The sequence below is a fragment of the Magnolia sinica genome, chromosome 19 (assembly GCF_029962835.1).
Source record: "Magnolia sinica isolate HGM2019 chromosome 19, MsV1, whole genome shotgun sequence".
Classification (NCBI taxonomy): Eukaryota; Viridiplantae; Streptophyta; class Magnoliopsida; order Magnoliales; family Magnoliaceae; genus Magnolia; species Magnolia sinica.
In genome coordinates this window covers 30,537,384-30,609,472 of record NC_080591.1, presented here as the reverse complement: position 1 = coordinate 30,609,472, position 72,089 = coordinate 30,537,384, and the positions used below count along the sequence as shown (strand labels likewise).

The 72,089-nt window shown below is 39.9% G+C and overlaps 2 protein-coding genes across 6 annotated transcripts; both read right to left on the bottom strand.

Moving 5' to 3' along the window:
* Positions 1-19,502: 19,502 nt before the first annotated feature.
* On the bottom strand, positions 19,503-46,743 carry LOC131235044 (protein BUD31 homolog 1-like). The gene is made up of 4 exons (XM_058232139.1): positions 46,591-46,743; positions 33,537-33,692; positions 30,609-30,796; positions 19,503-19,896 (listed from the first exon to the last, which is right to left on the bottom strand). The coding sequence occupies exons 2-4, from the start codon at positions 33,628-33,630 to the stop codon at positions 19,741-19,743; spliced, it is 438 nt and encodes a 145-aa protein (XP_058088122.1). The 5' UTR covers positions 33,631-33,692; positions 46,591-46,743; the 3' UTR covers positions 19,503-19,740.
* A 2,090-nt stretch (positions 46,744-48,833) lies between these two features.
* Positions 48,834-71,796, bottom strand: LOC131234496 (uncharacterized). Of its 5 annotated transcripts, none has more exons than XR_009165726.1 (5): positions 70,663-71,792; positions 68,865-70,280; positions 53,110-53,224; positions 50,019-50,118; positions 49,202-49,335 (listed from the first exon to the last, which is right to left on the bottom strand). XR_009165726.1 is itself a non-coding variant. In XM_058231423.1 (5 exons), exons 1-4 carry the CDS (start codon positions 71,509-71,511, stop codon positions 50,404-50,406), a joined length of 2,475 nt encoding a protein of 824 aa, XP_058087406.1. In that variant the 5' UTR covers positions 71,512-71,793; the 3' UTR covers positions 49,211-49,335. The 5 variants fall into 5 exon arrangements, 4 of the variants coding, with proteins under 4 accessions (XP_058087405.1, XP_058087406.1, XP_058087407.1 ...); XM_058231423.1 differs by lacking the exon at positions 50,019-50,118 and adding an exon at positions 50,404-50,498 and having other exon boundaries at positions 49,211-49,335; positions 70,663-71,793; XM_058231422.1 differs by lacking the exon at positions 50,019-50,118 and having other exon boundaries at positions 48,834-49,335; positions 70,663-71,783.
* Between the last annotated feature and the right edge of the window lie 293 nt (positions 71,797-72,089).

Here is a 72,089-nt window from a genome sequence, read left to right as displayed (position 1 = left end):
GATGTAACAGGGTTTAATATATATAAGGTTTGTTTCAAAATACACAAAATGTCAAATGTAGGTGACCAACTAATCCATGTGACCCTGTAATCCTGTTGAATCAGTACAAGGTCTACGAGGACCCGCCTGAAAGCTGAACATAGAAGAACTCCTCCTCCTCATCTACGAAGTCGAACTCAGCCGCATAGACTTCGTCTTCACCTGCATCTACAATAGAGTTTGGTTGGTGTTTTAAAACACTGTCCCAAAGTGGGAGTGAGTGATCAACTCAGTGGTACTATAAGGCAAAGGTTAATATGTTATCAAGTTAATCAAGCAGTAATGATAAAGCAATACAGCAATCACTTCATAGCTACTCTTGTTAATGTAAGGATGGTATGCAGTATGATGCATGCCCTCGCACAAAGCTCCCTCAAAAGTGACTCCGACAACTAAATTCGCGCATGACAAACTCCCTAAAGGTGTAACTTTCTCGCCAAAGCACATGCAATGCGGTGCATGGTCGTGTTAACCGAGTACTTAATTAGGCTTATTCATACAGCAAATTTGGGAAGCTAAGGTACCTCCCTTCATATCATTAACCCAAATCGAAGATCCATCTAGGGTCGTCGGTCCTAGTTATTCACATACATTAAGCAAATTGTAGAACATCACCCCTAATGAAAAGCAGTGGATAGGCAAATTCAAGAGTTTATACTTGCCGTCACTACGGGAGGCTCGTCACCTCAATGTAGGCCGACAGCTTGAATACGGTGTTTCATACCATCATATTCGGCTCACGAGTGTTAGGTTACTCACTAGTCACTACGGGGAGGCTCGTCACCCCAGCGTAAGCTGACAGCTCGACTACAGTGTCCCATACCACCATGCCCGGCTCATGAGTCTTAGCGGATCGTGGTACCATGGTTGAAGTGAGCTTTTACATTGGTAAGTGATACATTAGATTTAAGCAGTGATGTCCATACATGGTAAACACACAATAGGGTAATCGGTTTGTTTGGCAAGTTTGATTGGTACGAGCACATGCAAACTTAATCGACATGGAGCATATAAGCACCCCTTGTGGCCTAACCACTGTTGACAATCGTCATGCGACTCAGGTTCGTCGAGTTACCTAATGTGGCGAGACTAATTCAGCCATCCAGACCGAAAGTGTTACCGATTGTCTGCACTACGTTGTAGTCCCAACCTTACTCAGATGCAATATATAGATACATGTGATAATTGTATTAGCATTTAACAAATATTCCAAATAGATGTCTCATATGGGCATTTCATCAAACACATTGAACATGTTACCAAGCACTAACATTTTATCCATAAATTGTGTAATGACAAATATGATTACATGAAGGAAACTATACATATGATTAAGAAAATTGAGAATGTTATCTTAATACACTTAATAAATACAAATCATCAATAATTTCTCATTCAGATATTTTATCAAACACTTAGGCTACACATTCTTAATACATAGACTAGATTAGTTACGACATGATCCATAGCAATTCGTTACACAAAGAGGTCGTGATACATACGACAAGCATAAATCCTAGATTTGTAGTCATGACAAGCACAAATCACAATTTCATATTCATTCAAACTTTTCAACAAACACATAAAATGCATCTTATATTCAACATAGTTCACACATGTATAATTTATCGAAAACGTCGTAACTAAGATCATATGGCAGCAATCAAGTCAGACATAAATTATTAGCTGACATTGAAAGCCTTGAAAACCATAACCTAAACGTTTATAGTCTGCACCTTTCGTCGGAATACTCGATTCGAACTCGGTTCGAATTCTACATTTCTAAAAACGGAATGACGGTTACCTAAATTATGAAATAGGTTAGCTAGTTTGCCGATTACTCAATCCGGCTTTCTAAATCAAGATTAGGGTTAGGATTTCTTACCCAAATCGTACTTGGAATGGATCATTTAACTAGATGTAAAGGCGATTCAGTGCGTGGAGTCATGGAAAAGAATCACAGCAGTAAACTCCAAAGATTTTCCCTCACTCCCTACTCTTTTCTCTTCCTTTCTCTCTTCTCTCTCCTAAGTTTAGAGAAAATTCGTATGGGATAGGAATGGGGTGGTTTAAGGGCTTTATATAGGCCCAGTACTGATGCAAATGGCCCAAGGGCCATGGTATACTTAAATTATAACCAAAGGGCATCTGTTTCGGGTAGGCGAGGTTCATCTGGAGGTTCATTACTCACTTACGACGTAAGGTAAGTTCCCTGACGATGGATCTATATTAGAATGTGGTTTCAACGTGATTGGATAGGCCGATCGACCATGAAGGATCTGTATCAGATCAACGGTCATTGTCACTCGATCAGGGCCACAAGTATACAGATATGTGCAGAAAAATTTTTCTGATCCATGGGTGAAGTTCGGTCAGAAACTGACGGTTGAAAATCTTCAATTGCGCTCGTAAGTAAACGGCCCAATTTACTTAAGTTTCGTTACGTTTTCTAAAGATATTCGTGTTTCTCACACACTTCGCTTAGGGCTCAAGTTGTGCGTTTCTGGATACTATCTGGGCTCGATTCCTGCGATGGTTGTCAAGCCTAATAAGACGGATATAACCCTATAGTTTCGCGGTCATCGGACTTTTAACGTGCAGTCTAGGTTCAATACGGAGTTTCAATTTACTCCCGAGAGCAACAGGTTTTTGGAATTTCTCCTAGGTTTTTAAGCAGTGTTGAGTTAACTATTCTGATAGTTTTGGGTTTTACCATTTGTATAAATAGTGGTTTGAGCTAAATCCACCGATTATTTAGTTTAGTATTTAACTAAATTTCGCATAAATTTTACAGAATACGGTCCTTAGAGATTTCTGCCTAAAGTGGTACTCAGGTCTTCGTATGGATTTTTCTCAGACATTACAAACAATGCCAAAACTTTTCTCACTGAAATGGAAAAATGATTCAAGAAATCTGATAAATCTGAAGTGGGCATCCTTCTGAATAAATTGACTCGCTCATCCTACGATGGAAAAGACAATATCCGTGAATACATTATTGAGCAAATCGAAGTTGTATCTAAGATCCATGCTCTAGGGCTTGTACTCACTGATGATCAACTGGTTCATTTGATCATGAATAACCTACCTCCCCAATTCGGCACGTTCTTGGTAAACTATAACACTCTGAAGGACATGTGGACATTAGATGAACTTATCACTCAGTGCGTCTAAGAAAAAAAAAAGATCAGGCAGATAGTCAAAGTTCAAAATGTTAATATGGTGACCTCAGGTCATGGGCATAGGCAAGGGAATGAAGGTAAAAGGAAAAGGAAATAAGGTTCTAATAATGGATTCTCTGGTCCTCCATTTGGAAACCATGAGAATCAACCTGGAAATGGATCTAAACGCAAATGGGTTAAAGGCAAACCGTGCTTCTTTTACAAAAAGGTGGGACATCTAAAGAAAGACTGCGAAGGGTTTAAGAATTGGCTCATAAAGAAAGGTAATCATTTTGTTCTTGTCTGTTTTGAATCTAATCTAACCGATGTGTCAGCGGATTCCCAGTGGATAGATTCAGGAACTACTATTCACATATGCACTTCTATGTAGGAATTACTACAGGTTAGGCCACCAACTGATGCAGAGCGCTCAGTATACGTAAGCAATGGTGTCAAGGTTAACGTGGAGCCAATAAGAGTTTATAGGCTTAAGTTGAAATATGGTCATTTTTTGAATTTAGCAGATACATTCTGTGTGCTGTCTATAAGGTACAATTTAGTTTTAATTTCTTGTTTGGATAAGTTGGGATATTCATTCCACTTTGGAAATAAAAGTTTTAGTATTTACTTTAATTCAATTAAAGTTGAAACCGGCTCTATAGTAAACAACTTATACCAGTTAGACTTAATTGTCTCTCATGTCTATAATATTAATATCCTGCATAGAAATAAAGTGGGATCCAAGCAAAGGCTAGACTATGAGAATTCCACTAAATTGTGGCACAAGCGACTATGTCATATATCTCGTGAGAGATTAGACAGCCTTGTGCGAGAAGAAATTTTACATTTTCTAGACTTCGCTGACTATAGTGTATGCATTGATTGCATAAAAGAGAAACGGACTAGAACGATAAAGAAATGTGCAACCAGGAGTGTAGGTCTATTAGAGGTTATACATAAACATATCTGTGGACCATTCCCTACAGCCTCAAGGAGTGGTCACAAATATTTTATTACCTTTATAGATGACTACTCTCGCTTCGGGTACCTATACCTTATCAGTGAGAAATCAGATGCCCTGGATGCTTCTAAAATCTATAAGGCTGAGGTTGAAAATCAACTCGATAAGAGAATTAAATTTGTCAGATCTGACCGTGGTGGTGAATACTATGGCAAATATGACGAATCAGGACGTAATCTAGAGCCGTTTACTAAATACTTACAGGATTGTGACATTGTCACTTAGTACGCTATGCCTAATACTCCATAACAGAATAGAGTGGCTGAGAGACGTAATCGCACCCTTATGGATATGGTGCGAAGCATGGTCAGCAATTCGACATTGCTAGAATTTTTATGGGGTGATGCGATCAAAACCGCAATTCATATACTAAACAGGGTTCTCAGCAAAGCACTAAGCAAAACTCCTTTTGAGTTGTGGAATAGGAGAAAACTAAGTCTCCGATATCTACATGTTTGGGGTTGTCCTGCTGAAGCCAAAATTTATAACCCGCATGAAAAGAAGCTTGATCCTAGAACCATAAGTTGTTTCTTCATTGGATATCTAAAAAGACCAAAAGGCTATCAATTCTACTGTCTGACCCACTCTATCAAGATTGTTGAGACTAGGAATGCCAGATTCATTGAGGACACTAAAAACAGTGGGAGCACGAACATAAGAAATTTTGTATTTGAGGAACAAAGGACTATGACTCTAGTCATAGTCAATCAAGATCACGTAGATATTAATGATGCAGTCGATTCTGCAGTCACTGCAGAACACGTAGAACCTCATATACAAACCACTGATGAGGAAAATTAAGATCAGACCCAACAAACTGAACTATTGAGAAGATCTGAAAGAGAGAGAAGGCCTGTAAATTGAGACGATTACATTGTATACTTACAGGAGCACGACTTTGACATAGGGGTAGAAAATGATCCTGAATAATTTACACAAGTCAAACAAAGTACTGATCCTTCTCATTAGTTTGATGCCATGAAAGATGAGTTGAAATCCATGCAGGACAATAAAGTATGGGATCTTGTAGAGTTACCTACTGGAATAAGGCCGATTGGTTATAAATGGATATTTAAAACTAAAAGGGACGCCAAGGGTTTTAACCAATGTGATAGCATTGACTTTAAGAAAACTTTCTCACCAGTATCCAAGAAAGACTCATTCATGATCATAATGGCTCTTGTAGCTCATATGGATTTAGAGTTACATCAGATAGATGTAAAGACTGCATTTCTTAATAGGGATCTAAATGAGAATGTGTACATGTTGCAGACCGAAGGTTTTGTAGCTACTGACTCAAAACATTTGATTTGCAAACTTAAGAAGTCTATCTATGGGTTGAAACAGGCATTGCGATAGTGGTACCTTAAGTTTCATGAAGTAATTTCCTCATATAGCTTTATAAAAAACACTGCAGATGAATGCATCTATATTAAAACCAGTGAGAGTAAGTTCGTTATGATAATTTTATATGTTGATGACATTCTATTGGCTAGCAGTGATACCAAGATGTTCAGCGACACTAAGAAATTCTTATCTCAAATATTTGAAATGAAAGACCTTGGTGAAGCTTCTTACGTCATCGGCATTAAGATTCGCCATAACAGAACACTTGGATTGCTCAGCCTATCACAGAGGGCATATATTACTAGGGTACTCAAAAGGTATGGCATGTAAAATTGTGCTTCAGGAAAGTCGCTCATTATGAAGGGCGACAAATTTGGCCTATTTCAGTATCCAAAGAATAATTTGAAAAATGATCGAATGAAAGAATTTCCATACGCATCAGTAGTAGGGAGCATCATGTATGCTCAAGTCTGTACGCGACCGGACATTGCCTTTGTTGTTGAAATATTGGGAAGATATCTATCTAATCCGGGAATGCAACATTGGATAGCTGCAAAAAAAGTATTACGGTATCTTCAAAGAACGAAAGACTTCGGACTCATATACAAAAGATCTGATCAATTGGAGTTGATTGGATATTCAGATGCAGACTTCGCAGGCTGCGTTGATACTAAGAAGTCTACTTCAGGATACATCTTCATGATGGGGGAGGAGCTGTGTCATGGAAAAGTATGAAACAATCTACCACAGCCTCATCCACTATAGAAGCTGAATTTATTGTCTGTCATGAGGCATCCAATCAGGCACTATATATGGTTACAAAGTTTCTTCTCAGGTTTGCGGGTACTGGAGCATATCCCGAAACCATTGAGAATATTTTGTGATAATTCGGCTGTTATTTCCTTCTCTAGTAACAACAAGCATTCATCAAGGTCGAGGCATATCCACATCAAGTATCTTGTTGTAAAAGAAAGGGTTCAGAATCATCAAGTGTCCGTGGAATTCATCGGCACTAAGCAGATGATTGCAGATCTGCTCACTAAAGGGCTCCCTACCACACCATTTCAAGAGCATGTAACATCCATGGGAGTCATTGATCCCACAGATGTTTTCAGTTAGTGGGATTTGAGCATACTTTGATTTTCACAGACACTTAAAGATCTCATTTTATACAGTTTGTTTGGATAATTTTGATATAAAGCTTTATTTCTACTCTATATATATATATGCATAAATTTTAAGTAAGTAGAACTCCAGTCGTGTCTCATTGGAGACAGGTAAAAGCTTCAGGACCTCTTAGGGATAGGCATATATTATCACACTAAAGTGTGTAATCCTTATCCCACATTGCCTAGTTCCTGATCTATGTCATTAAGATTGAAAGTATTTGTGATCGCGCTTAGACTCACTTCGCCTAAATTAAATGTTGTAATGACTACCGCATTTCAATACTGACTGTCTCGATGGACCAGATTGAATAGCATTACTCATACTGTCCAACTGTTTCATTAGTTAACCATTTGGATGTTTTCTTAAAAATCAAAACTTATTTTTCAACATTTTTCAACATTATTCTATATGACAATCATTGGCGTTGCTCAATGAGGCCCAAGTGGGAGAATGTAAGAACTTTATGTAGTGGGCCTTACTGATCAATGGTCTGGATTGTCCTATCAGTTGGACTATGGGATTGAGTTAACTAGTGGGCCCCACTTCAGGTGATGCGTTGCGCAGTCTATCTATGCAACTTTGCGTACTAGAGCTGGAATGTTATAGCTATCTTACGCAGACAGCAATTTGAGTTGAACCAGGATGTTGTAATGTGGAGCGTGGGAGAGAGAGTTGTGATGGGTTTCAAACTCTCTCTCCACAAACTCTATATAAGAGAGCTAGGTCCCCGATCCTACACCACAACAGAATTCGAGTCCCATCTTTTGAGTTGCAGAAAGGGTGTGAAGGAGAGGAAGATCCTAAACTCTACAGAAATTCGGGTATTCTGGTATTCTTATCCGGCTTCCATGGCGGTGTCTCATCTAGGTACGCTATCTGAACCCCTGATCGCCATGTCTCATGCACAGACAGAACCGTGAGCCTATTCCCCATACAGATTCAGTCTCACAAAAAGCTCTCACACAGATTACCTTTGAAAAAAAAAAACTTTCATTTTTAGAAGAACCTGAGCACGCAAAGTGACTCTCGACCACGATTTCTCAAACGCACATGCGCACTCACATATGAGGCTTTTATCCCATTGGTCAGAATTCCACGCTCTGTCCCATGAATGATTTGGATCGTTGAAAGGTGGCCCACCCTAATCATAATTGTGATTGATTTTCAATCAAGCCATTGCTCCATTTTAGCAGAAAAGGGAGATGGCTAAATGTTAAGTCGTTATTCATCGGATATCAGGATTTTAAAAATCCAGGTATGATGTTGCACAGGTGCACATGTACTAATGCACTTGCATGACATGGTAGGGGTCATATTGATGTTTGTTATAAGATCCTCTCTGTTCATCAATTTTTTCTGGTCTTGTTAGAGCACAGGATGAAGAATGTAGTAGATCAAATGATCATATTGGCCGCATGGTTTGAAGTTTGAATGTGAACTTGTCCATTGTTGAAACCTCTCTAGTTCTCAACGTTAATGAATGGTACAATGGTTGGGTCAATTCTAGTCTAATAAGAAGAAGACCCGTTTTGAAATTGATTTTCCTGCCAATCAAATTTTCAAATGTTCATATTGCATGTACAAGCACACACACACACACACACACACACACACACACACACACTGTGCAAACGTGTTTTAATCTACACTTGGGAATAGTCAGTGCTTGATTGTGGGCTGACTCATGATTAGATCTATTGGCCCACCATTTGAATGATTTAGATCATCCTCTGGTGCTCTCAACAATAGTTGTTTTAGATTGAATGGTTATAATAAATGTAAGTTTAAACTCAACTTTTAGATCATATTTAAATCAAATATCAATGGTCTTCGAAGCCCCTCGAAGGTGTATATGTGTGATATCATATGCCTCAACAATCTGATTTAAATTAAGTGTTGAACATTCATATGTGATGTAATTACCTACATTTAGAAAACTACGGTCAATCATGGGCAAATTGATCTCAAACTTTATGGGTATATTATAGGTTGACATAGCTCAAGATTAGACGGTTAAAATGGGCGGATTGTGATTAATTGGATGATGGAATATAATTTATGTTATCTGTATTTTCACACACATATTATATGGATTTTCTTAATATATAACATCCGAGTATTGAAAAGTACGGGGTATCACAATATGTGATTAATGAAGTTTACTTTAACAAAGCCTATCATGTGGTAAACAAGAGCAACATGATTGGTTTTGCCATTAATGGTTGATTTTTAAAGAAATAATTTTTATAAAAAGGTAATTTTGACTATTCATCACTGCAAAAGTAAAGGTCATTTCCTATCACCAATTACCAACAAGGCTGCAGTACACTCAAAGAAAAGGCATGTCCCAGGTGAGTGTGATGTGCACCAGACAACTAACAGACCAACATGAATCACTATATGTCTCTATTGAATTAAGAAAATCCTAGGTTTTTTTTAGATTAAAATATAAGTTTTTAAAAGAATTTAAGTATAGATATTTGGCACGGCCAAGTTTTGTGTTGGTGTGGCCAAGCTTGACGTTTACATAGTTAGCATGGCCTGAATAAGGATAACATGGATCCATGGACACCTTTATATTGTTAGCATACATATTTGTCATGTTTTTATTTATTCTCATGAAGTTACTTAGTTACAAGACTATTTGGTTTATTATGAATAGAGGTAGATGATATAGCATAATAATAAATATTGGTTGTTATTTAAAATATTAGAGAATTTCATCTTGAATTTTGTATAAAACTAAATCTTATAGAAGCAAAAACTTGGTGGGTTCCACCATGATGTATGTATTATATCTACGTCGTCCATTTATTTTCTCTTATCATTTTAGCACATGAGAAAAAAAATGAGGAAGATCTAAAGCTTAAATGGACCACATCATAAAAAATAATAGGTTTCATGGTGTGAGTCATTATTTCCATTGTTTCCTTTAGTGTGGTCCACTTGAGCTTTAGATCTACCCCATTTTTAGGCTCACGTCCTAAAATGATCTGGGAAAATGAATGGATGGTGCAAATTAAACACACACAACATGGTGGGCCCACAGAGTTTTGCCACATAGTTATGGTAAAGAGGTCATGCAAATTAAGTAACTCTTTAAATTACGGTACTGTAAAAATTAGTGAGAGTATATGAGAAAGTAAATAATTATTACTTGTTTACCTTAGTTTAGCACTATTTATATGGAATTAAATAGGCCCTACAGGTAAGCACAGCAATGGCTAGGACCCTTCTACCATGTGAATCAAGCTGTCATTTCACCATGTCACATATCCAAGCTTTGAATTCACATATAAATATCTAAACTGAAATTCATTTTTAGACTTAGACTTTTTTTAGAATATCTTTTTCTTTCAGCTAACGTGCCCTTTCCTAGTGTGGGTTACTATTCACTTGGTGCGGCTTATTATTCATCTATTATGGATCACTATTCATTTAGTGCGGCTTACTATTAAGATAATGGGATAATTACACCTACCCTTCAACTAACTCTTATACATCGAGAGGCTACCCAAATACCTAGTGTGGTTACACCTACCCCTTGCTAGCTTCATGGTGAACTATTCATCTAACACGAGTTATTATTCACTTGATGCAACTTACTATTCATCTAGTTCAGCTCACTGTTCATTTAGTGCAGCTTACTATTTAACTAATGCGGCTTACTATTTATCCAGTGTGACTTACTATTCACTTAGTGTGGGTTACTATTCATCTGATGCGACAAAAGAAATTCTATATGAGCCTTCTTTATTACATTTGAATCTCTTATATTCCCTTTCAAAAGCTCTTTATTAATTATAATGAAAATGAACTATGTTTAGAGAGATTAAACTCCTAATTACTTAGGTTCCCCTTCTATAGTGTAAGTTATCCATTTAAAATAATTAAATAGCTTCTTAAGTAACTTCTTCAGTATTTCATTCTCATACGCATCATAATATATCTCATATATTCTCAATGCTTTCTATTTTATTATAATATTTCTATCTATGAAAGCCACATAGCCCAAAAACATACTTATACTCATGATATACTTTATCTTAATAAAAGCTCATTGGTTTCTCCATGGAGTATGTATATCACCAAATAAGCAATATTGTTGAACCATGTAAATTCCTATCTTTTGGTATGGCTCTCTTCTTTATTGGTCTTACAACCCCATGTTAGGCAAGTTGTCTTAATTGCATTTTAAGGATTAACCTGATATAATGTCATTAATCTTTATACATTTGGATTACTTCAATTTTCTTATAAATAGTAAGATTATTTCACTTATTCACTTATTCTTACTTAATTTATATTTTACTTTAAAATCAAGGGTGATTTCCTAGAATGTAAGTAAAGACTTATAGTATATTATGACCTAAAAAATGTAACTAAATTCTGACTATAATAAAAGCCTTCCAACAAAAAATATGGTAATATTAAAAGAATATATTATAAATGTCTTTTGAATGAATGGCAACAAATGTGATCTCGAAAGCAATATTTATATTTGATCCAAATCACATCTAACAAAGAGACAACTCTATTGGGAATCAAACCCAAAATCTCTGATTTATTTAACACCAGAGTTTTGAAATTTTGTTATTAACATTCTCACATTTTTTTAAATATCGGTCAACACACAAGAGCATATGCAATTTAAAAGGCTCTTCAGTATTGTATATGGCATCAAAGAGGCGACTCCCAATAATACATTCATCCCTTCATCTCGAAGGTAAAATATATGAAAAGATCAACTTACATACTTTGTATATGTTACTTGTACATTGATTGGGTTATTTTTTTTATTTTTGAAGTACTCATATTGTCTTTTAAAGATACATATAACAATTCGGTCTCTTATAGTCGATCTTAGAGAAAGACTTTTTTTTCTTTTTCTTTTTGAGTTAGCATGTTAGTACACACCCATGTCAGTACACACACTCCATCTTAGAGAAAGACCTAATAAAGTTCTAAAGTACTCATATTCTCGCATTATGATCTTTGTATATAGAGGCAGGAGTCGTTTAGAATTATACTCAACTGCACTGTCATGCCTCTTGATGATGATGCTCCACCTTTCATATTGACCTAATTCTTCTATATTAGCATATCAAATATTATAGCTTATCATTTTTAACCATTCAATGTGCCACAATCTCATTGCACCATGGACCACTAATGTTATACAAAATCATCCATCAGTTGGATCACGCCATCATTATCCAATAATCTATTAAATAATACAATATATGTCTTAAAGTACATATAACATGTCTAAGAGGAACACTACTTGCTCAAGACCTCCAACACTTCTTTAAAACACATAATACATTATCTCATGATTCTTACCAACTCTTGGCCCACAATGATCAACGGTGCATATGGACCAGTTTATTGTGATTTGTATCGTATCTTTTATCGATGTTGGTAATCTTCAATGGTTTATGCCATCATTTAAGGTTGTGTCCATAATACCTCACAATGACAATGTCATTATCATGATGGCCCATATAATGACAACAGTTTCACCATAGCGAGACATTCCTTCCTTTCGTTTATTAAGCAAATCCGTCCATCATGTCCAAGATCCTGCATCTAACTATTTAACAACCGTTCATCTAAGACCTTAATAATTATCTATTGGCATTACACGCCTACTTAAGATGTTCAATAGCTACTCATTTACACACAAAAATGTCTTAAATGCTTAATGACTAGATATATGTATGTAACTCATGTTCATCATGTACCAATTGTGGCATTTATTTGACATAACTTGTGATCTAAGATATCCATCACATTGTAGGATCAAGGCCATATGATTAATGTTATCCACCTTACAGGCATACTAGCACTGCCCTTCATGATTTGAATCGGGGTTTGTCTAGTATTATTTATTATGTGAACCGTACATTGAACTTGCGTGGAATAGGATACCACGGCTACGTACGAAAGCTTAGCGAGGTTATGAAATGATGGTTGTCCTAGAATGGGAGTGATTAGGACTAAATAATTTTTTTTCTTTTAAACATAATTACATTTTTAAACTAATATGCAAATTAAACTAAGGCAATTAACTCTAAGGCCTCTAAGACATTAGAGGGTCTCATTACATAAACTATAAATAATATGTTAATGAAACAGCTAGTTTATAAATATGATAGTGTACATGTGTGTGTGGGATGTGCTACCTATCAGCTCCTAGCATACATATAATTAAACATTCATCACATAAGCATAATTAAACAAGTGCTCAAATACAATCTCAAACACAAGCATATATAGTGGTTCGGTTTCCCTACTTCACTCTTGACGAACACACTCAACTCATGAGTATATCGAATTTCACTATCAAAGAATTTAAATCTGGTTCACCTCTAATCTTTATATCATATACAAGGATCGACTCCCATTAAAGACTTTACTTGATTTTCTATAGGCTCACTACGAATCTCGGTCCTACATAAGAACCTATTGATATACCCTCTCGTTAGAGGCTCTCATAAAAGACTTTATTTGATTTTATATAGGTTAACCAATAACCTCGGTCTTAGTCCAATGACCTACGTTTACTCCCGTCAAAGACTCCTACAGAGGCTAACACTTTTGCACCCACGTCTGGTGAATTCATCCCTATACAAGAGTCTTGGTCCTGTACAAGAACTTATTAAAGTTTAAGTCACAAACTCTTACCATCAATCTTACACAAGAAATGAAAATATGAACTCACTTAATGACACTTGTCAAATTGAGCCATGTTGATGGGTCATTCTTAAGTTGTTTCTTCAAAGCACGCTCGTGCTTGAATCTGCTCCTCAATTGCTCTCTCAATCATGATGTCGATGCTCTACCAAGACTTTAGCTCCAAGATCAAATAACTCGCAAGCGATGCTTCGATATGGTGACCAAGGCGATGAGAGGTATGGTGAATCTCCTACAACTAATAAGAAACTGTAATGCCCATAGAATTCACCTAGAAGGGTCTTCTATAGGATTTAAATAAGGATATACCAATAGAGGTTGGGTCTAAACTCTAGATAATGGTGGAGAATGAGTTCATCTTTAACATTGAGGTTAGAATCTCATTGAAGTGTTCAAGCTCAAGAAGATGAATCAAATCTCATAGAATATGAGGCTTAGGATGTAAGATATAATTTGGGATTCACCAAAGCTCATTTGCACAAAAAATCATCTCAAATGCCCAAAGACCGGATCTCATATATAAAGAAATTAAGTTCCAACGATAAAAAAAAAAAGCGTGGAAATGACTATATTTGGTTGCATTAAATTAGATTCAGTCTCACCAAATTAAACAAGAAAGCCGCTACACAAACTTGGGTACTTTCAGTCACATTGAATGTGGTATTCGGTCGTACCGAAACCAACCGAAAGATTCTTCGGCTGAAGCTGAAATACCCAAAATTTTGTCCCAACCCATTGTCCTATTTTAGTCGTTTTCGATCAAACCAAATGTTGTTGAATTTGTGTAGTTTTTTTAACAATACGGGACTTTTAAAACCAATCTAAGAATGGTCAATTTAGGCTCATATTGTAATGCTTCGAATTTCCATGGCCTGAGTACATATTCGTTCTTGAGAATTCTGGTTGTTAATAAAACGAATGAATAAATACTTAATAATTACACCTTATTTTTTCAGACACATTAGTAAAGATACCCATTTACGATAATAAAACCAATCATAATATAAATCTTATTGTATTTAAATATAAAAGTTCAAAAAATCATTTAATACTCACTCAAGTTGAAGCTCATTATAAATATTCAAATTCACAGCATGAAATATAAATAAAGATAAACTAAAATGAAAGCATCGATAACATAATCTCACGTCACTCGTATTCTTTCATAGGGAGATCATGCATCACTCCATATCTTCAACCCGTGCATCACCTACATCATCTATATGGTTGAAGAAGGTCAATGTCATACTCATAGTGATGGTTGTCATTCAAGATTATCACAATTTAAGTAACTACTCAAAGTAAGACAGTGTAAAGGTTCTGATAATTTTCATACTCCATCACTACGAATGGTATCGATATGCATGACCAATCTACATCAATGCATGCTTAGCATAGAGTATGTAGCTCATCATACATATTAACCACCACATTATGGCATATAATTCAAATCTAGCTCGCTCCGCATCTCATAACTACAGAGATTCGTCGGCATGTCCGACACTTCCATGGATATACGTGAACATCTCGAGATGGCACAACTCATGGATTGGAAGAATTACGTTATATGAATTTTCAACTTAGACACCTATGCTGGTTAGGTGATCAGTCAACAACAGTCATGACCAAGGAGCTCCTAAACGGCCAAAGAGCAATAAACCACTGCCAGAGAAAGGACCTACTCCCCGAGCTCAGCCATTAGGAGATGAAGTCTCTCCACTTCCATTAGATGACGAGCCCTTACACGATCTCATCCATTTTCGAGCTGCTGCTTGGAACATCACTTAGTAAGGTCTCCTGACGCACGACCACGCATGAGGCAAGACTCCAAGCCACTACACTCGGCAAGACCTTGCCCTGTACGGTAGGACGAAGAGGATGGTCATCCTCAATTTCGTTTATATTCAACTAAGGAAAGGAGCTCATTCTCAATTCTCGGACATGACACCCAAAGGCAGATAGACAGGTTCCGAGCATCAACCACTTGGTAAATAAGTCGATCATTTTGGACCGAGAAGTGGTTATATCCCAAAGACATTCATTGTAAGAAATATGGATCAAACGTCCAGACCATCCAACGGGTGCGAATAATCTTCAGAATTGTTAACTCGATGCATAGAAATCAATATGTAAGATAAAGAAGTATAAATTTAATATCAGATAATAAGATCTTAAATTCATAGAATAAAATGGAAGGAAAGCAACATGGATCCGTCCCTCCACTAAGTTTGTTATAGTTGATATCATTCAAGCATTTTCTAGATTTTTGATCCAGGTGTTTTCCTTCCATTTTCTTATGTGAATTTCACATCGTATTATCTAGTATTAAATTTATAATTCTTTATTTTATATATTGATTTCTGTACATCGAGCTAACATTGCATACATATAAATATACATGCATGATCCAACCATCTATGGATGCATATATAGACATACAAATATACAATGACGATACATATATACACACATGCATGATGCATCAATCATCCATCCATCCACGCACACACACCTCCATCCATCCATGCATCCACACACACACACATCCATCCATCCATCCATGCATAGTTACATACATTTATACACACACACATAGATACAAACATACATTTTATCATATAACCATGCACCCATGAGAAAAATTCAAATAGAAATTTTTTTTTAATAAATAAAATTTTGGTGATATCAACACATTGGCAATATTATCAAAATATTATGATACATATATAATACAAGTGACACTTGAAATTTAGGTAGTAAAATATACTAGCAATGCATCAATGACATCGAAACATGGGTGATATTTAGTGATATATCACCGATACCTGAAATTTTTTATATTACAAAATGTTATCAATATCGTCGAAATGAAGATATTGATAACATTGAAGATATTATCAATAATATTGGGAATACACAAACAATAGATGTAATACGCATAACACATAGGCTCATAATTCTCAAACTATAAATGCTTAAAGAGAAAAGAAAAAAAAAAAATGGATACAGTCATTTTCAAAATTACCTTCCTCTGGAAGCATCTCACAGAATCTCTATTGTCCAAGCAGTATCTATAAGATGCCCATATTGAAGGAGTAGTGTAGTAAAAATCCCCCCATTGTTTAAGTTTTTGGATTTATACTGCAACATCCCGTAAACGATATAAAATGTCATGATGTAAGCACTTCAACAAAAAAAAAAAAAGGAGAGAGAGGAAGGTACACTTTTAACAAAACAGTAATGGTCTTTTTGGCTGGTTAATTACCAAAATGCTCCCTTTTTGAACTAATGGTAGAGTATTGTGCGGGCCACATTTGTAAGAAACAATGCACACGCCAAAACCCTCAATTCATGTGGACCCACATGATAATCGGATCAGGCTGATTTTTGGGTCATTTCATTTTACCCCTGAAAAGCTCATTTTAGAACTTTTAAATTCAGGAGTGGCAACGGCTTGGCGCCCAGCTTCTTCACTATCTTTAGACCGGGCTTGGAAATACTAGCTTGGACAGTGGGCCCACCATTCCCAGCCCAATCAATTTTCAGGCTGGGCTTGGGCATAAATCATTTTAGCCAGGCCTAAAAGGATGCCATTCTAATTCTTCTTCTGTTGGGCAACAAATGCATCATAAACATAGACCATCGGTTTGATTCCTCTATGTCTATTTGTTTGTACGTGTGGCTCACTGGACTTGACCAAGAAATGGATTTATGCACATTCAAGTGGGAAATAGGGATTTCATTGGATTTTTGGGCCTGGCCAGTTTAAGCCAGGACCCAACCAATTTTTCAGGTGCAGGCAGGCACGGTTCTACTTTGCAAGACCCATGCCAGATTGGCCAAGGCCAACACTGATGAACTGGGCCCCAAAATCAACACAATAGGCCCAACCTCACGGACGGCTCAGATTCCTCAAGGCTTCACTGTGATCAAGTTGGCCCCTCTGTGGGCTTTGAGCCTATCCCTACTAATTGAGCTTAGTTTGGTCCAGATAATATACGAGCTTGAGTTTGGTTTGGTTTGGTCTAAATATCTGAGCTGAGCAGAGTTTGAACAGAGTCAGCTCTTTCTTCTTTTTTTTTAATAAACAATATACACAATATGAAGTTTTTTTACACAAAGATAATCCTACAAAATAACATTAAAAAAGACTAATAAAAAAATAACAACGCTAAAAAATAATGTAAAGTTTAATATAAGATATGATCCCAAAATTGAATCATATCCAAAGCTCAAGTGGATCACACCATTAGGAAAAAGTGTGCATACAATCTATGAGCCTAATCAAGTTGAATCAAACCAAGCTGAGCCAGTACTGCCCTGGTTTGAACTTGGTTTTATTTGCTTGACTTCGAGGCTTGGTTTGGCTTGACTTCTATTCAAACCAATCCAAGCTGAGCTTTTTCAAATCAATCCAAGCCAAGCTTTCAAGCTGGCTCGGATTGTGTCCAGCTTTAGATATGCACAAGTAATTTAATTAGGTGGGCCATGCAAGTCAGGCCCATCATATCACCACGATGGGCATCGAATGTGGTCTATGGGCTAGTTTGTGTCAGGCCCATCGGTTCAATGTGAGTGCCCCAATGTGGTCAGTGAGCCAGTTTGTTTAGTGGTCCATTTCTCACACAGCATTGTGACCATCCGGACGAGCAGACAAGCCACATTTTTTCAGCTGAGCGAAATCCCAGCAAACGCTTGAACAGGCCTATTCCAAAGATTAGGTTGATAAAAAGAGGAGGAACCATGGAAGGCTTTAGCCTCAACCATACTGATGGGACCTACCTTACTAATTCAGACCATTCATTTGGTGGACCCTGCTAGGAATACAAAACGGAACCTAGCCATCACCAATGTTTTTCTATCTACCACCTATGAATAGACTGATTGATGCGAAGCATTCAATAGTTAGGCAATTGTTTGAATGGTTGGCGTTATTTGAGCTATAATCTAATCAAGACATGGCCTACTAATTGGATGGTCTATATTTATTCTCGCCCCTTCAACAATAATAGAATGCTCCAGAATGATCTCCAACACCTGTTTTCAATTTCTGTGGGTTCCACCATGTTGAAGAGAAATCCATGCCGTCCATCAGGTGAGAACAATTCCTTAGATGGTTAAAAACTCAAATGGGCCACACCAATGGGAACAATGTACAATTGCACTCAAAAACTCGCAAGTTCACTCAGCGTGGCCTGCCTGAGCATCATATCAGGCTGATTTATATCTCCTCATCATCCAGGTCAGTCACACCTGATCAACGGATTTGATGAAAGATACCAATGGCCCCACAAACAAACCAGGTTGGCAACCCATGCCCGTTTCTCCAGTGGCGTGGCCCATCTGAGTATCTAGCTGATTTATGACATTATGGCCTAATAGCAAGGATAACCTGCTCAACAGTGGATTTTACATAAAACAAGGTGGCCCCCATGGACGGGTATTTTACTCGATAATAAAACAGGAGTTATTGGAGGTTTCCAGTCCAATTGTATAATAGCACCCCATCAATCCCAACCATTCAAAGAAAGATGCAAAAGATCCAAGCGGTCAGATCATCCCCAGAATGAGCACTGAATTTTCGCACAATGCATCAAGTGTTAAACCTAATTAAACCAGTTAACAGCCTGGATTTTGAATTGTTTGGGCCAGGCCTATTTGAAAATTTGATTTTCTTGGCCCGAGCCTGGCCCACCAACAGCACTAAAATCTAATGAACAGTTTAGATTGCCGAGCACGCTGACCATTTGTTACATGAACTCCAAGGGGAAATCTCTTTCCAATACAAATGGGTGATTAAAACCAAAATATAATCAGCAATCCATACTACTTAAAGAAAAAAATTCAATTGGATGCTTGGGATTGTTCAATGGAGGCGAATTCCTGTGGTGGTACCCACAGAATGGGTGGTGGGATAAGTTAAGGGGGGCCCACTATAAGAAGCGACTTAGAAAGGAGAGCAGTTTGACGCCAGTTCTCTGTTTCTATTTGGCTGCGTTCTCCTTAACCTTGTCCTAGGGCAAATTCCACTATGCGGCCCACCTATATGATCACTATAACGAAGGCCATCAGATTAAGGACCTGATAGATTACAGGTGAGCCACCTGGGCCTCACAGGTTTTTGTACTGCAAAAATCTCAAGTATCCATATTGGAGCACTGATCTGTCCAATACAGAGTTGCATGAATATGGTAGCACCTTTGGAGATTCATCTGAACCTTCCAAAAACCAAAATCCAAAATCAGATGGCTTACATGTATTAAGAGGGATCGATCACAATGTCATTTTACTCAGAAGAAGATCAAATCAATCACCACTAGCACACCCCTTGCACCCGCAATGTACGCATTCTATGACCTTCTCTTCCCTAAGGTGCTTGGGCACTCTGCAAACACACGTAGTTTGGAAGTTGTGGTCCCGTGGCTGAATGCATCGGAGGCAACACAGCCGTTCATAACCAGGCTGCAAATCAAAACACAAGGCCAAAGGATATAAGAGAGAAGAACAAGATAATAATCTTTAAAAAACAAAACAAAAAACAAAGCACCATGAATCTGGATTGCCATACAACCAAGCCATATGAACGTTTGAGGAGTTGCCACCATTTTCCAAATAGTGCTAGACTAGCATGAGTCTTGCCAATTGAAGAAATCAAAATTCTAGCATATTGGGGAAATTAGACAACTTGATGTTTCTCCTTTAATAGATGCTTGAGATGGGCCGACCAAAAATATCACATTCTTTTATATCACCACAAATTTATCAGGCATTCTGCTCTCTCAATTCTCTTTAAAAAGCCACCACCACCTAAGAGCTTTGCTAAGCTCATACACACTACAAAGGCACCTCTCACTTCTTACAACTCTCTCACTTCTCTTCTTTTTTGACTTACCTCAAAACACCTCCTCCAACTCCTATTTATAAGGGATTTACAACTGACTAAAATGATTTCTAAAATACCTATTAAATACAACTCTTTATTTTTATTTTTATTTTATTTTTTTGAAGGATCAAATACAATGCTTTAATGTTTCTCTGGAAACTCAAACGACTGACTAATTGCTTCAAGCCACTGACTTAAAGAAAGTTTTAGATTGTAGGGACTTCAAGGACATTCAAGGGGTTCACAATTTTCAACACTCCCCCTCAAACCTGATCGATCATGCCAAGCTTGTTTCTAAACTTCTCAAATACATCGATCTTTAATGGTCTTATGAAGATATTTGCAACTTTAGCTCTACAATAGATGATTTGAATTTCGTTTGCTTGGGTGGTCTCAAATGAAGTGATGCTTATTAATAATATGCTTGCTTCTATCATGAGAGACTAGATTCTTCACGGGTGAGATAACTGACATGTTGTCGATGTAGATCTCCATCGTTCCTCATTGGGTATGATCGGTGTTTTCAGTATCTTGAAATATCACCAATATATCCCACGAGATTATCACAGCTGAGCGAAAAGAAATCCAGCTTTAATATCCATTTTTCATGCTACATCGCACGATATCACGATATATCATGGATATTGCAATATCATGCAATAGATCCACTCCCCCTTTATAAATTCTTAATGTATCATGCGATACATCGATACCGAGTGCAATATCAAGAGGGATAAAAGAAAACTAGTGGTATTTTATCTAGAAAATCCTCAAAATTCATTTTTTTAAAATGATTTATTTATTTATTTTACTTCTTCTTAATATATTGTAAGGTAATTTCAACCAGTCCACTCTAGTTTGTTGGAAGAAAATCTTCGAAATTCTCCAAAATTGTGATTGGAAGTTTCTTGGGACCGAAATCTAAAAAGTGCATATTTTTCAGTTTTGATTCTTCTTTTTTTTCATTTTTATAGGTTGTAAATATGTCAAATGGTAAGAAATCCATGATTCTTCATGAATTTCTTATCTGGATAGGGATCCTCAAAATTCATAAAAATTGATTTTTTTTTTTTTTAAATCTTACCTAGTACCAGTGTTTTCAGTAGCGTCCGTAGCATAGCGGTAGCGTATACTACGTAGCATAGCGTAGCAAAATCGCTACGTAGCGTAGCAAATAGCGTTTATCCCTTGTAGCGCACGCTACAAGGGTCGTAGCGTACGATACGGATATGTAGCGTGTATCGCAAGTAGCTGCGCTACCTGTCTAGTGTTTTTTTTTTTTTTTGTTTTTTCACTGCATGAAACAGTGGTGAACTCACACCACAAGCCACAACTAAAGTTTAAATTTTTTATTTTTTTTTTTAAAAAAAAAAAAAAAGACAAACCTTATTCGAAAGGCCTTATAGACTCAAACCGACACAGCCGACGCAGCTCCTCTCCCCACCCTTCCATCCGGAGATCGAAAATCTTCTTACAGGCCCAAACCGACGCTGCTCCTCTCCCCACCCTTCAATGTTGAGGTCGAAAATCTGCTGCCAGGCGCAAACCGACACTGCTGACGTTGCTCCTCTCCCCACTCTTCAATCTTAAGTTGGAAAAACTGCTTCCAGACGCAAACCGATCACTGTGGAGCTTCAACATTTGCAGTTTTCACTGATTCAATCTCATCTTGAGACAAAAATAGGTATGCTCGTTCCTTTTTTTTTTTGAATTTTTTCGATGTACAATGAAAACAACTTGGTTTTTCAGTTTTTTCCTCATTTTTTCCCTTTTAAAATGCCGGTTATTGTTGGTTTTTTGTTCTTTATACTTTTTTTCTATGGTATGGCCCACGTGGGCCCCACTAAGGTGCGTGAAGGAATGGGATGTGCATTATTTTCTATAGTGTGGCCCACATGGGCCCCACTGAGGTGGGTGAAGGGGTGGGATATGCATTATTTTCTATGGTGTGGCCCACGTGGGGCCTACTGAGGTGCGTGAAGGGGTGGATGTGCATTTATATATTTTGTTAGGCCCACTGAGGTGCGTGAAGGGGTGGATGTGCATTTATATATTTTGTTAGGCCCACTGAGGTGCGTGAAGGGGTGGATGTGCATTTATATATTTTGCTTTTTTCTTACTATTTAATATTTATCATATATATATATATATATATATATATATATTAAAATTAAAAAATAGAAGTATTGTGTAGCTTACGCTACACGCTATGCTATTTCGCTACACGCTACGAAAGGTTGAACGCTACGCAATACGCTACCGCTATTTAAAACACTGCCTAGTACATTGTAAGGTGATTTCGACCAATCCACTTTAGTTTCTTATAAGCATATCTTTAAAATTTCTCCAAAATCACAATTAGAAACTTCTTGGGACCGGATTCTAAAAGGTGCATATTTTTTTAGTTTTGATTCTTTTTTTTTTTGTTTTTATATAATGTAAATATGTCAAATGGTAAGAAATCCTTTTTTTTTTTTTTTGGTCTGTTGGGGGTTGGTTTAGCTTGTTAGTACACACCCATGTCAGTACACACACTCCATGTTAGCTACCCCCACTAGGGATCGATACCAAGACCTCAAGTGTTGAAACGAGGTACCTCCACTCAGTCTGCCAATTGAGCTATGGATCTGGGTGTAAATGGTAAGAAATCCATGATTCTTCATGTTTCACATGAAAAATTATAGATTTCAAAATTTTTACTTTTTTTTTCTAAATCGATTATCTTAGTGTTTAAACATGAAATCAAACATGTATATAACATGATCTACACATTCTTGGCAATTTGGGGATTTTGCAAATAATAATATTAATAATAATAATTAAAAATTATTAGAAATGCTAAAAAGTTTTTTTTTTTTTCAAAATCCGCGGGCATATTTCTATTTTGCTACTACGAAGGTTCTGAGACTTTCACTCAAGGACAACCTACGTCCCCTACAGTGCTCAATGAATATTTCTGGTGTCCAAAACTTGGCCATCCATGAGGTGTCTGTGGAGGCTACGGCCCTGATGAAACTAGGGTGAATAACAATGTGCTACGACAATGCCAGATGCATGCACCACACCAGTCAAACATGCATTGATTCTGCGCATCCATCGCGCTCAAGAGGGGCAATCCCATCTCCCAAGGAGTCCCATAATAGCATGCTCAGAGGCATAATGCCATGACAAATCAACCATCTACCAAGCACACATATGATGCTCATGAGTCATGAAAATGACCAAGTATGCCATGAGATATACTCTCCTCGGGTCTAGGTGTACATGGGCATGAAACAAGGATTAAGCTATGTACGTCATACGATAATGTTATACTCTCCCCTTAATCAAGGAGGGGTCTAGGTACTTAGACAATTTCTACATGATATGAAAGGAGTACAACTACTAGTGGGGGCTTGATAGTTTGGGGTAGCCCACTAAGCAATAATATCATGGGCCGAAAAGATAAGGACGGGCCTATCAAGGGCCTAAGGTGGACATTCAACCACACTTAGATGAGAATAGGCCTAACAAATGGGCCTAGAGGGGTCCATAATGGGGGCATTTAACCACCATGGCCCAACCATAATCTATCTAGAAGCAAGGCCCAGGGCCCAAATCCACTCTAAGAATAAAAGGGGTGGCCACATACATATATTCCACATAATGGGCCTTAAGAAAATGGCCCAACCTACATACAACAACAAGGGCCAAAAGAGACGAATCATGGCCCAAGTCTCAATGGCCACTGAATCCATGCATTATGTTGGACTTAGTGGGCAGCCCATAAGCCCAAATACATAGGCAAAATCATGTCAAGTTGGGTCAAACGGGCTTTGCAACATCAGCCCAAAAACTGGTAATTTTGGTGGGCAATCAAGGACCCAATCATATTTATAATTCAGCCCACAAGTCCAGCATAATGGTGGAAACAGCCCATTCATGTAACTGGGCCAAGCTTGGACGTCCCAGCCCAATCTGGGCCTGCTGGATGTCCTAAAAATCTGGTCTATAATGGGTCCTCATAATCCAACTAAAGTGGGCCTCAAAGAGCACTAATTAAGCCCAAAATTTTCAAGAATAAACGCATGGAACATACACACAAGTCTCTCAATATGGTGGGCCCCACATCCTTTAAAATTCCGGCCACATACAATGTACTTTTAAGGCCTCTTGCTGAACTTCCAGCCCACCCAACTTCTTGGGCCTGCTAAGGTCCAGAAATTTGGTGGAACTGAGTGAATAATAATCCCATGGTAGCCAACAATACTCACACAGGGCCCCACCAGATGGAGAGTGGATATACATCACATAAAACAAGTGGGCCTGCTGTTGGACTGCAAGTCCAGCAGCAGCCCAAAATGTTGGGGCGTCCCACATGGTTGGGCAGTCCAAGGGTCTGGACGGCCTGGCTAGAAGGACACCAAGGTGGACCCCACGTGTGGACGTCCACCAGGGAGTGGGCACGTCCACGTGGGCCACACCAAAAGGATGAACGGATGGATGAAACATTACATCATGGTGGACTCAAGGGGGGTGGGACGGCCAGCCCATGCTCAAACCCACTTGGGACGTCCAACAGGGCTGCTGGCCCAACAAATATGCCCCCAAAATGAATGGTCTGGATGTCCTGATGCACATGGAGAGAGTCTCATCAAGGTGGGTCACCAAAAAGGGGCATTTAGGAGCCATACACACATGATTAACCAATTTTTAAAAAGTGGACAGCAAGGTCCAGAGGAATTTCTGCTGCAGAAAATATGCTGCTGCCCTCTACTTGTGCACCCCATTAGAGTGGGCCCAGGTCCACCAAAAATTTGGGAAAATATGGGGCCAAGATCCCCTTATATGTATACATTAAGGTGGGGTCCACAAAAGTGGCCCACTATTTCAAAAACAATTTAATATTTTAAGTTTTTCATCATGCAAAATGGCTGGACAGTCCAGAAAAATCTGGACCGTCCAGCCCTCTTGGCCCATTCTTTTGGGTGCTCAAACAAGGGCAGATGGAGGTGGGATTTGGTACACCTTTAGGTGGGGTCCACACCTCCAGAAATAACCCAATAGTAGGGGTAAAACACCCCTCTAATCACCCCATAATCCATGCTCAAAACAGTCCAAAATCAGTCTGAAAATTTTCTGGACAGCAATATATGTCTGAATAAAACTACCCAAAACTATTAATTATAAAGGGAAATACCCCATAAAATTGGTGCTATGGTCCACCTTAGTGGGCCCCATAAATATCCAGGCCATACCCCCTTCATAAAATCCATTGAATGCATCACATATGGGGCGAATGGGACACCAACGTCCATAGTGTGGGCAGCAATAGGCGTCCAATGTATGTGGACGGTCTGGACATTGCAAGGTCACTAAGTGGGCCACACACTTCAGGAATTAGATAATGAGGAAAGGAAAATTTTAGATTCGGCCACAAGAGAGGGTCTCCGCCGCTATTGAGGCCCTCCCTTCATTGCAAACATTCACATTATCCACTATATCCATTTACAATGTAGATCATAGACATGCATGGAATAAAAATTTAAATCTACATCCCCACCAAGATCTAGGGTCTAGATGACCCCACAAGGACATGCATCGAAGGGAAAAAGCCATGATGGGGTCCATGGAGAATGGCCCCATCCGTGGAACATGCATGCAAGAAGGATGGGTCATAGGCCACATCCATGGAGACTTAGGGGCCTCCACCATCATTTGATGGGCCCCACTAAAGGTGGAATGAGAATGTCTACGAAAGAAAGAAAGAAGTCTTTAAGCTAAAAGACACCCACCTCCATGGATCTTGACCAAACTTCTACCAAGGGACTCCCTATGCTTCAAGCTTCAAGGATCTAAGGTTGAGATTGAAGGTGAATGGTTAGATGAGGAGATTTTAGATAGAAAAGGGGCTGGAGAATGGGGAGCAAGGTGGGACGGCCAAGGAGCTCTAGCAAAAGAGAAGGAGAAGAAATGAGAGTGAGTTGGAAAGCATGGGACTTGTAGTTGAAGTGTAATGATAAGTTTTCTTAAAATGACAAGCAATCATAGCCTAGAGAAGGGAAAAACCATAATGAGCATGGGGGAAGTAACCCATGCCTTGCTAGGGGGGCTATAGGGACTAGGCTTTCTAGGTAATTATGAAGGGGTGATGTCATTATGCATGAAAAATCGTGCAAGCTAGGTGGGTCCCACCAAATTACAATCACAACATAGTGGACTGCCAGGAATTTCTGCTGTGCAGTCCAGCAACATAGTCCCATAAAAACAAAAAATTTAAAAATACTTTCGCTAATGGTGGGCCATCTTTCTGGGTCCCACCTTGTTGCAGGCTTGATGAGGGATCTTGGGTCCAAATTTCAGGAATTTTGGAGGCCCCGAACCCACTCATTTGGATGGCCCAAATTCAGTACAGCAACATGTATTTTGCAAATTTTATTTTAACCTTGCTGTCTTCTTTGCAACTATGGAACTTTTGGGCCCAGCCCATTGGAGCCTTTGTGCATGTCTGTGGAGCCCATCTTATGATGTTCCAGAGGACCTTGGGGCCATGGTTGTGGGCCCATGTGGCTAGACCAGCGGTCCATGATGGACGTCCAACTGGCCCACCATGGGCTGACCGCCCTTGGTCAGGCCCACCGTGATGTATGTTTTTCCTTGATGCCGTCCTTCCATTTTGTAGGGCCCATTAGTGTGTGTGGTCCACCCTAGATGGACGTCCCATGTGGGGCCCACTTGGGATGTGAGAGCCCACCTTAATGTAAGGGGCCACGCCGTCCATAGCCTTGGGCCATCCCACCCTTGGGACGTCCCTACCTTGGGCTATTGGGCCTGCTTTCCGGCGGCATGGCCCATTTGAAATATGTGTTGTACATCCCCCTTTCAACTGGTGGGACCCACAGTGATGTGTGTGGGCAATCAAGAAATAATTATACTATAAATTAATTTATTTGTTGGACTCCAACAACCCAGAAAGCGGGTGGGCTGGAAATTCAGCAATGGGCCCAATGTTGCTGCCCATAAATGTTTGTTTTGGGGCAGCATGGCCCACCAGATTTGAGGATTATTTAATCAGTTATCTTGCCATTTTCTTTCAGTATTTTTGGGTTTACTTGGTGTTCATCTGACGCCCACCCAAGTTGGGTTTTTTTATTGGATTATTGTACGTAGTTAATTGACTAGTTCCTTAGGCCTTTTGGATTGAACCTTCCGAGTAGGCCCATTGACCTTTGGGCCTATACTCTTCTACCTATTGTGATGGGTTTATGGGCTATAATATGCAAGTAGTTGGGCCCTTGGCTGCCACCAAATTAATCCTATACTTGGGCTAAGAAGTGAGGCCCAACTCACTTGTATCAAGTGTGAAATTGCTCACGTGGATGAACTACTGGGCTGCCCATGAGGCCCAGCATAATATGTGGGTTTATGACTTTTATGGTTGGGCCCAAACCTTGCTTGAGGGCCCACCATATTGCCTATGAGTTAGGCTTTGTGTATAGCCCATTAGGTCATGGATTGCTTGGGCCTTGGACCTTACTTTATGCGTAGCGGGCTACCTTTTTGGGACCCAGTTGAGGTTGGATGTCCTCCTTGGTGGCCTTAAGGTAGGCCCATAGGGCCTTTATAGGTGGTTGAAGGCCCACCTTGGACCTTGTTAGGGCCGTTTCCTCCATTAAGACCTTATGACTCTCTTAGCTTGTGGGTCACCCCAAAGTATTGGGCCCCCATTAGAAGACTTTACTTCTCCTTAGAACACCTGTCTATGTACCTAGACCTTAACCCTCCTTGGGACGGAGGATTATATATTCTACAAGTAGCGCACTTACTTCATTGTGGCCCATATGCATCATCCGTGCGAATTGATTGCACTGTATGGTGGTCATTGAGGGATGGAGTTTTTCCCCTCATGCACATTGAGTGCCTGAAGCTAGTGCATGACCTGTATGTATGACTCATGCATTGACATCGCATTTCATGATGATATCGCCCTTGCTTTATCAAGGCCTCGCCTCCACAGGGATACTTGTGGATGGTTGGATGTGTGGACATCGGAAATGATACTTGAGCATACCGGGTGCATAGGATGCGCATGGGTGAAATTCTCAAAACTTCCATAGTACCAAGGATCTGCCCCAACGCCGTGACCGAGTGGAAACTATGAGCGCACAAGGGCCTTATACCATTAGGCCGCGACTCCCACTGTCATGTCGTTAGTTGGGTAGGGATGTGGCCTTATCCGCCTGTGAGGGAAGGCATTACTAGGCTGAGTCCAACCAGCTCGTGAAATGAGTCCGCTGCCATCGAGCCTTGTTGGTGATTGGCTGTCTACAGGTGGGTAGTGAGGTCTCTTACGCTCGTTTGACTGTGCGGGTCTGTAGAGCGACAGTCATTCCGCAGTGTAATGGACCCCGGTGATTTCCTTATGATTGGAAATGCACTTGATATGTGGAATGGTTATGAGCACTGGTATTACTTTGCATCGCATTTGCATCGACTGCATAAGCCCCCTTCATGCATTGCCTTGGTATGGCGCCCAGTACTCATTGCACCGTATTCATGATAAGCCTTGGTAAGGATAGTGATATTGTCATTGAGCATGTTTCTCTTCCTGCACCTCTTATTCTTCTGTGCACCATTGTCACACACTTTCACCAACCTCTAAGCTTCTATAAGCTTATGCACGATTGATGCATACAGGAAATTCTAGGCAGGCGTCGTAGCGGCAGAGCTTGGGGTAGAGTTGAGCTTAAGGACTCCAGTGTTGCTGACTTTTCTCTCATTTTTCTATTATCTTATGTATGTCCTTTTGGACCTTATGAAAGCTTGTAAAGTTCAAATTCCTAGTGGATGTTGTGACGTGTGCCTTGTTATTCTCAAATAGACTTGTTGTGATCTTGGGTATGCTCCTATTAAAAATGATTATATTGTTATGGAAATCCTCCTTGTAGGATCTCAGGATCGGAACCTACCTCAGGAGCCGAGAATAGGGTACTACGGAGGCTGTTGCGGCCAGAACCGGCCATCGGGTTCCTTGTGAGTCCGATTACCGAGTCTAGGGCGTGACAATTTAATAGGTATTCTAGAAATCTTTCAGTCAATTGTAAATCCCTTATAAATAGGGGTTGTAGCCAATGTTTTAAATATCGTTATCACGTGGATACGGATAAATATCGGTTATCACATGGGATACATCGGTTGTATCGCGTAAAGTATCGTTGTTGTTGGAAAACATGGGAACATTGGGAAATTGGTCGAATGTTTCAATGAAACTTTAGAAGTTATTGAAAAAGATATCAATACACACTTAGAAATCAAAACATTACAAAAAAAATGCACATAATAGGGGTTTCCTTTGTATGGGGTCCTAATATATGTGCTTTCCAAATGAACTAATGGAAGTATATTCGAAGTCTATTCATGTAATTTATAAACGTAAGAAGACATGTATGGAAACACAAGCAATACATTCAAAAGCAAAAGAAGAATAACTAGATCGGGTTACATATATGTTTAATTTTGTGTTTGGATGCAAAGATTGCAACTGATTTGTGAGAAATTGAGAAATTTTATTTTTTTCTCAATTTTCCATAACTTGACCCATCTCCCCCAAATCTCGAAATTGAAGTTCCAAATCCATAATTTTTCATGAAAAAAAATCATAGATTTGTAACCATTTGACACTGGTTTAACGTGATTTACAACAAAAACATGGATCAAAAATTGAAAATGCTCACTAGATCGAATAGGTGGGATATATCGGCACTACCTGTGTGTTTCGTATCGCACAGGTGGGAAACAAGATATATCGCGGGATGTATTGGCTGATATCGTCGATACTTAAAACACACTTGTAGCCTTGTAGGTGGTGTCTTAAGGTAGGTCCAAAAACATGAAAAGGTAAGAGAGTTTGCGAGGAATCTTTGTAGTGTGTAGGTGGTGATGACATCCTAAAAAGCAATGAGAAAGAATATAAAGCCTTATAAATGTGTGGTAATATAAAAAGTGTGATATTTTTTGGCCCATCCCAAGTGTCCATCAAAGGAGAACCGCAAAATTATCTCCATCAAAGATGAGAGAAAAATACGTGGGGAGGAAATTTTGGGTCATGAACCTCAGCAGATGTACAGTTTGCTAAAGATTCCATGAATGGGAGTGCCATGATTTGGTGATCCAGACTGCTGACCTGATGGACGCACCACCATGCCCGAAAATTTCAGACTGGGAAATGCCAACCATTCAATAGGTGGACTAACGATATATGGTTAAGAAAAGAAATAAAATAATTGTCCAATATACTGATGCTGGTGCTAACCTTCTTCCATTTTGCAATTAGGTTGCGGTCAGCATAGCCTTGATCTAAGCAGAATTCATATAGCTCCTTGGATATTTCATTACTTCTGTGGTACAGGCCGTAGATGTAGCGGCTCTTCTGATGCGCAATTCGGAAAATGGGCCACAGTGCTTCACACTTTCTCTTACCATCATGTTCATCATTTTCAGCTGCACAGAAATATAGGATTTGCATCAGCATATATATGAAAAGTCAGACTTACCCATCAAGAGGGGCAAATCCACAAGTTTATTATTGGAAGTTTGCAAATTGCACACACATGTACAGTGCGGACCTTCATGCCACCCCGCAAGTGCCAACGTGGCATGCACTTAAGAACATCCGAGCTACCCAGTAGGTGGCCCAACCATGCAGATTTGACCCATCTTTTATCCATCCATTTTTCATACAATGGCCCACACACAAGTTAACCAGCCTAATTCTTCGGCCAGTGCGACTAGACTGTGGAGCCCATTTGCTTAACACTTATGTCTCGAATCTGGCACAGACATTCCACATTGGCAAGAGCGGCAGCATGTAAAGGGCTGGCTTATGTTATGCACTTGTTTGATTAGCCAGCCACAAATCTCTACTGTATATAATGCGAGTAGCAAGGACAATTTTAACATGCAATTAGTTTCTAGGGTCCTAAACTATGGATTTTCAAAGGACATGGGAAGGGATTTGAAAATAAGAGCACGTAGGTAATTTGGAAGTGTCTGCCTGCATAGCGACCAATGGTTGAGACTTTACCCACTCAGCCCATCAATGGTGTACATTTCACCCGCTCCATAGGGGGTTTTGCTACATGATGCACTAGGACTTTTAACCTTTATATCTAGGATCATCTTCCAATGATCCAAACGATTTACAACTCATATGGGGTGTATTAGGGCTGTCAACAGGTTGGGTTTGGTCGGGTCCTATAGTACCTGTACCCAGGCTAACCTGGTTTGGGTCTTGCCAGGTACGGGCCCTCTTGGGTCCAGGTCTCATTATTTAAGACCCAAACCCAGATCCGCTCAAGTTTAGGTACCCGTTGCATACCCATTGGGTCTTTGTATCTAGGCTTAGAGTTGGGTTCGGGACAATAAGAGCACTTATATGGTGAGGTTGATCGAATGGATGGATTAGATCACACACACATTTGCCATGTTGACACATGCATTGTGTGTAAACTGTTTACACACCATGCATGCTAATGGGTACCCACTACCCAGACCAGTGGAAACTTGATGGAGCCAGCCCAGTATAAAGCCCAGGTCTAATACCTAGACCCATTTTCGAAACTGATCGGGTGTGGGTGCATTACCTTGTACCACCTAGAAAATGGGTCCAGTTGTGTCGGGTATCAGGTATTTGAGAGGTACCAGATTAATATTCTATATATAATATATTATATAGAGTATTAATCAGGTAGCCTTTTTCACGAAGAGATTTAATTTTCAATTAGGGATGTTAGTCAGACCCTCGCAACATTTTTTAAATCAAACTTGTTTTGAGACTCTTGCGCATGGGGTCCACCATGATTTTGTCATCCAACCAGTTTAGAAGTGTCAGCCCACAATGACAATGGGATGCCTCAAAACATAAGCCAGTCCAACCATCATGTGGGCCATCATGCACTTTGTGATTTTTGAGTGGTAGTTGGGGTTTTATATGGTGTGGCCCACCTTGTTGTTTTTGTACAATCCAACCTCACAAAGTTTGCCCCACTATGATGATAGAATTTCCAAAAATATAGGCCTATTCAATCATCATGGACCCCGCTGTAGAAAACAATGGACAATCACCAAAAAACCTCCAAATTCTCGAAGTGGGCCATTTGATGGTTGGATTGGTATGATTTTACATGCGACCTACTTTCATGATTGAGCAATCACATATAGTGAAGTGGGCCCCACCCGCAACATTTTGAGAATAAGTTTATTCCACAAACGCCCTTAGAGGATGCGGCCTTTGAATTAGGAGAGGATTTCATTAATTAATGAAACCAGCTAATTAATGAGGAAATCACTAGTAATATTACGAGAGGATTTTATAGGCCCATGTGTGTGTGCATACACACTCAAGCATACATGCACACGTGCTTGACATCGAGACAGATTGATACCCAATGGAAATCCAAGTCCAACTGGATCTGGATTTCAGACCACAAATATGGCACCCAGACCTAATGGGACCTGAGGCCTGATCTGTCCAGGTACGGATACACCTGGACCTGACCAAAACCTGACCTGTTGACAGCCCCATGTAAATGAGCTCTCTTACATGCATGTGGCTTAGAAAGCTTCACTTTGTCACAAGAATAATCAATATTTAATACATATAATAGTATTATGAAAACTAAGCAGACCCGACCCAACCCAACCCAACCCGATTTTAATTGGGTCCAAGTTGATGGACCCGACCGGACCCGGCAAGAATCGGTTTTTAACCAGGTCCAAGAAGGTGAGACCCGAACCCAAACCATTTTCTTAATAGGTCTAAAAAGGCACCTGAACCTATTAAAATTGGGTCGGGTCCATCGGGTACTCACAGGTACAGCTACCCATTGACAATACTAGGGTACATACAATATATATATATATATATATATATATATATTTGATTGGGATATTTTATCCCTTCCATCATTTGATGTTTTCCCTTTGAATTCGGAAGATCTACATGAATTTTTAAGCAATCAAAGGGTTGAAATACTTGAATATGAGAGAGATTTGGTTATACCCCACCCACAGTTAGGCCCATTATCTAGATGGTTTTAGTCATTGAAAGGGACCCAGGTCTAATGGTGGATGACCCGTTTTACTATGGTTCCTCCACATCTTGTAAACCACTTCTGCGCTCCATGTATGATGCATGTGCCATACCCACTAGTTGTCATAGTATGCATTATAATCAACTGACCTTCTCTCATCTTAGCTTCCAGCTCACGAAGAGTAGGCTCAATTAATTCCCACCCACTGGGATATTGGACACGGTTAGTCTTTATCTTTGGCATTCTTCTAGCTGCAGTCAGTTTTTACCTTGTCCTCTCAAGGGAGAAATATATACCAATACGATCTGCCAAGTAACAGTAAGCCACCATCATGAGAGAAAACAGGGGTGAGTAAGATTTCTCACATCAGAATTTTATATTAATCCAAGTAAAAGAAATATAATCCAAGACTTATCCAATGTCAACAAAACTCTAGTAAGAGCACCTCATCTTTGACAGAGAAAGAGAGGGAGAGAGAACATGATGCACCAATGCATGGCAGCTGAAGAAATTGAAAATCCAGCAACTAGCCTCACAAGTGCAAAGAAAATGGCATCTCTTAAAGGAATTTCAAACGTAGAAAAAATCTGGAAACTACAGTTAAGAGTGTCGAATGGCACCAGTCTGGCTAACAGTTGCAGTGAATCTATGTAAACAGGTGGTGAAGACCTGACTAGAAGATGGATTCTTTTGATCGGACATACTATGGACATATTTACATGCAATTTCCAAAACTGTTACATGGATAGGATAAACTGACAGTATGAGAGAACAAATTGGGAAATCACACCCAACAGCCCTCCAAGGTTAGATTTAACAACCCACAAAAGGTGTCTCACTAAAACTGGACTATCAGGCAAGTAACTAGTTAGGGAGTCCCACTGAAACCAGTATGCACAAGCACGCCCGCACACCACCACCCCTACGCACGTACATACGAAAGGAGGACCCCACCATCGATCGGCCTCGATGACGTCCAGGGAGGGCCTCTAGCTAGAAGACAAGTTTTGGTTCAGAAAAGTGGCCCGACTAGTCAAGAAAAGCCCACCATGAGATCTCATGATCGTGGCCCAATCTCGATTGGTTTTATATTTTATTATTGACTTATATTTATATTATTTAGACATGTAAATGCTTCTAGATTTTCATTGTTTGGTTTTATTTTAGTTACTTTCTATAGCCTAAGTAATAGTGCACTGTCGACATATGGTTCCCCATACATAGGCACCTTTGTAGTTCTTAGATCTATGAAACCACATAACAAATGTAACCCCCTTTATCTTAGTTCCTGTGCCTGACAGTTGTGGAATGAACTTCAAAGGGACATGTAAACGCATTTAGCTATCTAGTGTGCAGTCCACTCGATCCCAATACCCATCTTCCACATCTTTTCAATCTCGGTGTGGTCCATAATGGTGGATGGTTGTGGAATTCCTTGACACCTATCAAAGGAAATTTCTAAGGTTATGTAGATCTCTCTGGTACTAGAATAGATCAGAGAGATACCTCTTAAGGTCGAGGACCATTGTCAACATTGAATCAACATACACCGTCAAATTTCAGGTATAATCTAACATTCTCAAACTAGTTCTTTAATTGTAGAAATTGTAGACGATCGTACTCAAGAGATCCTCACGTCCATCTGGACCATTGCGGCCTACAAGCTGGCCACTGATTGAAGGGTTTTTATCTTCTCATGTTATCCTCTCATAGCCGTTTTTTCATGAATCCTAACCCTATATTACATGATCCCTAATTGATTTGCCCCTTTTTAATCACCTTAGGTTCCTTGAATTGAAATTAAAGGAATCCCTTGGATTAGGACTGATTTTTATGCATAGAAGATGGATTCTTTTGATCGGACATACTATGGACATATTTACATGCAATTTCCAAAACTGTTACATGGATAGGATAAACTGACAGTATGAGAGAACAAATTGGGAAATCACACCCAACAGCCCTCCAAGGTTAGATTTAACAACCCACAAAAGGTCTCACTAAAACTGGACTATCAGGCAAGTAACTAGTTAGGGAGTCCCACTGAAACCAGTATTTTCAATGGAGTCGTCACACCCCAAGTACGAAAGATAGAAAAGAAAAGGATTTCTTTTATTCATTCAGTCACCTTTTTTTTTAACCAACTTTCAAAAAATAATAATCTTTTTTTAACGAATTCATTCGGTCATCTTCTTGCCCATATGGCACATATACGTACCAGAGCAAGTAAAATAGTTTCTAAAATTTCATTGGTTGATTTTCATCTTAAAACAGTACTTTTATAGCCTTAAATCACCCATATGGTTCCCCTACTAACCTACTCTAAAGTACTACTGAAACCAACACTAACAGCCAATGATAACCCCACATTTATACACTTAGTGACCTGATGCCTCGACTTAAGTAGGGTCCACATGAACACAAAGAAACATTAAAACGCATTTAGTTCTAGTTGCAGCCCTTTCCCAATCCAATTACTCCTCTCAATAAAGTCCCAGACATGCGTACCCTATTTCTATGAATTTCCCTTTCAAAGGGAATCTTTATATAGAGCTATGATGCCCAAATCCTTAAAAAATAATAACAAATAAAAAAGTAAACTTAAGTATCCGGTTTGAATATGGATACTTGGACGAGGGTAAGGTGTCGCCTTTCCTGAGAGTTGAAATCCAAATCTACTAGGATTGTGAACTAAAGTTGTTAGTTAACAGAATTTATGGTGAATCATACCAATCAAGCAACAAGTTAAACTTGAAATATTGTTTTGTAAGTATTTTCACATAGTTACACTTACGGACAGTACTAATCTTTCTTGAACCTGTATGGCTTTATCCTAAGAATTTTGATTTTATGGATCTGCCAAACCCTTTATGTGCTAAACTATGTGCTATCTGATAGAAGCAATGCAGTTATATCCCAAAATGAGTTCATATCATTCGAATAAATACCCTACAACTAATTCATACTAAACCATACAAACTATAGGTCCCAATTTAGATGTATGATGAACAAAAAAAAATACGCTTATTTAATTCTTTGATTATTAGATAGGTGGACATTTATTGGACAGTTAAAAATTAAAAATATCCAATACTCCTACATCAACAAACAAGTAATCAAAGGTTAAGCCATCAAAATGAAAATATCAAACAGTTCATATCCTCACAAGTAGAATTCTTGTCCAACTATCTAGACCATTCAAATTGTTATGCCCATCGCGGATGAAGCACAAGGTGTGCCAAAACGGTTATGTAATGGTATTAGTGCTGGCCGTTACACGATGCCATGCCCAAAAAAACTGAGACGTAACACCTATTAGAAGGCCAAATCAACCACATCTTGCTAAATTGGTGCTCAATTTGGTTTTATAATTTTTTTATTATTATTGTTGTTGTTTTTACATTTAAAAAAATAGAAAAAATCAGTTTCTTTTTTTAATATATTTGAGTGTTTCTCCCAACAGATGTAGGATTATTACATGTACAATACCATCCCTTAGATTGGTAATGATAACCACTCTTTAATATATATATGTGTGTGTGTGTGTGTGTGTGTGTGTGTGTGTGTATTTCGAATCATTTCTGGATGAATGGTGAACTATGAGAAAAGAGCCCCCAAAAAAGTACTTTCTTGTGTTTAATATTGAATGTAGATGCTTCCAAAAGATCTTGGTTCATTAGATATACAACATCATGCCTTATATTAGAGTTCTTTTTTTAGAGATACATCATGCCTTTTATTAGAGGTGAGAACCTCATTTTATAATTTTTATTTTATTTTTTCTGATTTTTGGATGAACAGTGACTATGAGGAAAATACACAAAAAAGTATTCAATATTGAATGTTGAATATTATAATTAGTTGGTTCCTGACAGGTCCAATTAGTTTTAGTAGTAGATGTGTGTGTATAGACGATTCTAGCAACAAAATAAGGTTTTCTACAACGGATGCATGTAAAATAGCTCATTTACACACCATGCATGTATTGAAGTGGCATGCATGTGAGATCTAATCCATCCATCAGGTCAGCTGGACCATGTAAGTGCTCTTATTTGTCTTAAGCCCAACTTAAAACTTAGATCCAAAGACCCGATTGGTACTTGAACCCGAACCAGGTCTGAAAGGACCTGAGCATGATTTGCCCAGTTACAAGTATTATAGGACCGACCCAAACCCAACCTGTTGATAACCCTATTTGATATACGCTTAAGACACAGGCCGGCATATACACTGGATGTATGCGTTTGATCCCCCCACAACTTGCCAAAGCATACTAAATCGTCATTCCTCAAAGGAAAAAAGTATTCATATTTAGGGCTGTCAATGGATCGGATCTTGATCCAAATCCGATCTGAATTCAGTCCAATTAAATCGTATTGGAATCTATTAGATCAAATTCGGGTCACAAAAACAGGATCTGTTTATGATCATATCATATTCGGATCTACCCCGATTTGATTTAATAAAGATCCGACATACCTTTACTATATTTAATAGGGATTTTTACCAAAATAAACTGATGGCCTTGTCAATACACATCTTCAACCTCCATTTTCAAATCTTAATTTGTTTGGCCCTCTGACACCTATTTTACATTATTCAATGATGAAAATGCCTCTAGCATCGAGCCTCGTGCCCGAAAGGCGATTACATGCAAGAGAAGTCAAAGGGCCCCACATTGATGTATGGCATGGGCCCCTATAACCATGATTGGGTCCACTCTACAAGAGATCCAATCCGTCCATAATGTTGTACAGGTGTGGACGAAGGGCGAACAACAATTTTAGCTTGATCAAACCCTCTGTGGCCCACAACAAGTGATAACGGTGGGCTTTCAATCCCAACTCTTTCTTGTGATGTAGTCCACCTTTGTTGTGGATATACCTCATTCTTGGGCACACGCCCTTAAACTAAAAACTAAAACTACTAGACGGCATGGATTTGACACATACCTCATGGTGGGCCCCACAAACAATGTCCAAAGACCATTTAGTAAGGCCTAACTCTGTGGAGAGGATCCCATTTGGAAATTTTCGATTTTTTAGAGTGGGAAAGCAAAACCCTTCTTCTTCCAAGCTTCCTTCGGGGGACACACCACCACTCCTCCAGTCAACTCTTCTCCAGCATACAATTCTTTGGAGTAGGCCCCTTCAACATTCTCTTCAGCCGGAAAAGAATTTTAAAAAAAAATTAAAAATTTTATAATAAAAAAAAGGTCATTTTTTACACTTTGCCAACTACTCTTCGAAAAGATGACGGCCACGAGGAGATAGATAGTTTTATGGTGTCCGTGTTTTTTTGGAGGTGCCATCCGGTTTACTTATGAGGAGAAAGGATAGCTATAAGGAGATAATATTTGTTTTTATTACGGGGAGAAGGGATCGTTGCAAAGGTTTGATGTTATAAGGGTCGGCATTGTCATGTTGAACACAAGGAGAAAGATGTTTGTTTTTATTGTGTTTATTCTACATGACAACCACAATCCGTTCTACATGACAACCACGACCCATTCTACATGATAACCATGAGCCATTTTACATGACAACCACAAGTCGTTCCACATGACAACCACGACTCGGTCTAAATGACAACCACGACCCGAATCCACTTGACAATCATGATCCATTCCACATGACAACCACGACCCTGACCACATGTCGACCACGACCCATTCTACATGACAACCACGACCCGTTCCACAAGACAACCACGATCCAGATCCACTTGACAACCACGATCTATTCCACATGACAACCACGACCTTGACCCCCAAGACAACCATGGTCCCTACTATTTTAATTATTATTTTTTCATTTCTATTAATTTTTTATTTTAGATGTTAATATTTTTTCTGTCATGCATTGCATTATCGAAAATATCGAAAAAGACTAGTCCCTGCTTGGATTACAAGAATGCAAAAGTATTAGTGAAGTGCTCTATTCAATTTTTAAAGGACCTAAAAGAATGTTTTGGCAAGTACGATATTCGAAGAGAGTTGTTTAGGAAATCATGCTTTGGGTTTTTGTTGGATTTCGATGAAGTGCAATGGCGATTTCAAGGTCAAGTGATCCACTGTCTTATGCAGAGGCACATTGGTGATCAGAGATTTGATGCGCATGGCACCATTCTGATGTTCACGAAGATGGACTTCACCTTGATCATGGGCATGAGGTCTACACCCTATATCCCACTAGAGACCGATGAGGGTAGGAAAGGAAAGGAAATTAGGGAGAAATATTTGTGTCAGGTAGTTGTTTTAAAGAAGGTTTTGTTAGTAGCTTTTCGTTCACTTTGTGGGTCAAACAAACATAGGAACGAAATCAAGTCGGCACTACTTATGTGCATCGAAATGCTACTCGTAGGATCTCCTGGTAAGAATAGTCATATAGATCAATACATAGAGTTAGTATATTCTTTACAAGAGCTTAATGAGTACCCTTGGGGCTTTGTGGGGTACCAATATTTTAAAGAAGCAGTTAATTCTGCAATAAAAGATCATCATTCCGGAACACACAACATATGCAAATGCTCATTTGCCCAACAGGTATTTATTGTTGTCTTATTTCACATTCATTTTGTTTTCGTTATAATATTCTTATTTGTCCTGACTAATATGTAATATCTCTTTCTTTCGTGCAACAAATATGGGCATATGGGCGATTCCCCGAGCTATCTGGTAGTGGTGGTTGGGCCGTGAGAAAGATTCCCCCCAAATTTCAAGATTCCTCAATTGGACTCCATTCAAAGTTGTGCGATATGAGATGCTATCAAAGGTCTTCAATAAAGTGTCGGTAAGTCGAAATCTGCTTAATTATTTATTTGAGGAGCGTTATGGTAATGGTTCTACATGACAAAATATACGTGCTTTTGCAAATCAGGATTTCCAGGGAGCTCATCCCCACTAATGATGAGGAACAAACTGACGCCATTAAAGATATCAAAAAGTTTTACTTAAAGGAGCAGAAGGGTGAGGGGAGAGGAGACAATGAAGGAACTGGGGAAGAAGGATGTGCAGAAGAAGGAGATGGAGGAGCTGGAGAAAAAGGAGATGAAGGAGCTAGAGAAATAGGAAATGGAAAAGGAGATGGGGAAGGAGTTAGGGAACATAGAACGGAATAAATGAGAGGGGAGATTGGTAGAGAGGGAAATCCAAAGGCGGAGTTCAAAGCCATCCTTGAGGATCTAGCTGCTAGAGTATTTAGTCGCCTTGCTAATATGAACTTCGCTTTGAAGAAGGTTTCAAATAGGGTTGGGAACAGCAAAAGAAAAGTGAAGGAGCTGAGGCAAGAGAATGAAGAAAAAAGGCATGAAGAAGTGAAGGAGATGAGGGAAGAAAATGAAAATATGCATCAAGAAATGATGGTATTGAGGGAGAAGTTGAAGGCTATTCAGGTATTTTAATTTGTGATTGCTTTATTGTGCAGCTCTAAGTTATTACATTATGGTATTAAGTTCCCAATATTGCTTCCCTAACATATGATTTATATACATGCTAGGAGTCAAGCGACTCAAGAGGAGGCTAGGGACCACCACCCGCACATGTGGATGAGGCGGGGGGCCAACCCGCACATGTGGATGAGGCAAGGGACCAACCCATGTACATAGATGAGGCAAGGCCTATCCTGTACACATGGATGAGATGGGGGTGTGTACTACTCATGTCGTTGTTACTGAGGAGGCTTCTTCACAGGATAGAGGAGGCCGGTGAAGGGAGGCCGAAATGCAATGTACACCCAGCTAAATACCCCATCACTTCACACACAGCACCCTACGCCGAGCATGATAACTTTGTTGCTCCTATTACAGGATATATGGACCAACATAGAAGCCTAACACCTAAAGAGCATGACAAAGTAAAAAAGGCATACAAAACAAAGGGGGTCACCTATGGTTGACATGTCTATGGAAACCAAGTTCTTGTGTTGATGATAAAATAGACTTGCCTTTTCTTACTTTATGATTTTCTACTATACATCTTTATGGAGACTTGTTTTATTACAGAGGGGCTAACTTGTATATGGAATTTTTGACCAAGCGTTGCATTCAACATCCCTTAGTTTACCCATAGGATTGCAATTTATGTCAACTTTTTTTATGGTAATGTCCAATGCCAGCTCGTATGTTCACTTTTTCGATGAATGTGTCTAAGCTAGGGTTGCTAATGGTCGAGCTGGATCTGGTTTAGCCAAAACCAGGCCCGCCCATTTAATAAATGGGTCTGGGTCCAAATTTTAGACCCTAACCCTTTTACTAAATGGGCCGGTCTGGGTCAGGTCTAAGTCAACCCCATCAGGCTCATTTATAAATGGGTCTGGGTCTAGTAGAGGGAGATTAATGCAGGAGCATTTTCACACTGGGCTCGAGTAGGGTCGCCTGTGGGATGCAGGGGCACACTCGGGGTGGGTGACCCATGCGATTTGGGGCCCACGGGGGAGGTCTCGTGTTCGAGACTCCTCACCATGGGTGATTAATGCGCATTTCACACCGGGTTCGAGTGGAGTAGCCCGTGGGATGTGGGGACACTCGGGGTGGACGGCCCATGTGATTTGAGGCCCACGAAGGGGGTTTGGCCGAGGTTCTAACCCATGCGATGTGGAGCCTGGGCTATGAGATAAAGGGATTAATTCGTCATACTCTAACAGTTCGAGTTTTTAGAGCAAGTGGTTAATTGTCCTGCATCAAATTGGTATCAGAGCAGGAGGTCTCGTATTCAAGACTCATCACCGGGGGTGATTAATACAGGGGCATTTTCACATTGGGCTCGAGTGAGGTCGCCTGTGGGATGCAGGGGCACACTCGGGGCAGGTGACCCATGCGATTTGGGGCCCACGGGAGAGATCTCGTGTTCGAGACTCCTCACCAGGGGTGATTAATGCGCATTTCACACCGAGTTCGAGTGGGATAGCCTGTGGGATGCAGAGACACACTCGAGGAGGGTGGCCAATGTGATTTGGGGCCCACGAAGGGGGTTCGGCCGAGGTCCTAACCCATGCGATGTGGGACCTAGGCTATGAGATAAAGGGATTAATTCACCATACTCTAACAGCAAGTGGTTAATTGTCCTGCATAAGAGATCCACCCAGACCCATTTATAAATGGGTCTGATCTAAAAGGTCTGGTTAAGGGATATCTAGACCTTAAACTAGACCCACTTATAAATGGGTCTAACAGGTCTGGCCCACTTAAGTTTTTTATCCACCTCATTTTTTTCTCATGTCCTAAACTGAGCTAGCAATATGGATGGACGGGGCGGATTTCTCACAAACATCACGGTGGGCCCCACTTCACATCTCAGCATAGGAACTTCCTACAAAAGCCTTTCATATGCAATCCGAGTACATCCTAATTCATTAATCCCACCATCTTTGGCATGTTAATTCGGATTCTGTGGTGTCCCGTATTCTTAGCCAGACATGGGATGGATTTCTCGTTTTCCCATGTCACTTGTCAAGGTATGCAAGCATTTTTATCGAGTTTAAAACTGGGTCTGGATGTATCCCTTGCAACATAGACTAGACCCGCCCATTTACTAAATGGGTTCAGGTTGGGTTGGGCCTAATATCAAGGAAACCATATCCAAACCCATTTAGCAACTGGGTCTGTTCTTGGACCCAAACTTGTACCATTAAACAAACGGGTCAGGTCTGGGTACCCAATCGGGACCGCTGACCCATTTACAACCCCAAATGTGCATCGTAAATATGGTTCTTACTGGTTCTAATTCTTCTGTGACAGCAACTCCTATATAAAGATGTGGATAAGATCTGTGCGTATGGCGCTAGAGATCACCAAGATCAATATGTTATGGAGTTCGGGAGACTTAATAAAAACCTTGTGGCTCTAGTGGAAGGCTTCGGTGGGTGTTAGCCTGTGTGGGAGTATGATTGTGTAAACCCATGGTTACATATCTAGGTGAGTAAATGGTACTAGTTGTTATTGAATAGATGTACTTAATGGTTTTGTTATTTGTAATGTGGGAGATTAGAGACATGAAGACTCCGACCGACATACACGAGGGTATATCTCTCTGGTACACATGGTCGTACGAGATAGGCTACACTAGTGTCAAAGAATCAAGGAGATTTCCACAACTGATCACCCAAATCCTTCAAGATGTTGAAGACTACGCAATGCCACCGCCTCCTAAAAGCCTATATAAACAGCACTCCATGAAAAGCTCCGGGCCTCAAGCCAAACACGATCAAACCTAGCATTCTCTATCCATCGAGCATAGACATTTAATTTTTTTTTAAGATAACGATTATATTAAAACAGAAGAGAGATACAAAAGAGGGCTAGAGGGGCTACCAAGAAGGCAACCCGGACTAGACACCAAGAAAAAGAAGGTCATAGGCCTTTAACACTTTCGACTAGGCCGCCCATTCAACAATGCGGCGTTTGGCCTTTGAGGCTACAACAGGGGAAAGGGAAGCAGAATCCCGAAAACATTTGTTGTTCCTCTCTTCCCAAACAGACCACCAAACAGCGAGGATCACCATACGCCACAATCTAGTTCTAGGCTTGTCGAGCCGAACTCCATGACAGGCCTGAAGAAGAAGATCAACCGACTCCGAAAAACACCAACTGATGCTGAAACAAGAACAAAACCCAGCCCAGATGGGGATGGTGAACGGGCAGTGGATCAGGAGGTGATTAATTGATTCTTCATTCCTCATGCAGCACAAACATATGTTAGTCAGGGTCATCCCTCTTTTCCTCAAGTTATCCACCGTCAGAATCTTCTTATTTCCTACCAGCCAGCCAAAGACGCTAAACTTTGGGGGGACCGAGTACTTCCATATGAAGGTGAAATGGGGCAGATGCACGTTGGATGACCTCTCTAGCTCCCTATAGAAGGATTTGACCGAGAACACCTTTGATTTATCTAGGTTCCAGAGGAGAGCGTCTTCAGCTGAGGGAGAAGGCACCGCTCTGTAAATACAGACTAGAAGATCTACGAACTCCTGGGATTCCCAATCTTGGAGGTTTCGCCGACATTCCACGTGCCATGCAATTTGACCGTTGGCTACAGAATAGCAGTCAGTAACTGTCGCTGCTTTATTCAGGGCCATGCGGAAAATGATTGGGAACTTTTCTTTGAGGGGGGCATCGTCCACCCATCTGTCTTCCCAGAATCGGATTTTATCACCTTTTCCAAGCTCAAGATTGGTTGCAGCTAGGACCTTTGCCTTCATGGAGAGGATCCCTTTCCATAGGGCCGATGAACAATACCCAAAGGAATCTTTAGACCACCATCCGCACCCCGATTTGCCATACTTACCATTGATAATCAAATTCCATAGACTCCTGTCGTCCACCCCTAATCTCCAAATCCATTTCCCAAGCAATGCCTTATTCATAAGCTTCAAATTCTTTACCCCTGCTCCATCGGATTGAATCTGGAGACAGACAGACTTCCAATCCAAGAGATGGAATTTGGGTCTGTCCGACTTACCATGCCAGAGGAAGTCCCTACTCAGCTTATCAATGGATTTGATGACCAATGTGGGACAGCGGTAAATGGACATGAAGTAGAGGGGGAGATTAGATAGGGAGGCCTTGATCAACGTGAGGCCTTAATAGACATCTATCTTTTTACTTTATTTTAGTTTAGCCCCCATCGTTGCCCCTAGTTAGTTTTAAGACTTAATTTATCCATCTATCCTTAATCCACAGCATCCCGCTGGATTGCAAGGAAGATCGCTTAGTTTCGAATGGGAGGCTACGGGCTCTCCTACGACATACTAGGTGATTCCGTCGGCTATCTCACCACGAAGTTTGGTCCACACCAGACGAAGAACAGATAGTCAAATCACGACCGTCTCGCCATGTGCTTAGCTCCCACCAAGACCAGAAATAAACTGTCACCTCACTAGCCATCTCGCAACGGAGCCCGGTTCCGACCGAGCAACGAACAGATTGTCTAAGATCTACCCTCTATCGGTCGTCTCGCCACAAGGCGTGGTTTCTAATCAAGCAAAGAACAAATAATCATCCCGCACATCACGATGGTCCCACTACGAAGCTCAGTCCACGATTGGGCAACGAACAAATTGTCGTCCCTTAAGCCGATCGTAAGTGCCAATATTGTAAATATCATTAATAGAAGAATACTTTCGGCTTTTATCTTCTTTTTCTATTGTTATTGTTGAGCTATGGTAGCTATCATGTTGAAAGAATAAGTCCTTAGACACAAAGCAAAAAGAATCCATCAGAAAGGTCTAACCCCTACCCTTTCACAAATTACATGATCGCTAATCACAACCGGTGGTTGAGAGGATAGTTGGATCACGAATCTAGTCTCTAATCAATCTAACTCAACACAGGGACACCAGCAGACAGCAGTTCAATTAGACATTGAGTTAAGTAGACTCTGGCACGCCCACGCATCATAATCACACACAAAATCCAAATACAGGCCCTAGATCACATGTGTGGCCTCGTGTTTGATTGAATTCACACGACAGTGCCCACATGTGTGATCAAGTCAATCAACTCATAGTTGCATCACTTTCTTCATAGAAAGAAAGAGAGAGATGATCAACTACAACTGATCGAGGCTACTACAAACCATATTACAAGCATATTGCCCTTGACAATATCCAGGACTTTCAAGGGCGAAATTGGAAAGAGAAAAAGGCTCTCCAGTGAGTTTCCAAAAGACTCGGCCAAAAATCTGGCTGAATCAAGTTGACTCAGCCGAGTTTCAAGTCGACCCACTGAGTAATAGAACTATGACAATAACTAGCTGTATATTAGCTTAACCTACAACCCATTTCCCAAGCATTTTTCCCTTGAAAATATGTGATATTTTTCAGGTACAGCCAGAAGCATGATAACTTCTCATCCAACCATGACTTTCCTGCCAACATGCTACCCGTGCAGGAAATCTGAACCACGCAAACGGTAGGTCCCACCATGAAGATCACCAGCACAAAAATCAGACCCGTCCACCAATCACGTGGGCTACACCGTTGGAATCGATGGACAACCGACGGTCTAACTCATCATAGAGGTATGACCCCACCTGATGAACGAACCAACGTGATCTTCATGGTGGGGCTTACCTTTTGACTGGTACGGGTTTCATACACAGTTGGAATGCTGGCGGCAAGGACCTGGTTGGATAACAAGCTATCCTACTCCTGATTGTAACTGATCAGTTCTCCTTTCAAATAACAGAGTAAAAGAGAGAATCCATACCTTTCGAGAGAGTTAAGAAAATTGGAAGAAAAGATAAAAACCCTAGAAAAATCAGTAAGAAACCCTGGAGAAAGAAGATGAGAAATTATCCAGTGCTTTCATAGCACTATACGTAATGGGGACGCGGATTGGCTAGAGACACTGCCACTGGATACTGGTGGGTGCTCTGTGGGACCCACCATGATGTATGTTTTTTATCCACACCATCCATCCATTTTTACAGATCATTTTAGGGCTTGAACCCAAAAATGAGGCAGATCTAAATATCAAGCGGACCACACCACAGAAAAACAGTAGTTATTGAATGTCCACCATTAAAAATCTCCAGGGTCCACTATAATGTTTATTTGACATCTAACCGGTTGCTTGCGCTCGAGATTTGGATCTGCCACGTTGTCAGGATCCTAGCATACAATGATTAGAAAACGTAGGAAAACGCGGATGAAACACGTACATCGTGGTGGGGCCCATAGAGCACCGACCAATAGATGAGAGCTGCCAATTAGGTCTAGAACAAATTTCTCAGGCTACCTAGTAAAAATTACAACAATCAAAGAATTCTAACCATCTGATCAATGGCCTATAAAAACATAGAGTCAATAACATTTATAAACAAGAGTCCCAATCAACAATTTGAGCCATCCAATTGCCGCATCTAACATGCATTGTATATGCTTATAACAATCACTTTCCTTTATATATATATATATATAGTGTACGGCCAAGAGTGTTATTCATGGACACGGATTGCCAGCAAAACCCTTTGGCAGGAAGCTGGGTGGGGCTCATCGTGATGTTTGCAGGAAGATAAAAAATTAGATAGATCAAAAACTCAAGTGAGCTACACCACAAGATGTAAGGAAACGCACACAGTTGAAACCTCCTTAGGGTCCACCATGATGCTTATATGCCATCCAAACTATTCACAAGGTCATTTCTATTAGGATGAACTTAAAACACAACAATATTAGGTTGATCCAAAACTTTCGTAGCTCCACTAATGTTTCAACTGTGGACGTTCAACACTCACTGTTTACTGTAGTTTGGAGTTTTGGATAGGCCTCATTTTTAGTTTCATATTCTAAAATATGATCTGGGAAAATAGATGGACCAGGTGGATTTCTCACAAATATCACAGTGGGCCCCACCTATCTTCTGAGCACAGGAACTTCCTCATAAGGATTTTGTAAGCAATATGCTATATTTATTTTCAACCTAACACTCACTCATGTTACCCTAACCGGCTATGATGATGTGATACTCCAAGGCCAGGCCTATAAATTTAGTAGGTGGGTTTACCATACAAATTAATTGAAGACCATCCCGAAGCATCCAAATCCACCAAGGGAGCCACATTGTATGCTTTCTGCATGACCCTTTTGGCCACAGCAGAGCATAGAAGCATTACAGGTGTAGAAATCATCTCTCACCTAGCTGCGCAGTCCCTTTGAATTGTATTCTCATTGGATAAGTGAAAGATGGAGCTATAGAAACACTGGGCCCATCAATTTAATAGTTTCCTTGTATTTCCAAGCCTTCTCCCTCTCTAATATGATAGCTGAAAGGAATTGACTAACTCTAATCAAAGAAATTGGTCCACGTCTCAATCAGTCATAAACAAGGGCCTATCCGCATGGTGGGCCACTCAAAGATCAGCCCTCACCACCAGACCTATTTGGCCAACGTTCATGGGGTTTAAATAGCTAGCTGCATGTGAGCATTCCTTTCAACTGGATGCTCGGACGTTCATGGGATTTATGCAGCTAGCTGGATGTGAGCATTCCTTTAAACTGAATGCCCGGACATTTATAGGGTTTTAAGTAGCTAGCTGCATGTGAGCATTCCTTTCAACTGAATGCCCGGAAAGCCACAGCTCGCTTTGATGACTCATGTTCCTCTCATTAAGATCATAATAAAAGCCCAACCGATGACCCGCAGAGAAAAAGGTTTTAAAAAAAAAAAAAAAAAAACACACACACACACACACGGGCCATGATCAGATGATCCTAGCAATCAGACTGGCACTCTGAAATGGATAACAAAAACATAACAAGAAAAATATAGCTTTGCACTTAACGGCCAAAAGCAATCAAACAGCTTCATATGCACTGAATTATCCTCAGTTGGGCCGAAAAAGAAAAAGAAAAGAATAGAAAAGAAAAGAAAAAAAAAAAAAAAAGAGGAAAAGGGAGTAATAGCTCAGTCACCTATGTACACAGATCATGGTGCCACTGTCGCCTACATCAGCCTTTCCAATTCCGCTGTATTTCTTTCGTTTTGCAATCACCGGAAAATTTCAGTTTTACAAATTTGGTGTGATATAATAATACAAAATCTACAGATATTGTCTATACACAATTACAGATTGATTCTTTAGTACAGCTCTGAATCCTGAACCAGAGGCTTCTGCAGAAACCGCCCCGGGCACCCACCGCCGCATGGCGGAATCCGCCAAAATCCAATTTCTGTGACAAAAAAGGCCAGATGATCCAATCACATCAGCATCACATTTCCACCTGTCCATCGCTGGTAATTACTCAAGAATCAGTGAAGCCATATCCATAGGTTCAGCTCCTGGACCTGCTTCAGCAAACTTCAGTGCCATGACAGCCTTGTAGGTTGCAAGATCAGCTCTCTGCATCAGCATCTGGGCCTTCCTACGCTTCACCAGGGCAACCTCCAAGGCACTTCTTGCTGCACGCTGGGCTTCCTGTACCCTCCGGATGGCATCCTGTTTTGCCCCGGCTGCATAATCAAGCAACATGAGTCGTCAGACCATAAAGCTGACAAGAACAGCTAATGATTAAGACAACTCCAATAAATGGAGATTGGAAGATGGGTTGAAGGGGAGATTCATTGCACGTGCCAACACAGCAGATGGGTTCAAGATCAGGGGTACACGGACCTACTTGTTGAATGACCCAAATCTCATGCATATGCCATACCTGCCTTGACTCTCACTCTTCAATCCGCCCTTGCATGTAAATCTCATGATCTTTTCTTTGTTGAAACAGGAATCATTGAGGATTTCTGTTGTGTGATGGGTTTTTGCAAATTCTAAACCCGCCTAGGCCCTAGATGCAGCCACACGTATCCAAGCCATGCATCAGGTGGTAGTGGGATTCAATGTGGAAATGCCCTGGCATGGCAGTTCCAAACATCAGGTGACCAGACTAACACATACCTTGAATTCGGACTGTTGGAGACTATATCTTCCATTCTTTTTTGTACATGTCTGGGCTACCATATGATTAGACTAACCTGATTTTCTTTTATAGAACCAAGGCATCATCTACATGGCCGGGTCACCTGATGCAAGGCTTACATGTGGGCCGTGTGGCTCAGGAGCTCCATATTGGTGCATGGAGGTGAGCACCGAGACTCAGCAAGCCACTACATAATGAATAAAAAATGCAAGATGTATTCACATTGTTCTCATCTATCACCAAGTATTTCATTGGCTCGGCTAAGTAGAAGCAGATACCAGAATGCTCATCTCCAATCAAACCAGTCCCAATATAAAACTGCCTGTTGACTATTCAAATTCGAAGCAGATTTAATCCACCAAAAAAAAAAAAAAAGAAAGAAAGAAAGACAAAATATTACTGGTTGGCGCCGGCAACCACACAGGAAGAGTGGAAAGAATATCACCATTCAGTATTTTTATTTTTATTTTAAATGATAGAAAAAAGAAAAAAGAGTGCAAAGAATATGACCATTTAAAAAAGAAAAAGAAAGAAAAAAGTGGGAATAACATCTCACACAGAAAAATAATGGTACATTCAATTTACAATCCGTGGCAAACCCGATTACCTAAATCGGCTTTATTTTTGTGCAGCAGTGGAAATGCAGTGAGGCCCACAAAATTATCAACCCAGATCTTGCGTATACATGCCAGCATGGGGAGGCTGGAGAGCAGCAGGCCAGAATTCAGATTTTTCCCTTTTTAATATATTTATCTTCTGGATTGTCATGAGTTTTTGACAGCGATCCAACATAGCTAATAAAAGATATAAAATATTGGTCCTAAAAAAATGGGGAAATCAATCTTCTTCTTGAAGAAAGGAAAAGAGGGATTTGAGTGGATGAACGGATCCAGTGCATCTGGAGGCATAGGCAGAAGGTAGCATGTGGCAATTGGCATACATGGTAATCAAAACCCTTCATTTGAAAGATCGAATAGTACATGACCCATGGTCCAAATATCATATTGTTTGGACTCTTAACTGCTAATCAGTGTGATACAAATGGACACTAGAATAAAGTAGCAATGGCTCAGATTTCAGTGCACAAGGATCCATTCATTAGATGATTAGGATAATCCAATCAAAGCAGCTTCTCAAAAGCTGAAAATAAAATATCCCATCAAAGCAATTTTGTGTAAGTCGCCAATCAATGACACAGCCCAGAGCATCCTGGTTCTGATCACCATATACATGTGCCACCTGTACAGTATACGATCTGAAGTAAAGGAAAAAAATTATCGTGCCTCTTAGAAGCACTGGATCAGCATCCCTTTCAGTGGCCAGGAGGTTCGTGAAATGAGTGTCAAATTTTACAAAAAGAAACGGAAAGAAAGAACTAGAGATTTAAAATGATTTTTAAAAAAGCTGAAAATCAGCTTTTGCATTACAAAGTCAAGAAAACAACAGGTGAATCAAGACAGACTTTGGTGCGTCCTAAAAGCTCAAGTCATTTGTCAGGAATCCAGTGCTTGAATCCCACAGCCAAACCAATCAACTTAGCTTGAAGCTCTAGTTTTCTTCTGAAGACCCATCACATGAGCAAATCCCCCACTTAGTTTGGCACAGTCCATGCAACTTTGAAGCTTCTAAGAAATCCACACCACACGTACCGCACTAGCTGGCAATGGATGAAGAGGTGGTTGACCAACTCCACATTTTCCATGCACAATAGGTTGTGATCCATCAGTTCGAAAGGATCCAAAGAGACTTTCTATGGAAGGGCTTAGTTATAAACACAAATTCCACTTAATTGAGTCAGCTGTAGAAGCCTGATGAACTCGGCATTAATCGGTAGATGGATGTGGAGATTTCAGGGGGAGCAAGGAGGTTTTCAGTGCCAAGCAATCTCATATAAAAATGGCACGATTATGGGGGTTGTTTATGAAAGCTTTGCCGCAATGCAGAGCTTCAGTTTTTTGGAATGCAACGTTCAGCATGGTCCATGGAAGATCAGTTACACGAGGATATCTTTCTATTAAGATGATGGTTCCAGAATCCATTTTAAGGTCTTCACCAGATGGGGAAAGTTATGTGGATGTTTTGTTCTGCTGTTTGATCTGTGCATTGGGTGCTTGCTAAGTTGTCTGAGGCATTATTTTTGCGAGGGCATAATAGGTGCCATGGACTTGCAAGAAAGACACTATGGAAAAAATCTCTATTGGCAGGCTTTCAGTCAATTTGGTCTGAAATGAGCAATCAAACTTTCCACAACCATGACAGGCTGCTACATTCAATTCCGGCTAAGATGTTTCAGATTAAGGTTTAAGACGGGCTAGGCCTCTAGGTATTCTACCAGGGGGAGTTATTTGGGTGTATGTGTGATTTTTGCTGTTGGGGCAATTATGTCCTTTTTTTCTGCTTTTTGAAAGGTTTGGGGGCAATGATGTCTATCATCCTCCTCGTTGTAATTTCTTCTGTTTTGCTTTTGGCTTTTTAAAATTGAAGGCATCTCTCTCAAATAAATAAATAATAATTTTTTATTTTTAAAAAAAAAAAAAAAAAAGGAAATAAAGGCTTACAATAAAGCATTAAATTCTGGCTAAGATGTTTCAGATTGATAAAGGTTTACGATGGGCTAGGCCTCTAGGTATTCTACCTGGGGAGTTATTTGGACGTATGACTGTTAGTGTGTGATTTTTGCTGTTGGGGCGATGATGTCCTTTTTTTCTTTTCTTTTGGAGGGTTTGGGGCAATGATGTCCTCCTTGTTGTAGTTTCTTCTGTTTTGCTTTTGGCTTTTGGCTTTTGACTTTTTAAAATTGAAGGTATCTCTCTCAAATAAATAGAAATAAAATAAAATAAAAAGCTAAGGAGATACGCACAAACAGAGATTGAGGGGAAACAGCCCATCTCATTGCAGCACCCATGTCACCATGTGAGATCTGGACTATTTTCGTTGGGTTGGGCCCACGAACATGCCCTAGCGTTAATACCAGCCTGGTCCACTTATCAGGTGGGCCACACAAGTAGGTTGAATATGGACTGCTGGACAATATTTCTAAGCATCCATTTTCTCATTCCCATTCCACCCACCTGATGAATGAACCAGCCTTAGTTTTGGGCCAGGGAAAGGAATCCAAATTATCAATGGTCCATATCTTGCACAAATTCTGGCACACATGCCACATATCTTTTTTTTAATGATACATGCCACATATCTTCAATCTCATTTGCACGGGTTTCCCCTAAAAATAAACATGGGTGCAGCATGAAGGAACTTGTACTTTAGATCTTTGTTTTTGAAGAAAACAAAATGCGGAAGCAACAAAACTCACCCTGAAGGAAACTTGGTGGCTCGCCTCTGCCAACTTGGCTTGCCTGCCTCTTGAAAGATCTCTTCTTCCGGAAAGATGGTCTTTGAATCAATTCGGTTCTTTTTGGAGGGGGACCCTGTCCAAAGAGATCAGTTAAGTTACAGTGTACAACAATGGACCAGTGGTTAGAATAACTAAAGCCATAACACATCCAAATGACATTACACATCCAAGATTATTTGAATTACGGATTTTCAGAAAACGAAAGAAAGAAAGAAAGAAAGAAAGACAACTACCATGATGTGATAACATACAAATCACAGTTCGCACCATATTCTAAAGGATGCTTAATGCTACGTGTGACGGAATGATGGCAGTCAATGAACAAGTTCATAGGATGTTCATCAAAAATTTAAAAGTTTAAAAGTTTAAAAATTAAAAATTAAAACAAAAAAGGCGTGTTCAAAGGATGAGTGTAGCTGAACTGAGGATGCTAAGATAGATGGGTGACAACAGGAAGGAAAGAATTAGAAATGAACACATTCAAGGAAACTTGGGAGCAGCACCAATAGGTAAGAAGATGAAGTAGACATGGATGGTTTGGACATGTGTAACAGAGTCCAAGAGCTGCACCGGTAACACAAGTGAGTTGGTTCAAGTTGAAAGCTCTAAAGGAGCAATGGGAAGGCCAGGCCATGTTGAACTGATGTAGCACCCATTCCCAGATCTTATGCATGAATTGGCAGTTCATGACGAGATGCTTGACCAATTCCCCCTCCTGAAGAAACAAACAACAACCATTAACGATTGTCATATGACAGCAATTTGATCGGTCCAGTGTAAGAATGAGATCACAACCAGTAAACCACGCAAAGACGACTGCTCTAGGGAGAGCATTAGATTTCCTAGCCAGGCTGTTGGAGAATATCTCAGAAGGGTCCCACCTCCAAAGCAAGAAATCCTCCCTATCTTGATCAATGACCAAAGAAGAGGGCAATCTCATCAGATCCTTGAATTCAGTCTCTTCCACCTCAGTCATGTTCCTTCTAAACGCTGGTCCCCAAACTATATGGCTCCCCACCTATCATTAGCATTCCACCGCTTTGGCTTCCTTGGATGTCGCTAAGGGAAATAGGCAAGGGAAACGGTCCTCAATGTCTGCATCTCTGCACAACCCATCATGCCAAAAGCTGGTAGAGCTGCCATTACGAATCTCCACCGACACTCCTTGCAAAACTTGTCTTCAATTGACAAAATTCCTTTCCAGCAGCCTGAAAGATGTTGGTGTGCATCTATCATCATCCCAACTTCCATACTTCACCAAATCCCACCAAAAAGCATTATTTTTCGAAGTGAAAAATGCCAAGAGACTGTTTGTTTCGCAGATTTTCGTAACAATGTAACTGAGCCATCATTATTATTTCACAATATTTCTTTAAAGAGGCATTACAGCATATATTTCAAGGGTCAAATGTATATATAATAGGAGACAAGAAAAGAAATTTGTAACCAATACAAAGTTACATTGTATTGTAGAGTAAACTCCCATCCAAACACCAAATCAATTTATTTTGGGGTTGAATTGGCATTGAAGTAATGTAAATTTGTCATCATTACATTTTTACCGTGATAAACCAAACAATCTAATTGATGTCATTATTGTGGTCAAATACAACTGATGTCACCAGACAAGTAATTTGTAATCATTGCTCATTTCCTTTCCTTTACTGTCGTAATTGGTAAAACAAACGTACCCTAAATCCACTGACCTAAAAGCACCTCATTTTTCACCTTCAAAGGCCATAGGCCCACACGCCTTTGGAAGTAGGTTTGCACACCCCCTTTTGTTTCCAACAAATGGAATTTGTATTTTGCTTGCTTTAGTGCCCTGCCAAAGAAAAACTTGTTGAGTCTTCTCAAGCCTCGCTAGCACACTTAGTTGGGCATCGGAATAGGGACATTAAGTACTTCAGCATCAAAGCCATTGCCACCTTGATGAAGGTTAGCCTTCCCCCTATAGACAGACATTCCTGAAGCATCTAACCTTCTTTCCATACTGGAGACAACTGGATCCCATAGCAATTTTGTTGAGAAATTGATATAGTGGCAACCCAAGATATGTTGAGGGCAACAATCCAAATTTACATCCCATCACCACTACCAGGGACGAACTCAAATCTTTTCCATGTTTTCACCCAACATCTCGCTTTTCTAGAGATTAATCTTCAAGCTTGAAATTGCTCTGAAGAACCTTAGGATACATCACAATTCACAAGCTCAGTACTTTTTATTCAGCAACGTCTAAGAAAATAGCATGCTATCAGCAATCTATATGCGCATCACAATAATGTCATTCCAACCTATGTCAAAATCTTCTAGCAAGCTCCTCTCTTGCTCTCTCCAACATCCTGCTAAGCACCTCTACGACGATTACAAACAAGAAGGGGGCAGCATGCCCCATCTTATCACATAGGACCCACCAAAGATTGAAGTAACCTTTTGGGGAACTATTAACCAACATTGAACATTTTGCAACGAGATTAACTCCCACATCTATCATCTCCAACACACCCCAAAACCCAACCTTCTAAGCATGTAGTCCAGATAGTCTCGATCATTGTTGTTGTAAGCCTTTTTCAAGATCTGCTCCTTTTTCTTTTTCTTTCCTTTTTTTTTTGTCTCTTTCAAAAGATCTCCAGCCATCTCCTTTTTGGAATGAGGTCTATGAAGTCACGAAGTCCTTTGCCATTTTCCCACTATCATAAAAATCATTGATGAAGATCATGACATCGTCCTTTACCTCCTTCGAAAAAGCTTTGAAAAACACTATTGGGAACCATCAGGCCCCGATGCCTTATCAGCACCAAAGCATTCTGCACTTCCTTTTCTCAAACAAAGACCTCGAATGTTGTTGCCTCCACCCAAGAGATCTTCCTAAACTCTAGGTATCCAAACTGAGTCTATATCCTTGTTCTTTAGTGAACATTTGTAGTAATATTTCACAATCTTGGTACAAGTATCATTCAGGCCCTATTTGTTTCGCCCATTTCCCTAATAATGTAATGGAAATGAGCAATGATTACAAATTACTTGTCTCCTAACAACAACTGCATTTGACCACAATGATGGCAAATTTATATTGTTTGATTTATCCATGGTAAAATTATAACATTGACAATTTTACATTACTTCAATGTCAAATCATCATCAAAATAAATCGATGTTGTTATTTGGATTGGAGATTTTTATAGTAACTACATGAAAAAGTGCCATGATTACAAATTACTTGTCTCTAAATACATTTGCATTTGACCAACAATTCATGTGTTTGGTTTGACAATGGTAAAACCGTAATGATGACATAATTACTTTGCATTGCCAGGGAAGTCAGCAAAACAAACAAGCCCTCAGCTCTTCTACCTCAATGTTGTTGACTAGCCAATGTAGTCATAGGCATTTTGGGCAAGCAACAAGATGCACACATGGGCATTTTGAGCCACTTATGCCTTGCCTAAGCCCCAAGCAAGGCACCATCCCTACTTGTTTGCCTAGTTGTGCCTAGGTTCGCCTGACTGCCACCTATGCTTCTCTTCTCCTAGCACAGCAAGCTTGGGAACCCCCTCACTTTGCAGAGCTGCACAACACATAGCTGGAAGTCAGAGGGCCCGTACTACCTGCCTAACCATTCGCTCCGAGGAACCGTAGAATGGAAAGCGCCTTCTAAACAACTCGGCAGCTAAAAAATTCCATGCGGCCCTTCTGGCGGTAGAGTGACCTACCCTTCTTGGATACTTCAAAGAATGTTATTTTTGGTATCTTGACAGTTGACACCCATTAAGGGAGAAAGAAGCCTTATAAAGCTCCTTGGAGCACTTATTCCACATTTGTATTTTATAAAGCTTTAATTTATGAAAAATAACTCTCCAAAATTTCTTAGATTGTTTATAAATTCATGAAGTCTTTTTCTTGATTTCTTTCTACTATTGGTATTTTAAGCACTACATTGGGCTTCTTAAGAGTAATTTGAGTTTCCATTTGTGTCATACACAAGATAGATACAAAATTTTGGGGCAACTAGGAAATTTGAGTTACAAGATTTGGGGAAATTGAAATTTTGGATTTTTAGAGTTTGCAAAATTTTGGATTTTTAGCAAATTTTTTATTTAAGGTTAGGGAATTCAGGGAGTCAGGGAATTTTTTTTTATTGATGGATGATAAGAAAGTTCATTGAGAAGAAAATGGTCCGAAGATCGAAAACATCCCAACTTTAAGATATACACACACCCGAAAAAAAAAAAATAATAATTATAATAATAATAAAGGTGGATCTTCCCCAAACACAGAATGGGGATTACAGTTTGCTGCTTGACCCCAAGAGTAAACAAGCCATTTGACTGTATATGAGACTTCAGAAACCAACAGGTAAATTCCTTTAACATTGTGACCATTTTGATCCTTCCAAATCAACAAATGAGCATCCACCAGGCTGAGTTGCCAAAGAGTTTTCCATTCTTCAAGAGTGGCTGGTTTTCAGCACATTCTAGCTGATGGATAGAAGTGGCATGGACCAAACCACTTCCTTTTTGAAGGTTTTTTTGGAAAACACATCCCCATGGGAAATTAGGAAATTTTGGGTTAAACAGCTTGAATGAGTGGAATGGTGAAACAGGATTCATGTAGCCAAACCCAATTAATTGGCATGACGCTTAGATGATGATGAGGGAAGGAATTTAGGTAAATCAGAACATTATGGTTGAGAACAGGGGGAACGTTTTTTTAAAAAGTAATTTGGGGACATGGGGTTTTGAGCTAGGGGGTTGTTTGTTTCACCATATTGCCCCAACAATGCAAGGGAAATGTGTCATCATTATGATTTTACTATGGCCAAACCAAACATTGGAATCGTTGGTCAAATGCGGATGTATTTAGGAAACAGGTAAAGTAATTTGCAATCATTGAACTTTTCATGGTATTATCATGAAAATCTCCAATCCAAACAACAACATTAGTTTATTTTGTTTATAATTGGACATTGAGGTAGTGTAAATTGTCATCATTATAATTTTACCCTGGATGAATCAAACAATGTAAAATTACCATCATTACAGTCAAATGCAATTGATGTCAGGAGACGATTAAAGTAATTTGTAATCATTGCCAATTTCCTTTACATTACTTGCATAATTTGTGAAACAAACAGGCCCTAAGAGGAATTGAGAATTTTATGGAAATATGGTTTCTATGATTAGGGAATTGGGGAAATTTTGAAATTTTAGGTTTTGTTGGTTCATAGGAATATTTGATTAGATATAAGTTTTTGGAAGTGGCATCTAATTGTCACTCTATTTAAAATATGTAGTAATTATACAATTACTTTTGTTTCATTTTGAAAAAAAAAAATAGTTTTAGATCTAAAACTATTTCAAAAATCAATGTGTATCCATATAGAAGATATATAATGTTAATATAAATTTCTTAAAAAGATTGCACCTGGAATCTCCAAGAGTGAGCCTAGGCATTTCAGGGGGCAGTTGTGCCTAGGGTATGTGTAGCGCATTTAACTGCACCAACTTGCCTAGTCTGAATTCTATTAACCTGTGCGCTGGCCATACAACGAAACAATGCATATGTTTTTCTCCTTCTTAGACCCATAGGGCTCTTGATCACTGTCTCCACATAGTTTCCTCTTCTTTTTTACTCTTTTTTTTTTTTGCAAGGCGTCTCTACATAGTTTCGTCTTTGACGAACTCTTCCGGCAACTGGATCTTCCTTTCTCTTATCTTCCTCTGCAGCACTACCTATCTCGATTCTTCTATCAATGAATTGAATATTCAATAGGATTTTGGCTATATGGCTTCTTCCAGTCTCCCAGACTACATATCCAGAATCCTGTTGCATCAAGGCCCTATAGTTCTTCAGTTATTAAGGAATTCAAACTCTCTTAAAGAATGAAGAGCCAAATTACAACGGCAGAAACAAATTCCCAAAAGTGGGCCTAAAAACCCAGTCTCAGCAACATAGATGACTTCCTAGTTCCCTTCCCTACAAAATGTGAAAAGTCAAGCTGTGTTCTGCACTAAATCTCCCTTATCTCCTTTGCTGAATCAGTCTATCATAAAATCTCCTTCAACACACCAGCCCCAAATGAATCTTAGCAGGTCTTTTAAAACCAGCGTCAGAAACTCCTGCAGGCTCTGAATGCACTCTCCACATCACCCCAGCTCAAACTGGATGATGCCTGCATACTCCTGCCGCACTGGGATTCCCCCCAAGCAACCATCAAAAGTTGGCTTCACAGGGATCCCCCCTTCAAGCAATGATCGAGTTTACCTTCAAGGCTCCCTATATAACTCTTCATTTGCGGAATGGATATCCCAAAATCAGACAGTATGAAATGGCAACGGTGTTTTCACCAACACCAACAAATGCCAGCATATACCAGAGTGGCTAGTCACTAGTGTGCTGCAACAAGACATTAAGGAGCAAACAAATAAAAGTATGGTATACATTGAAGGCTCCCTCAATGGCCAATAAGTAGCGCTCCCTATAGCACATAATACCAGCACCCACCAATATAATAACCAATTTCAACACTCCCATCTTTTTACCAATTACCATACATCAGTAATGAACATGGGTTCCCAAAATGAGCTGCTGAGAATGCTGGCAGTATTAACTCCTGGAAAATGCTGCCAAGCAGCAGGACCTTCTCCATCAAGGAAAAGTGCATGTCGCAAACAATGGATCTGTATGCATTGAGTCTCCTTACGTATCAGGTGTTGATGTCTTAATTCTTGAAGGACAGAGATAGCATCTTAGATGAAGAGGAAGCAATAATAAACAGAACTGTACATCAAAAGACTGGAAGTTTTCCATCAAAATTTCAAGCAATAACATGCATTGTGGTTGGAGATAAGAAGCAATAAGCATGGGCCGAGTACCTGATGGCATCCCTTATTAGAGCATGAGTCAGGGAAGTACATCTCTCCCCATTCAAAATAACCAGCCAGCCAAAAACAAGATGACAACCAAAAACTTCCTCTTTCCACATGAAAAAACATTAAATGATGATTCATTTCAAGAAAATTCAATCTGCAAAAATCTTGTTGAAAAGTCCACTTAGGGCCTGTTAGAAATCATGAATTCCAGGGGAAGAGAAATTGAAAAGTAACGATGATTTCCACCATCAGATGAAAATAAATTATTCCAAAAGCTAGACTGTATTTGATTTGGAAGGAAAACTCATGTGAAATTGTATATTCATTAGATTAACTAGTTTTTTTTCTGTCAGAAATAAGGACATGGAAAAGCCTAACGATGACTATGTGTAATCTGCTTTTGTTGCAAATCAAATTGTAGAAAAAACGTCAAATCAAGGAAAACTATTTTCTTTTCCCATGGAATCAATGATTTCAAACAGGCCCTAATATTTAAGGGGAAGAGGAACTTTTGTTGACCAAACTATGCAAAAGAAATAGTCTGGTTTAGAGAGGACAAATCAACAATATCAGAATTGACCATGCTTAAGAGCTTAACAGACCCTGGTGACCATGACAACAGATGAAACAAAACACTCAACGAGACTAGGCAGTTCACCTAAAGGCTACACAACCCCTTGAAAATATTAAAATGTGTAAACTTCTCAAAAGTGACACACACACACACACACACACACACACAGGGAGAAAGAGAGAGAGTGACACAAAAAAACATTCCAAGCACCATGTTGTCACTTTAAATGCTGAAACTACAACCGAATTATAAAATGAGCCACAACACAGTCGTACAAAACAAATGGAACGAGCACAAAGCATGAGAGACCATTATACTGCACCCAGCACTCTTCTCAATGCCATCATGTCTTCCACCGTAGGGTTGTCAGTCTATTGAGAACCATGCATAGGTACACTTCAAACAAGCTAAGCACCAGGGAGAGAGAGAGAGACAGAAAGAGAGAGAGAGAGAATCAAATTCAAGCAAAACTCTCTTATAGAGGTTTGATTGTTCCACGTGTGGGAGCCCTGCCCATCAACATGCACAAAACACACCAACACGGAACACGTGGCAGATCAGATCTGTCCATCAGGTGTAATCTTCTGGCCCACAAATCAGGCCATTTCAAACCCCAGGTGGACCACATCATAACATAACAAAAGGAGGAAAAAAAAAATTTCAACCTTCAGTTTATTATGTCGCCCACCTGGGAGAAAATGCCTGATTTTTTAGACAACACCTTGTTTCCAACCACATGGAAAGCTCAGATCTCAAGGCAGGGCTCCATGCATGTGGAATTAGCAAACGTCATATTGTACACTATGCATGGTGCATCAGCACCTAAGCTTCTGCCCATGCTTGATCAGTGACCCCAATGAAGCAACATAGCCCAGCGCCTCATAGGCATAGACAAACTGTCCAGTTTATTGACCATTGAGAAATGAAGTCTTAATTGTTTGTAAACAGGTTTGCCTGCAGCATGTGTCAAGTGAGGCCATTACATTTCAGATTCTCTGCAATCAAAAGAAGCTCTTGGCAAGCCTTCCATATGGGAACCTTGCAGCTAGAGGGTGGAAGTGGGGCCGGTAGCCAAAACTGGCACACCTTTTGCTAGATTTAAGAATGGGCAAAAGACTAAGCCTGTTTGGTTTTCCAATTTTCTATGAAATGCAAAGCAAATGAGCCATCATCATCATTTCCAGGTGTTTGTCTAAACAGGAATTATGGCTCATAAATTAAGAGTCAAATACAAATGTAAAGGAAATAGGTAAAGTAGATTGTAATCATTACATTTTTCACATTATAAAACTACCATTTTCGTCATTTGTGGGCGAGACAATGTAGCAAAATCATCATTGCAGTTAAATATAAGTGATGTCGCCACACAATTACAAGAGAAAATAATCATTACCCATTTACAGCCATTTACCATTGTAATTGGAAAACCAAACAGGCCCTCAAGGTCCACGCACTCTGCATGGGCATGCCTGTAAAGGCCCGATAGTTAAGTGCGTTGAGCCTGAACTCAAACATGGATAAAGGCCCAAAACAAAGGTCAGGACAACCCTACTTATTTAACACTAGTGGGCTGAGTACTTCAGCAGGTTGGATTGGAGCACAGGCCTTGTTGCTTAGCTAAAGATTGGGTTGGACATTCGCAGGAGGCCTAGGCATAGGCTTAGCTAGAGAGCAGGATTGGACCTGGGCCTGTAGCTTATGGGAGTGGGCATTGAGAAATAAGAACTGCCTTTTTTAGTTTTTGTTTTTGTTTTATTGATTTATTTATTCTTTGTTGGGACCAGAGGCAGGACTGAGTATTGAAACTCTGATACCAAGGTTGATGTTGTACAGAGTTTTTTTGCTCCCAAATAAGAGGGTAAAAGGCAAAGTATGCATGCACCAGATCTCTGAAAGCAAGATCTTTAACAGAAACTCCTCGGAATAGCAGAAATCAAGACAATTAGATACAGACTGTCGAAAGACTCCAATAATCTTCTAGGGCATCAAACCAGTCGAAAGAAAGTAGAAGAATCATCAATCACTTTGGAAGCAGAGATTCACACATGCCCACGTCCAAGACACAAGACATGTATTATATAGGCAGGCTAGCTTCTACTTTCCTACCACTACCCGACTTTCATAATTTAGGTTCAACACAAATGGCAATAACAATGACCCAACTTTCTTAATTTAGGTTCAAAACAAATATAAACAATAAAGAAAATCTTTCTAAATAAAGGAAGCCTGCTGCTAAACAATTTACTGGAAACTCCTAGAACTAAATCAACCTAAGAGGTCATTTGAACACCTGTAAATTGGGCTAGTTGTAAATTAAATACAGGTAAATGATTTACAGACAATGTTTGGATGCTGCAAAATGCCTGTAAATAATTTTCATACTGTAAATCATTTACAGCTTTTAGCTGCAAATGCGATCTCTCTGTAAAGCTGTGATTTCATTTACCTGCAAATCATTTACAGCCTAGCGGCTACAATTTTGAACTTTTAGCGGCAAATGAAATCCCTCTAAACAATTACAAGCTATCCAAACATAGACAATTATTTACCTGTAAACATATTACAGCTTAAAGCCAAACAGGACAGGCTGTAAATGATTTACACCTGCAAATCATTTACCACCTACAAAATTTACAGTCATCCCAATGAGCCCTAGCTACATGATATGGCTAGATATGGCTATATATGACCCATGGCTAGAACTCAAACTTGGACGAATGGTTCCGTTGGTCCCACAGACCACTTGATCCACAGTATAGGCCACACCCGATAGGTCCTATGGAACCAAGAAAACAATTGGTTGACTGTTTTGGATCTCCAATTGGTCCTGTGAACACCACAAACTAATCAGTGCAACCTGGGACCTTTTTATGGTTTGGCTACATAGCATAAGCACACAGCCTTAGCAAACATACAAGTGCAAATAGTGGCCAAAGTGCATTAACACCCAGCCCAGTACCCCTCTTTGTCACCCATAATATTATCCACTTGTAAATTGATAAGTGCTTTTCTTCATGTTTTTAATAAAATGTGGTTATTGATTAAGAAGAAAGGAAAAAAGCCTTCATGACACTGAGAAGAACCCCATGCTACTTGTTCCAGAACCCATAAAAAGATTATCTAAATCCCATGGGCCCCTCCTGAAAATATCTTTTCAACCCTCTCCATCCAAGATTTTCCAAAGATTGCACTTGACATGGCAATGCTGTCAAAATTGTTATCATATCGCAAATCATAATAGGGGTTGAATCATATTGAATCACAAATTGTTTCGTAATTCGTAAGATTTTTTTATGATTTTCTTAAAAAGTTTGAAAAAAATATAAATAAACCAGAAAAATAAATTAAAAACTCATCAACATCATCCTTTTGTCATCAATATGCACCAAGTAATATCGTGTCAAGATAGTGTTAAAGGATTCTTATCTTTCCTTTATTTTTTGTCTTTTAAGAAATTTTCCTTAAAAAACATACAGGGATCCTTTAAAATTTAATGTTATTGTTACCTTTCTTGAATTAGAATCACATTGGAAAAGCAATATTTGATTTTGTACACCGACGAAAAAAGATATTTTGATTTCTAACTATCATTACACAATAAATATAATAAATCAACATGATCATATCATAACCATCCAAAAAAGCATTCTAGATAAGTCATACATCAATTTGGTATTTCAACCAATTAAGAAGTAAGAATTCATAAATAAATATAAAAAAGCTCCATGATTTAACATTGATGAGAATGTGTGTGTGTGTGACATTTAATCTCTTATAAAGAACTTAAAAAATAATTTACCTTTTCAATATTATTCTTAAAGCCCCCTCCAATTTCAAAACATAAAATGAAAGCCAATTGAAGCTTAAAATAGAATAGAACAAGTACAATTTGAATTGTAAATCGGGATTTGAATCATAAATCATAGGATTCAAATCATAGAATCGTATGATTCATATAAACAGGGATTCGAGGTGGGATTCAAAACGTTTTTGCTTAAGATTTTACTCAAATCTTAAATCCTAAATCATAGGATTTTGACAACACTGGACATGTGTTACATGAACCAAATATCATGTTAACTGCCACTTGATGTTCATCATAGAAACAAAGAACAATAGAGAACTGGGTCCAACTGCTAATTGATTGGGAGCCAGGCATATTTTATGGTACAAGTCTTAAGCACAGGGCTAATATAGCAAATGATATGGTACTTGACGCTTTAAAAATAGGTGTTCTACTAATGTCCTACACTTCATATTTAAGTGTCAGTGACATATCCATAATGAAGCATAGCGTCGATAGTCCATGCCAATTTTCTAAGCCTTAATTTGTTTCAGTAACTATAAACACTAAGGACCTGTTTGGCCAGGCAAATCCCATGGGATTAGGAGGGATGGGATGGATTTTAAGGTAATGATGGTGGTGTCAGTGGATTGGTTTAAGATCCATGGGATTGCTATATCCCGGTACAAGTTCACTGTGTCTGTTTGGCACGCCCGGCATATCCCGGGATTTTACCTTCCAATCCGTTCAACCAAGGGATGGGATCAATTTTAAGGTAATGATGGTGATGTCAGTGGATTGTTTTAAGATCCATGGGATTGCTTATATCCCAGGACAGGTTCACCGGGTCCGTTTGGCTCATCATGCATATCCCGGGATATCGTGATCCCATCCCTCCTAATACCGTGGGATAGGTCCGGCCAAACAGGCCCTAATGCAGTAATCAACATTCCTAATATTGAATCATGACCTCATCAGCAATGAATGCATCAATTGCAATGGACCATTATGAACCCTCCAGTTCTTTTACTTATTTGTTTTTTATGAATATGAAGATGAGTAAACTGGAAGATGAAGTAGTATATCAAGGGAGAGGGAACGAGTACCCATACAAAAAGAAATCTGTTGAACACTTCCTTTGACAAATACATTGGTCAACTTGTTACAATCTCTTCCCATGTGGGTAAATAGGAGGTATAGCTTAGAGGCAGTGTCATGGGTCCCACGAAAATGGAAGATCTTCCATGCTCGGAAGAACCATTGGTCAACCAAGATACAACATTCCTAGAGTCACCTTCCACAATTAATGGCCCCAACAAATTTGTAGGGAAAAAAATCCCCAAACCTTCACTAAGAAACTTTGCTGCAGCTTTCAAGGAGTCCCCCACCCAAAGGGGCCAGAGAAAGGCACATAAATTTTTGCTTTATCCACACCCAATACTACTGATGTTTCTGCACATCTTATAGTATATATATGCAAGACCTGCCGAAGCACAATGTCCACCAGCCACTAGGCTTTTTAAACCACCTGGAAATCACTTTAGATTTCAATGCAATAGAATTGGACACTAGAGGCTATTCTTTTGTGTGATTGATCAAAGCAATTTTTTTAGAAAAAGAAGACAAAAATCGACCATACATTAAACAATGGACGGTGATTTGCAATACATTAATATGACTACAAGTCTCCTCAGCTAATAAATCAGCTATATACCACTGGGCCCTATAGGAATGTGACAGAAAAAGCATAGACCTGGAATTAAAAGGCAAGGCATTACATAACAGTTTTCGCCAGTATATCTGCCAGCTTGCCAGCCAATATGTAGCCCTGTAACGGCCATTTTTCTTCGGGAAAATAAATCTCAAAAATTATTGGTAAAAATTCAAAATGATTCCAAATACGTATTCTTATTTTTTAAAGAGTTCGATTGTGTGGCGGGCCATTCTTTGGTAAGGATGCTATTTGGTCGGGCAATGTCAAACTTTTTTTTTTTAACGTCAGGGTGTCCCCACCCCATTTTGAGGCGAGACTATTCCCTGCGGATGCACGCAATCACCCACAAACCACATGCATCAAGTAATCCTGGGGAGGGGAATCGAACTCCCGTCTGTGGGGAGCACACCCACAACACTTGCTGTTTGCCCAAACCCCTGCGGATAAACTTGACCTACTAAAAGTCGACCAAATAGGCCCTTATCGAACAAAAATGAACCATGGAAGATCAGGGCCCGTTAGACAAACACAACAAAAAGATGGAAAATGAGAAAAACGGATGGTTTAAACCTCTTCTAGGATTTCACAAAACGGTCCACTTTGATTAAATTCATCGAAACTTTCTCAAATACTGGGGCCTTATCCTCGAGTAGACCTCTATATCTTGTTTAAAATTAGCTTCTAAGCTCCTTTCGTGGCTGAAAGGAAGAAAAAAGTGGAAAACAAAAGAAACTGAAATTAAAAATTAAAAATTAAAAAAAAAAAAAATCAAAATGGGCACTTTATTGTTGCATTGGCCTGTAAGTATCACGTAACTAGGATGACCATTTCCTTTACGTATCAGTCGATACAACTGATGTGACCTTTTTTGAACGCCATGGGCAGAGGTCTCAGCTGGCCAAGCAATGACATTCTTATCATGCCAGCCAACTTTGGCCTGTCATTCCATAGGCACTTACCTGATGATGCATATGCACATAAATCATGCCTTCATTCACTCAAACTAAGCACATCATGCCACTTTGGAAGCATGGTATTTAACTAGACAACTTATCTATGTATGTAGTATGTGAATGCATGTGGAAGAACAAAGTCAGTAGCCACAACATAATATTAACTAATTTTGGGAGATACAACGAAGTTTGCATGGACGCTTTTATTCCATATCTGCACATCAGATAGATAATATGAGATCTTAACATCCTGTGCTGTGTATGTTTGGGGGTGGAACTGTGGAAGAAGAGAAAATTGTGCAACTGTTTGGGTATGGGGACCACCATGGAGTGTAGCTGGCATCCAACCCATCCTGCAAGGTCCCCCATCATGAAATATATTCTACTTCCTTCCCTTACAAACTACTGTCTTTTCTTTTTACCAATCAAAACAGATTACATCTCACACACAATTAGCTGTAGATGAGAAAATCGAACAAGCAGTTTGTGTGGGGCCAACGATGGTGTGTATAACATCCAAACTGTCCAGCAAGATCACCCAACATGGAAATGGGCCGTACCAAAAATCAGCCCAATCAAATCATCAGGTGGGCAACACAAAAGGAAACGATGGAATACCACCCCAAAAGCCTCCAAATTTTCATAGGACCCATTTTTGGATTAGATTTTTGGGGCTTCCCATTGACATGCAAGTTTATAGGGCTTCTCCAATTTTCATCAAATGTGATTTTCGAAAGTTCATATATAAATACAAAAGTGAAAAGATGATCATGTCGCAGCATACTTAACATGTCATGCGGTCCAATCATTGCACCCCTCACAATCTTCACCCATTGAACAGTTTCATCTATGGTCACATAGAGCGTAAAGCGAAAAGGCAACGGATTAGATTTGGGTGCAGGAGAAGGGAAGGATCTATATTAAAATAGTAGAAAGTAGAAATGACTAGGAAGCAAGAGCAGGAGCATGATGCCAAAGCACAATTCAAATCCGGAGCGGAAGAAATATTCCAAAGCACAATGCAAAGCAGGAGTGGAGCGTGATAGGAGCAGAAGCAGCACCTGATTTGAGGATCATACAACTAAACTTTCATCTCAGTCCATAACATGGACAACAAGTAATATCCGTTATGTTAATATTTACCTGTTCCTTCCAATTGTGGAAAAAAAATGGTGACAGAATGATATGTATGGCTAAACATTTTGCATTGACTTTACCACTCTTCCCTTGATTCTGAAGCTCCAGTCAGTTTTCTTTATCCAAAATTTAAATCCTCTTTTATGTCGGGCGCATGCTAAGGGATATTTCATCAAAAAAGGTTAAGCTTGGAGATTAATATGAAACAAGGTTCTCCAATCTTGAGGGAATTCTAGAAAAAATTGGATGCATGCCTTCACGATGACAAGGTTTAACACAACCATAAAAATTATGAGAGTGAATAAATGAACAGAAAAGGAAGACTGAAACATTTTCACCTCACCGAATACTTGGAACATCATTCAGGAAATACTGAGTATAGTCTAAAGATTGCCACTACAAATATAGATTTCAGATGAGGCCAAGACCAACGTAAACATATTCAATGCATAAAAATATAAACAATGCAATTGAAATGATGATTTACAATCATAGAAGTTTTAGACAGACATTTCAACTCATATTCAGTATGCTGACGTTTACATCAATGTTGACCAGAACAAAACTTGTGCAAACTGCCAAATGGCAGAAAATCATATTCCACCAGAAAAATATCTGAATACAACAAATAGGGGATGGCACAGAGAGAAGATTTAAACAGTAAGGTGCATAATACCTGGAAAACACGAACCAGCGACGATCGTTTTTGCTTCCTCTTTCTTAACCAGTAATCATAGATAGAAGCGACCATATCCCTCCTCCCTAAATCCGGAAAATGACTAATTGCTCTATTCTTGTCAGAGACATCATCTGGATTATTATACGCAGCCTTCTCAAGAGAAAATATTATCTTCTCAAAGTCATCCTCTGAAATATAACTGACATTACCATTTTCACTGTCATGAAAATTGTAATTCAGTTGTTTCAGCCACTCCTCATCTTCAGAATCCATATCATATCTGGCATTCTTGCTCATTAGAGCCCTCTCAACTTCATCACTTCCCATGGATATGTATGCATCGGGCCGCACAAAAGGAACAGATTCTCTATCCCCATAACCGGAAACCTCTTGCACTCCAGGTACTGGGATTATCCTAACAGAAGCAGCCTGCATGTTCCTCTCACAGCATTCCCTGTGAAGCTCCTTGAATACGAGCCAACCTATTCTGTCACAAAACTCTAGCTTCCAACCATTCTCACCAGTCCACATCATGGCATGTGTGTAACGATTGACAGTGCTAGGTCTCATTTCTTGAGCCTTGTGCAAGTACCTTGTCAAGCCTCGAATTTTCACAGCAAGCATCCATTCCTTGGAACCTGAGTATTCCAACATGACCTCAGCCCCATTTTCTCTCCAGCACCTATCAGATTCAATAACCAAAATGTTTGTGCTGCAGCGTACTGAATCTATGTTCTGCTTCAGATCTACCAAGGCTGATTTCAATTCCTTGATCTTCTCACTGGGAATATTTCTCAACTTCTTCTGCCCCTGTTTAGCTCGTGGAGAAGAGAATACTGCATACTCATCCCTAACACTAAAGAATTCACTAAGACATGCATCCAGAGATTTTCCACGGCCAGGCCCAAGTACACTATCACGTGTAGCTAAATTGAGCTTCCTGGCACCATAGGGTTCAGAACGCAAAATCTCATTCTGCCAGTCCAAGGGATACTTTGGAACTCTCGCAGACCTCAATGAAGTCCTCCTCCTCTGATGTTTTCGGAACTCCAAATTGTGCTGAGTGGCTAGATTTCTTGAAGCATTTTCCGTTCCTTGGCCAAAGCAATCCATAACACTCCTCTTTGCAGCAGGAATTCCAGAAGACATAATTTCCCTTCTGGTAACACCTGATGCCGTAGAAATGCAGGAATTGTGTTCTTTGCAGCCAATGGTATCTCCACGAGCATTGTCCAACAAACCCATTAGGAATCTCTCAAGAAAGTTTGGAAGAAAATGAGACCGAAGCATCATACTTGAATGCAAGCTCATAAAATAAGAAGGAAGTGCAGCACAATTTAGAGAAACCAAAGGAGTGAACTGTCGAGCCCCAAAAATAATGCAAACCCCACAAGAGTTGCTGCAAGAAAAACACTGAACAAAAATAAAAAGAAGAAAAAAAGAAAGAAAGATCAGAATACTCACATTACTACAGCGCAATCAGAAAGGGCCAATATCCATGAACCAACCTAGTCCGTTCTTCTGTTCAGCCCCATCAAAAACGGGCCATCGCCAAAAACCCTTTCATCGGCTCTTATTAGCCATATGCAGCTCAGCTTCCTGTTCAATGACTGGCAATCAGACAGTAGACTTGTCCAATGGAAGAGATTTTCAGCGCCAGAGGCCATTTATGATGGAGCCCATCAGAGGTTAACGGCACATGCCACTGAAAGGTGGGCCACACTGGTGAAATTGTCAGTCAAACCAAGCATCATGCAACAACTCAACAGCAACAGCTTAAAGAAAAAAAACTCACATTTTCTGAACTCATGTTGTCTACAGAACAGAAACGGATGCCACACTGAGTGAAAGCTCCAGCCATCGGGTCAGATAACAAGAAATGACAAAAGTCCGACAGTCTCATCCTGCACTGCCTCATCCACCCCAAAACAGAAAGCAGAAACAAACGAAACCGATGTGAACTACTCCAAGAAGATTCCACAAAAACAACAATGACCTTCCCCTTCGGAGGTAGAGAAGAATTGATATTCTCCACAACTCTACATTCTTGCAAATTTTCCGAATTTGCCCCTGCTGTCTTCACTGTCTTCCTCCTCTGTTTCCGAACGAACGGAATTCCATACATCCGATCTTTCAAGCCCGCAGAAGCAGCATCCGCCCCAGCAATTCCAGCTGCCAACCTCCGCCTCTTGCGGCTATAAACAATCCCAAACATCCGACGGTTCAAATCCTCCGCCGTTTCCATCACTGCCACTGCCGATCCATCCCTACTGTCCGATCCCGTCCGATCGCACTCCACCATTGAATCGTCCCGGCCGTTGATCGCACCAAAACCCTCCTGCTTCAACCACCGCAACCAGTCATCATCCGAATCCCCTTCCCCCGCTGGCTTCCCTGCAACGAAAACGGGCCTCAGCAGCTTCCCGGACCGCAATACCCTGGCTGGCGCCGCCACATCAGCATCGACCGCTTTCGCGACGGATTTCGGAACGAATACCCTCGTCGAACGCCTCGTCCCGACAGACGGCATCGATGGGAAAACCCTAACCCTAGAAGTCGCGATCTTCTCCTCTTCAGACTCCGACTCGAAGAGCTTCCGAACCCTAACCCTAGGTGTCTGAGATTTCACGAATCGCCGTCTCATGGTAAGGAGGGATCTGGAAAGACGCCATTTAAAGCGGCTCCGGGAATCGTCGGATCATCGTTACCGTTAGTAAAATGACCAAGGACTCCAACGGTCGAGATGAAAGAGAACTCAGAGCGATCTTCCTTCTCTCATGGCGTCGAAGTTTTAGAGAAATTTGGGGATTTTTTATTTTCTTTCAGCAGTTATGAGGGTCACGTATTTCTTGTTGCAGAGAGAGGCAGAGAAGACTAGGGTTTTGTCCAAGGGGAGTTTTGCCGACTTAGGAGGTCCGTTGGATGGATATCGGACGGACGAGATTGATACCCGCTTTTTCCCGCTCGTCAAGGGGAGGATATTTTGAGGCACGCACCTACCCGGTTTATAGGTGAAACGACGAAAATACCCCTGTGGGGACAGGAATTGAGGAGGGAATTGTAGTTCCAAGCCCTTCCGCGCGCATTTCAAGCGCCAAACGCAGAAGCGCCGCACGTGTACATATACTGAGAGATCCAAGCAGTTCATCAGACCATATATCTTTTGAAAGATCATTTTATGCTAAAATTTTGGCCAAAACACATACAATAGGCAGTCTTTTT

Bases quoted from the DNA above. Each gene is read 5' to 3' on its own strand.
- LOC131235044 (XM_058232139.1), bottom strand. From the start codon at position 33,630: ATGCCAAAGATAAAGACTAACCGTGTCCAATATCCCAGTGGGTGGGAA. The intron at 30,797-33,536 runs GTCAGTTGATTA...ATTTCTGTGCAG, and splicing joins GGAAGCTAAGATGAGAGAAG to CTGAAAATGATGAACATGAT. The intron at 19,897-30,608 runs GTTAGCACCAGC...TTTGATTTGCAG, and splicing joins TAATTGCAAAATGGAAGAAG to CCTGGTTATGAACGGCTGTG.
- LOC131234496 (XM_058231422.1), bottom strand. From the start codon at position 71,511: ATGAGACGGCGATTCGTGAAATCTCAGACACCTAGGGTTAGGGTTCGG. The intron at 53,225-68,864 runs GTATTATGCACC...CTCTTTGGACAG, and splicing joins CGCTGGTTCGTGTTTTCCAG to GGTCCCCCTCCAAAAAGAAC. The intron at 49,336-53,109 runs GTGAGTTTTGTT...TTGATTATGCAG, and splicing joins GCCACCAAGTTTCCTTCAGG to CCGGGGCAAAACAGGATGCC.